This window comes from Vipera ursinii, assembly GCF_947247035.1.
Source record: "Vipera ursinii genome assembly, chromosome: 2".
NCBI classification, from domain to species: domain Eukaryota; kingdom Metazoa; phylum Chordata; class Lepidosauria; order Squamata; family Viperidae; genus Vipera; species Vipera ursinii.
The window spans coordinates 237,059,257-237,120,204 of record NC_139513.1 but is presented as its reverse complement, the minus strand read 5'-3'; the positions used below and the strand labels follow the sequence as shown (position 1 = coordinate 237,120,204).

At 38.1% G+C, this 60,948-nt stretch overlaps 1 protein-coding gene across 1 annotated transcript; it reads left to right on the top strand.

Moving 5' to 3' along the window:
* Positions 1-8,554: 8,554 nt before the first annotated feature.
* Positions 8,555-21,635, top strand: DIRAS2 (DIRAS family GTPase 2). The gene is made up of 2 exons (XM_083353796.1): positions 8,555-8,647; positions 20,869-21,635. Exon 2 carries the CDS (start codon positions 20,905-20,907, stop codon positions 21,502-21,504), a length of 600 nt encoding a protein of 199 aa, XP_083209922.1. The 5' UTR covers positions 8,555-8,647; positions 20,869-20,904; the 3' UTR covers positions 21,505-21,635.
* The last annotated feature ends 39,313 nt before the right edge of the window (positions 21,636-60,948 follow it).

Genomic DNA, 60,948 nt, shown 5'->3' with positions numbered 1-60,948 from the left:
AGGAAATATAGAAGAATAATCATAGTGTCATTGCTTGGCTTTTACTGGGTTCCTGCTTACCCTTTCCTCCAGTCTGTTAATTTTCTACATGAGGAGTCTTTTTGAGGGCCCCCAAATAAAGACTGAAGTGATGTAGGCCAGACTGTAGAATCAGTGAGTTTTTGACCAAATAAAACATGAATCAAAACAGATTCCATACTTCATATTCTCTGACCAGAACTTCACTACTTCCACTTCCTTCCCTTTCTCCTTTCCTCCCTCCCGCCACTGTCGGATTCTAAACTTTACCCATTGTAATGAGTAGGATGAAGTAGGCATGATAAAGATTTTTTAAAAAAAATATTTTTAGCTGAAATGGGAAAGAGAACTGCCAAATAAAACATTTTTAACATGAGTTATACGTGAGCCAAGAATTAGGACCGAAGAATCTCTGCATGTGCATCTACAAAACAATAGGCGCCCAATTGGCTAGTCAGAGGCTTAGCGTGCACAAAATCTCATTTAACATTTTGTGCTAAAGAATAACATTTGAGGAAAACCAAAAGTCCAATTCATAATAGCACTAAGTAATTTCATAGTTCCGAGTGATTATCAAATGGCAATCCCAAACCCCCAGTTCTTCTTAAAAACAAAAAGTTTTAAAAAAGATATATTTGAGCCAAGCTGATTCCAGAAATGTGCATTAATGTTGGCTGCCAAGATGGCTCTTATTATTATTGGAACTGAGTACCTGTGCTGGTCCTTTTATTTTACTGAGCCTCTTTCCTGAGATTGCTAATAGGCTCCAGGGGTATCTGATAATTATGGAGAAATGATCCCCTTATGCAAAATCATTTCTATCCTGCCCAAGCCAATATTTTCAAATTGGAAGCAATTCACTTATGATGCACATGGAATATCTGGCAGCAGCTGTGCCTGAGAGAATTCAAAGTCAATAATTTTTCAATCTCTGCATATCATATTCAAGCAGGGGTTTCTTGGACTTGTGGGTTTCATCACTTATATTTGATAAAGCAGTTAGTATTTCAATAGCTTTCCTTGGGGGCCTGAATACAGATGCTACTTTGGTAGCATTGCAGGTATATAAACCATTTTTTTTACCTATGTAAGCCAATTCAACTGATGGATTTGATAGCTGGGTTGTTGAGTTAAAGCACCATAAACCAGCGGCCCCCAACTTTTTGGGCACCAGGAACTGGTTCTGTGGAGAGAAGTTATTCCATGGACCGAAGAGGATGTGGTTCCACATGCTGCCTGCATCCCATAGATGGGGCTTTGCTTGTTTGTGCAGCCCAGTTTCTGCCACCAGGGGTTGGGGGTGCCTGCCATAAACAGAAAGACAGCGTTTTTGTTTTGATTTGCTAATTTATGCATGCACTTACATGCCTCATTTTAGAATGCTCTCAAAATGTTAAAGTAATGCTCAAATAAATGAACTTAGCTCTTGATTCCATTGCAGAGGGCATTTTTCATCCTTTGTCTAGATGTCAGCAAGGAGTCAGCTTATGCCAGAAATACAGTTAGTTAGTTATACCGGTGCTGAACTGATCTTGGAAAATGAATATTTGTGTACACCGTGAAATCCTGTTTGGTTCTATTTTCACAAAAGGACAGATGTTTGAAGAAGAGAAAGCAAATTCTCATTTCTGAAGCAATTGGTCATAGATTGACTTCAGGGATAGGCAGTGACAGCATCGGTAGGCAGCTCTTTTGGGACTTGCCAGTTTCACTGCCCCACCTGTTACTGTTTTCATTAGATTCTTTTAATTAAAAGAATGAATAAATAGAAAGTGACATTTTGCAAACCAACCATACAGACCCTCTCAAGCGTTCTGAGATATTGTTTACATAATCCACTTGATATTCATTTAATAAATTCACCCAACACAAGGCTGACACAGTACATTGAATGAGAAATAAACCAAAGAGGTTCCGTTTGCCTAACATGCTACATTATGAATACACTCAGTAAAGTTAAAATAAATGTTTAGTATATTGTGCAAATGAGGCTGTTAGGTTTTTAATTAACCCGGTTATGCATGCTGTCTGAAATCAGCCTTAGAAAATGAAGGAAAACATTAGGTGAGTATTCTATTTGTAAATATCCCAATTAGGTTAGACTGAAAGATAACTGGGATGCAGCAGTATCCAAAACAAGTCATGATGACGCCAAGATGATGATGTGTATCATGATATCATTGAAAAGTTACGTAATTCTACCATGATGTTTGGCACAAGTACACAACTCAAATCATGTGTGCGATGAAATGAGTCATTTCTAGTTTCCAACATTTCTTATCCTGGATACCCATGGTAGGATTGTAAAGAGTATCTTGGCAGGCTAAGACCATTATCACTAGTTTGTGCTTTTAACCTTGCAGATATTTTGTTCTTACGTGAGTCTCTACAGCATCATTTTATGGAAAAACTCATAAAATTTCAAATGTCTCCGTTCTCCCCAAATAGGTATCTAACTCTTTCTATTTCATTATTAAAAGAAACAGAGGCAGACCTTTGAGCTTTATTAGAGCATGCATAACTAAAGGTAAAGACGGTACTTTTTTATTTCACTGATCAGCATTTATTTATCAGCGATTTGTATAAGCCTCTGCTACCAGGCAGTCCACATGTTAGAAATAGAATAACTATAGAAAAATAGTAATAGATAAGCATACATTAGGAAGAATAATCAACAACAACAACAACAAAACAATTACAACAATGCAGAATAAATTGCTATAGCATAGATCCTTATACAGCATCCCAGACTTCATGAAAGTTTTCACAGCATTTTGAATAGTGCCAGGGCCATACAGTTCTCTGGGGAGATGCTGTTTTATAGATTAAATGCAGTTACAGAGAAGACACTTCTCTAATCTTCTGCAAGTTGGCTTATAGCTGGGACCTGGTAACCAGTGCAGGTTGCCCACATTATTTGGGCAAATAGAGGAATATTCAAAATTGCTTTTGCAGCTGTATTTCAGACTTCTAAGTGGCCATCAAGAAAAGGAGATTGCATCATAGGTAAAGGTAAAGGTAAAGGTTCCTCCGCACATGCGTGCTAGTCGTTTCCAATTCTAGGGGCCAGTGCTCATCTCCGTTTCAAAGCCGAAGAGCCAGCGCTTGTCCGAGGACGTCTCCGTGGTCATGTGGCTGGCATGACTAGACGCCAAAGGCGCACAGAACGCTGTTACCTTCCCACCGTAGTGGTCCCTATTTTTCTACTTGCATTTTTACGTGCTTTCGAACTGCTAGGTTGGCAGAAGCTGGGACGAGTAACAGGCACTCACTCTGTTACGCAGCACTTGGGATTCGACCCGCCAAACTGCTGACCTTCTGATCGACAAGCTCAGCGTCCTAACCCACTGAGCCACCGCGTCCCTTGCATCATAGTAGGACATAACTAGAACAGAAGTGAAGGCAAGAACAACTTCTGGATCCAGGAAAGAATGCAGTTGGTACACAAAATAAATTTGTGCAAAGACTATCCTGGCCATAAATAGCATCTCCTTATTGAGCAGGAACTGAAATCCCACGAGCACCCCCAATTATTACCAGTTTTTTCTAGAGAAGTGCAGTCCCACTGAGAACTGAAGATAGATCTCTGTGATCCAAAAGTTCTCAAAAACAAGACCACTTGGTTTTATTTGCATTGAACTTACAGTTTCCAGGCTCAGGGACAGACTTTTATTTCATCTCCTGTCTGGCCCAAGGTTAAAATATAAAGTATTCACGACTATCACTTATGATTTATGATGGATGTATTTTACGATGATTAAGATCATGATTTATCACTTGCTCCTTATGTGTACACTGAGAGCTTATGCACCGGAGAGAAATTCCTTGTGTGTCCAATCACACTTGGCCAATAAAGAATTCTAATTCTAATTCTATTACTTGTGTACTGACAAAATGTGATCCTATGCCAACATTGTGGCTTCCATGTGTACCGTGTGTGTAATGTGTATTCTCATGTGTAATGTGTACTATTTATAGAGGATATTGGATTCCATGCAAAATGCAGGCACTGCAGTGCCTGCTTCACTAGTGTCTTGCTGTTGAGTGACCATGCAAACTATAAGGTTTGCATGGTTGCTCAACAGTGGGACACTGGTGAAGTGGGCACAGCAGCGCCTGCATTTTCTGCATCACATTTTCTGCATCTCAATCATCCCCCTTTCTATAGAGGGATGATTGAGAGCATCCTGTCATATTGCATTACAGTCTGGTTTAGAAGCATCACTGCTGCAGACAAGAAGGCAGTGCAGAGAGTGGTGAGGATGGTAGAAAAGATTATTGCAGTTCACTTCCTTCTATCCAGGTCATAGCATATAAGCATTGCTTGAGCAGGGTCTGCAGGATTGTCTGAGACACTACTGTACACATCCTCTTCACAACCTGTTTTCCTTGTTACCTTCTGGGAAGGAGGCTTCATGGTATCCGAAGCAGAACATCCAGATTCAGTCACAGTTTTGTTCCATACAATATTAACCTTGTAAACTCTCAAGCTTCCTTTTTCCGCTCTGTATTCAAGATGGACAGTGATTAATATTTATACAGTATGTATTTATATGTAAGGATGTAGGTCTATACATATGTTGTATATAGCATGTCTATATATGTGTTATGTATGTGTACACTTTTGAGAGCAGGCAACAGAATTTCATTTTTAATGTGTGCCAGTGTGCCCACAGTAAAAAAAAGACAATAAAGGTTATCTTATCTTTAATTTAGGAGTGGGGAAAATGTTGAAGTCTTTGGAAGTCTCTTTCCATCTATAATACAAAATGGAAGTGATCCTGGAAGAAGGAGGAGAATCATTGGAATGCAGAATCCCCATTCCCAATCCTCAGAGACAGTCCACAAATATACAAATATGCCATTTATGGTATTAAATGGTATGGGAGGTCAAAGTACTAAACCTATTCTGATTCTGCAGAGGCCATTCACCAGAGTGATCCATTTATTTGTATATTTCAATTTAATTAACTGCACTTCAAAAAATACTTAATATTGAAATGCAGTTACATTTGGGTGCATATGTACCAATATACAGTAGAGGTTTTGCAAAGTTTCCTGAGATTACATCAAATTTTTGAAAAAGCTATTTTTACTTCAAACTTAGAACATACAAAACACTTAAAAATTTTATTCAATCATGTATTCGTAGGGGTCTTTGTATGTATATGTTTTCTCTATCTGTTGAACCCTGATGCTGAGCCAACATATGAGGGATGCGTCTTAGAGCAACTTTTGTTGAAAATACATCAGAAGAGTTAAATCCATATGCATAAATCCAGTTCTACATAATAAAGTTGGATTGATTGATTTTTAATCAATTTCTCAATTACATTTGAATACATTATTATGTTACTAAATTGTTAATTTAGTAAAGATAGTACGAGTAAAGATAATACAAGATAGTGTGCAAAAAAGTAGGACTTCATTTTTTATCATTTTTATTATGTTTATTGTGGCACAAGAACTTTTCAAAAGCTCCACATATTTCTCTGTTCTCAACTTCATCTTTCTCAATGGAGTTAATAATTAACCTGCTGAAGCTTTTGTTGATTTGTTTATTAATTTGGTACTAATAAACTACTAGTTTAAAGGTTACTGCTGTCATTAAATTGTCATGATTTGGGCTTTATTCAAACTACTTCAATAATAATATCTTTGGCATAAAGGACTTTCTTTAGGTTGCTCCACTTCCATGATGAAAATGGTTCCTTTGACCCTTACACATTCTATTTATCTACACATGTGGATATAATTAATGTGCACGGAGAACAAAAGAGTTTTTTTTAAATTATATTGTGTAGTTATATCCTGGTTTAGTCTTGCCAAACCTGGACAGTCTTCCAACTCTACGGACTTGAAATCTCATAATTCTCAATAATGATCATGGTAAATAGAAAATCAGGGATTAGGTGTGTAGCTGGTCTACAGACATATGTTTTCTGGAGCAAGACTGCTCTAGCTCTTACTAAATACTGCATTCAAAATTCAAAAATTTCCTCACGAATGCTATAGTACCAGTGTAACAAACAATCAATTAGTTTACACACGTGTTTACTTTTTCTTCATTAAGTTTATACTAAATTCAGTTTTGATGGACATATATTACTATGAGCCCTTCAAAGTAATCAGACAAGGATGCCAGAGTTATGAATGCTAATGCTACTTTATATTACGTTTATGGTAACTGTATATTACAAGTTTGAATACTTCCTCCCCAACACTTATCTTCAAGAGTCTCTTGCTTGAGTGTGGGATTGGACTAGAAGACCTCCAAGGTCCCCTCCAATTCTCTTATTCTGTTAAGTCCACACATCTGAGAGGTGCCAGATTAAGAAAAATTGTGTTAGACACAATGACTAATGACCCTCTTTTACCGGTCTACTATAGAGAGCGTCCTCTCATATGGTATTGTGGTTTGGTATGCTGGTCTGACAGCCACGGATAGGAAAGTATTACAGAGGGTGGTGAGTACAGCACAAGACATTGTGGGCTGTCCCCTGACACCACTGGATGACATCGCCAGGGCTCGTTGCCTTGGAAGAGTGAAGAAAATTCTCAGGGATGACTCACACCCTGGACCAGGGGTTAGCACCCTGAAACAGTGAAAGAGACACTCGGAACTGGTTCCCTAACAAAAGGAAAAACTGGGAGCCGCAAAAAATACATACGCACATGCACAAAACAGGATTTGACTGAAGAGTGGAGCCAAGGCAAGATATGCACCTACCCTGCATATTTGAATTGATTGGTTGAACTTTTTTAGTTCCACTTTTTTTTTGGACTGCACATGGCAGAGGACTGGGAGCCACAGGAGACGGCTGAAAGAGCCGCGGGTTGCAGACCTGGGCCCTGGACGGTATCTCTTTACTCTCCTACCATCGGGTAGGAGATATAGGAGTATAGCCAGCCACACCAACAGGCTGAAAAACAGCTTTTATCCATGGGCTGTTAGGCTTTTGAATGAGAAATAACTTTTGTGAATTTTATGCAGAATTGACTTGGGAGGCTGGTGTGTGGTGTAGTTGGTTCACATGCTGTAGTAAGATGGAAGGTTTGTTGTCACTGTGTGTTGGGGGGTGGGAGCACAAAGGGAGGCTCAGCTAATCTCAATGTACACATAGTTGTACTTTGACAATAAAGGTTCATTTCATTTTACACTACCTCTCTGTACCACATTCATTTGCACAGTTTTCATGTATTCTGAATACCAACAAAGTTATAACCAAAATAGGGACATTCTTGAGAGTAACAAGCAAAGATCCAATTTTTCTAGGATTGAGAAAATGGATTGCCAGGTCCAAATGCAGCATCTACACTCAACATCTTTCAAAGCTGAGCATTCATTATTGCTAATTTATAATAGCAATGGCAGTGTTGTTATTGCTTCGGTGTTCTTATGTGCATCCTTTTTTGTTGCTTTTTTTTTTAAAAAAAGTTAGTCTAAAGTGTAGAAAATGAGTTTTGACATCAAAATTCCTTCAGCCCCAAACTAACCACAGGACATTTTCTGGCAACCTTTCTATAGCCCACAAGGTGAGATCAGGCTCTTTTGACTCTTTTAGGATATCAGGACATAGAGGGATATACAGTATTTGAGATTCTGTAGTGCTGGTAAAGAACTAAATAATAATAGTTCCTTCCTGAGAGATGCATGCTGAGAGATCTCAATCAATCAATCAATCAATCAATCCTTATCTACTTAGTAACAAAAATGTCTTATCCTGTCCATCTCAGTTCATATTGAGAAAAAAGCCCAACCCTTTTTCCTCTACAAAAAAGAATACTCAGAAGTCTTGTGATAATTGTAATGGTGCTGATCTGCTTTTACTGTATTATTCTAAGTCCTTCTTAAATCCAATTATGCATTATTAGCAGTAGTGGCTGGGGAATTCTGGGAGTTGAAGTCCAGATGTCTTCAAGTTGCTATATTGAGAATTGCTTCTCTAGTGACTGCCTCAAATGTCCCACACAATCCATTATAATGAAACAAAGCAGTTTCTCTGCTTGCAAATGGGTAGCTGCTGTTGAACAAACATTTCACAGCTCAAGTGGAAGAAATCAGGATTTAGAACAATAGAATTTCCCCACCAAGAGTATCCTAAAATTGCTAGAGGATGAACTTAGTCTGTGACTGGATCTGCACCTCCATCTGGAAATTACCACAAGGGTACACCCTATGGTGAACTTAGCCAACTTTATAGGTTTTGTGATGCTGAAATTCTATTGTGCTAGATCCTGGTTTCTTCTAATTGAGCTTTGAGGCTGGAAGAAGAAAGCTACTTTCCAGGCACAATTGGAGCAGTTCATGGAATAATATTTCTAAGTTCTGGAAGATTCCCTGCATGGCAGAAAGGAGACACCAGAAATCAGCCACTAAATAAATATATAAAGGGAAAATGCAGCTCCTTGCAAAAGATGTGCATCCCCTATTTATTCAGTAGGTGGCAGTTAAAAGCTTAGATGAGATCTGCTGTCGCCATTGAGGTACTAATAGCCGCTGAAGCAGCAGCTAAAGCTACAGCTGGTTCACCGCCGAGAGGAAGAAGGAGTGTGACTGGAGGGAGCTTGTTACTCCCTAGCGCTAGCATTAACCACCATCCCCAGCATCCAAATAGGAAGGCAGAAGGTAAGCCCATGAGCCCCATAAGTGATGCAAAAAGCCCCCCAGAACAGTTGCTGATCGGTCATAAAAGAGGGAAAGGGAACTGACTTTCATCTGGATAGAAGAAAATCAGCCAGCTATCTGTCATAGCAAAAGACTCTATCTCATCCTCACTATTTCTCTCTCTCCCTCTCCCTCTCCCTCTCCCTCTCCCTCTCCCAAATCTCTCTACTACTATGACAGACAAAAACTGAATGGTATAGGTCAGACTTATTTCCCTCAGGTAAGTTTCTATGTTGTTGTTGCTTTAAATTTAACCATTTTGCAAATCTCTGTTCTCTATGGAACACTAAATGATGCTCACTGAATGTTACCAATTTTTATCTAAGGAAATAAATGTGCAATGTATGTTTGGTTCTGTTCAAGCATTAGAAACAGGGTTTGTTTTTAAAAAAAGAGATTTTTTTTAAAGGGAGGGAGGAAGGATGTGGGGAGACATCATTCATATACATAGATTTTGAAAGGCAAAAAGATGCTTTGCAAGAGGGAACTTTATGTAGCTCAGCATCTTTCAAAATGTTCAGAATATTTAGTAGACAGGTTCAGGAATTTTGTCTTACATGCCTTAGCAAATGTGTCTGAATTTATTCAGACTGAAAGAAGGAGATACCAGAATATTATTTTAAACAAACCAAAAAACAAATCTCTAGTATGTTTACAGCAAGTAATCTTTAGAGATGCCTTTTTTATTTATAAGCCAAGGTATGTCTTAATAACCCAGATAATCATTTTCCTTAAGTTATTTTTAATCAAGGAGATATGGAAAATCAGCATTTTATGATTATTTTGTTCCACATTATTTTTGCCCTTTCATAGAAGAATATGTTAAGAATCATAATATCTTTACTTTAGTTTCTAACATTGCATGTTTTAATACAAGTGCCTATCTTTATAGGCATTTATATTTCTGTTCCATATAATCATACTTTTTAAAAGTTTGAGTAATAAACTTTGTTGTTTTGACAAAAAATTGAGTGTTGGCTGATATTGATATGAATTCTGGATATTTTTTTCACTATTTACACAAATCTATAACTCTATATTCAGGAAAAAGCTTCACTGTATTCAATTGTATTTCTATGTCACAGAATAATATTAATTTAGGCATAACCTAAATTAGCTTTCATTTTACTATATACAATCATTTTTAAGCAAGGATTACAGCTCAATAGTGATGCACAAATGTTCAATTTTAATCCTAGCCAACAAATGAAGAAATGCATACACAGAAGCATTTGAATTTATCCATGCTGGCATCTTTTGCCTTAATCTTGTATAAGATTTTTTAACTCTACCCTAGGTTATTAAAACAATATGGCCATAGAGTATTGCCTGCAAGAAATACCTAGTATGGATGTGCTACTCTATGACCAAACCTTCTATATTTTTATCAAGAAACTCTATAGTTATTTAAATAGTTTATTCTTCTTTGAACCTGCTGATTCTGAAGCTCTCTTTTAGTGTTGTGAAGTGAATATCTCTCATTTTTAAAAATGTGTAATATTAGTCTGGGCAGTATAAAATGAAACATCTTTAAATTGGAAGAATTTCATTAGAGGAGTATTTTGTTAAACAACAAAAATAACCCCAAATTCTTTGTAATAATGAGTAATCTGAAAAAAATGTTTAGGGAGATTACAATATTTGTACCACGCACATTGGACTACAAATCCTAATCTAACCTAACCAGCATGGAGGAGAATTGTAGCCCAAAAGCCTCTGAGGGCCCAGAGTATATTGGCTGACTTGTGGGAGCGCCATTGAAAGAAATGAGTGTTGCGTGCTTAATAAACTGTGCCAGATGTAGCAGAATACCTCCAGTGGGAAAAAGCAACTACAGTTAGTCTTCCTCTTATGACCACAATTTAGCCCAAAATTTCTGTTGCTAAGTGAGACATTTGTTAAGTGGATTTTGCCTCATTTTGTGAAGTTTCTTGCTCGAGTTGTTAAATGAATCACTTCGGTTGTTAAGTTAGTAACGGGGCTGTTGAGCGAATGTGGCTTCCCCATTGACTTTGCTTCTCAGAGGGTTACACAAGGTGATCATATAACCCCTGGGGACATTGCAACTGTCATAAATACATGCCAGTTGCCAAGCAGCCAAATTTTGATCACATGACCACGGAGCTGCTGCAATGGTCGTAGGTGTGAAAAATGGTCATAAATCACTTTTTTCCAGTGCCATTGTAACTTCGAACAGTCACTAAATGAACTGTTGTAAGTCAAGGACTACCTGTATTGGTAGGCAAGTCTATGTCCTTTATTGCTCAAACTTTTAAAACCACCTCCACAATGCATCTTGCAGTTCTCAGCTCATTTCTCAAGATTCAGGCTACTATTTAGTTTTTTTCTTTGCACTATCATATGGTTTCCTATGGAGATAATCAGGCAGCTGTGATGCTTCTGTTCTGATTGTTATAAACAATCCATAAAAACTACTGGATAATTAACCTAAATTTAGTCATTGTTCTCTCTCTTTCTCTACTGTCTGTCTGTCTGTCTAGCTTGTTAAAAGAGACAAATAGTTACATTTGTAATCATATCTATAGCTATTACAATCTGAATTTAAAAATTGATAGTTCATCTTTTCAATCTATGCTGCACTGAACATCTAGATCAAAGCGAGAAGCTAAGGATTATAAAGCAGTTCCAAAATGTGGGGGGAAAAATTCCAGAAACCATTGTCTAAATTTATTTACTCTTTTTTTTATTTCTTTATTGTAATAGGCCCGTCAGTGTGTGCTTTACTTGTTTTTTTTTATCTAACAGGGTAAAAACTTTGCATTAAGGTTGCAATGAAAAAAATAATGCATAAACTTAAAAAATAAGTGGCAAAATAAAATAGAAAAAATCCCCCAAATATACAGTTTAAATAATTTTGTGTTTTGTACCTTTTGTTTTTTCTTTTTCTGTTATTATTTTTAAAAGCAATAAAAATGTATATAAAAAAACTTTGCATTAAGGTTGTGGGAAGAGAGTGGATTAGTTGCTGCTACAATGCTAGCATCCTTTCTTCTTTCTAAAATAAGTGTTTTCTAAAGAAAAGGAACTAAGATAAAAGCTTATCAATTTCCAATTTGCATCAAGTTCCTTCCTCTAACGCTCTGCAGCTCACACTAAATATCAATATTGGATAGTAATGAGAATACATAATTATTTCTTTATTTTTCCTGCTTAATTAGATTTTTAGTGGTCACTGGAAAATTATCCTAATTTCAGTTATTTTTTTTAAAAAAAACTCATCTGATTTTATTTTAAAAATATACAATCTTTTCCTTTGTAGACATTACAGTCAATCCTGTAAGCAAAACTATTATATTTTGATATTTCACTAATATCACCCCATATTCACACCTTAAATAATTTTAATATTTACCATTTTAAAATGATTTATTTTAATAATCGTTTTCTTTTTTTTCAAAATTCCCAAAGCTCTGCTTTAAAGCATCAGTTTATTTACTATTAAAATGTTTATTACATTCAAAACTCAATACAGAATTTAAAATTTTAAAATTGTTTGATAAACCATTGCAAAATTATTGTCAAGTAAAATATATATATATCAATGAATTAAATCCATTTTGAATTTTTCTAAAAATTAACCTTCAGAAATTAGAGATTTTCAGAAAGAGTAAAAGCATTTGCTTATGTGACAGATATACTGTAGTATGGGCTTTGGTGCTAGGAAATGTGTTAGCACCCATAAACTTAGCTGGTTCTAAAAGGGGTTTGGAAAATGTTGTAGAATGGACTATCAGTGGTTACTAGTCTTCAGAATCTAAGGTGGTATTCTTTAATTATTAGTGGCTTTGCATTTCCAGCAGGTTTTTTTAATGGTTATTTTAGCAATCAAAGCATCTTATTCCAATTTTCTTTCAATCTAAAGTTCAAAGTAATTTGGTGACATTTTATTGAGCAAGTTGGATTACTCATTTTTGGTAGCAATTTTAGAAAACAATCCTTGTTAAAATAAGATAAATTTTACAAGCTGAATTCCCCCTTCCACCAATAACATTCTTATTGAACCTTACCAAATCTTCATGAGATCCTGAATTAGTCTTAGATGTGATAACTACTGCAAAGGTACCACATACCGTGTTGCAAGGGTGCCGTTGTACTCACAGTAAAAAAAATGACAATAAAGGTTATCTATCTATCTGTCTGTCTGTCTGTCTGTCTGTCTGTCTGTCTGTCTATATCTATCTATTTTTTACTGAAATGTATCCAGGCCTTCAATGGAAGAATAACTAACAAGTTATGGAGGTATACTTCAATGTTCAGAATACCTTCGTACCTTAAAAGTAAATCTGACACAAATTTCAACTTACTATAAATTGGAAGCCATTTTTAGACTATTAATATAATGCATGGATTGCCACCACACCTCAAATTTGTGTTTATCTATATATTCCAGTTTCAGAAGGGACATTTAGACTCTTAGTAATGTAGACTGACTTTATTGTGACCTATGATTTTATTGAAGTTATTCAGTGATCTCTATTATGTTAAACATGATTCTTGATATTCATTTTTAATTTAGTGGTAATTATTAGCATTTTAAATGTTATATAAAATATACCTAACTATTTACAATTAATTAGTATCCTGTTAGAAGGGTATATTCTCCAGGACATTTTTCAGTCCATGATTTATTCACTTATATTATATTGTCTTATTCTATTTTCTTTAAAGTTCAATTAAAAAAAAATTCAAGTGACTAGATACTGTAAAGGTATTGCTTTCATGTCTGGCTTGTGAATTTCCCCAGATCTATTTGGTTGATCATGTAAATGACAAAATGCTTGGTTAGATAATGCCACTGGCCTCAGTGGTACTCTTCATATGTTTTTATATTTTTCTCTGGTAGATGCAGTGAAAAGACCATAAGAAGATGGTCCATATTTATATCAATTTATGAGTACCGATGCCACTAGACTAGACTTTAAGTGGCATTGCATGATCAGTACTAGAATAAAAAGTAGAAATTATTATTAGCTAATTATTTTAACTTTATTATTAAATTATTGCAGCCATTTTTATTAAATAGTTAAATTATATTAACTATTATTTAATAAAAATAGAAATTCACCTAGCAAATTTGCATAAGACACTCTAGGGAAAGCCATAATTTTCACCAAACCAGATTAGTCAGGAAGTGGACGCCCAAGAAACATAGGAACTCTGCTTGATTGATATATGCAATAGTAACATAACTTTGAAAGCTAAACAGAATTTTTCTCCCACCACCACCACCACCACCCCTTATACAAAAGAGAGTGAAGATGGTTTGGTTTTGAGTTTCTTCCTTGCCTACTTCTATCTTTCCAGACTAAATTGATGTTTTTGGAAAAGCTGCTGTATATTTTCGTCAACATCATCTCTGTACTCCTCTACATTACCATGAGGCAAATTGAGGCAATTACTTTTGATAGCAGAGACTGGGTACAGAACAATCGCAGGAAGAAGGCATTCAGCAGGTTTAAAGTTATGAATCAACCATCTTTCTCATTGCCTTTGGGTATTATTTCAGCTTTTATAGTGAGAGAACAAGATATAAACTGAGTAAATATAATAAATGGGTGCAAACTATTGGTTTTAGGAATCATATGAAAGAAATTTTCAAAGTTACAGCTGTCACATTATTACAATAAATTTAGCATTTACTAAAATTCTATTGTTTAATTTTTTTTATTTTTTTACCTGCGGAACTTGATCACCATCACCCTCAAGGCTTGGGAGAACAATGACATTTTAAAGTTTAACAAAAGTCAACATGATCTACCAAGGTCTACATGAAATTAAATAAATGAAATGAAAATATTTTCTCCTAAACTCATTACTTAATTTGAACCTCAAATATATATTCAAAAACCAGCATACTGTAGAGGTTAGATATTGCACCTTAAAGGTAAAGCTGATACAGAATTCAACTTAAATTGGAAACCATTCTTAGACCATAATATAATAAACGAATACCCCAAATTTGGCCTTACGCAATGATTCAAGATTGGCCCTTTTCTACGCCATTCCCTTGGATATTCAGTAGTCTGAATTAGTCTGGCAGTCAGCAATTATGGCAGGTTTCTGCAAAACAGATGCTGTACAACATTCTTTATGTAATTTGTGTCCTGTCATTTGCAGAGCTCCAACGCTAAATGACCCTTTTGCAAAGTAGCAAAGTTCCTTGGCATATAACTTTAGGTATTCGGGTACTGAATACAGACCTAGCTTAGACATCAATCTGTCATACCCAGTTTCAGCAATTAGAGAGCAATTGCACACCAGTATCCATTTTATAAGCTATGGAGATTCTGTTTTCATTTTTATATCTTTTTGTGTCTACTTGATTAATCTGTGTAGAAATTACCTTCACAGATGCATGTTCTTTGACTTATGAATAGAAACTCTTTATAATTGTTTAGCCATGTTATTATATTTTCCATGCTCAGAAATTTTTTCCTGTTTGTTCAACCATAAGATATACTTCTTCATACTGTACTACTGTAGTAGCATTGGCTGCATACAATTTGTCCTGCCTGCTGCAAATTCCTTTGCTAGAGCTAGTAGATCCATGCTTCCAATTAGAGTTTGCTGGTCTTCTTTGTTTCCATTAAGTTTATATAACAGAGGATTGCCAATATTAGTAGTGCTGGATACCATAATTTTCCAACTACGAGCAACTTCTGTGTTTGGCGTATTTTGATAGTATTTTCTAGAGACAAGTTGATCTCTCTATAAAAATATTCTGCCCCCCCACACCTCACATTTCCTATGCCCCTACTTTAATATTGGATCAAAGATGAAACCAACGTGCCATTTTCTCTAAGCTTACTATTTAGGTCACTTTTTTTAAAATTACAAACATCTCTCCTATACTAGTTTCCTTTTTTTAGGTGTGATCAGAAGATAAATACTTCATTTGTTACTTTTTTTCACAGCACACATAAGCCTCATACTGCATTAAGTATTATGTATTTCTGCATTAAAGTCCCTTTTCTTTTCATGCATGAATATACATTTACAGAAAGGTGTTTCTGTTAGTACAATGCTATTTCCTGATTTACAAGGAAATTGTGGACTCTATTTTGTTGTTTTATTGTATGATGCCCAGGGTGACTTTTTTTGTGAGATGGGCAGCTATGTAATTTGAAAGAATGAATGAATAAATAAATTGCAGTGATTTCAGTCACTCCCTGAGGGTGTTTTTCATGATGAAGGAAGACATTTGCATGATAATTTGGCACTATTAATATATTTCGAGATTGTCCACACGTCTGGAATGGACTAAAAGCAACATAGAAATGATTTGCTGGCCTCTGCTTCCTTTTTATTCTATTTCAATGCATTTTTAATCCCTCCATTCTAGTATGGTCAACATTGATTGACAATACTGTCCAGGCTTTCTTTGATATTGAATTTTCAAAACTTTGTTTTCTTGTAATTACATATTTACCAACAGCACAATTCTATATTATCCCCTATTGGGGAACGCACCCCAATAAATGTATATCGGTTAGCAGCCTAAGGCATCACACATCCTTGAGCAATGTATGTTATTTCAAAATGGCTTTTAAAATAGCTGATGTAAATGTTTTTTTCTTTTATAATTAAACTGAGCTCAGTGAAATCCAAAGATCATTTTAATTATTTTCAAAAGAGCGAAATGAATAACTTAGTATCATTTGGTGAAATTGGAAAAATAGCCTAGTGGCCAATCAGTGATAGACATGTCCACCACATGTTTATTGAGACAAGAGTGACGAAACATTCGCTAGCTTGAAAATAGCAAGTGTGACTAACTGTTTGAAACTGTGCCCCCTTTTCACATATGTACTATGTATGTAATGCATGTTTAAAAAGTTTGGGATTGTTTATTGTTCTGTTGTACTCAGTGTTGGGAAGCCAGAAAAGTCACTATAGATGCTCCTATATAAAAACACGATGAAAACTCATTTTGGCTCTAAAGCAACTTTTTTGATTTAGTAGTTTCCCGATTATTGGACTACAATGCTTTGAATTTCACCTGTCAGAATTCTTGGAGTTACAATCTGGAGAACACCAGACTAAGATAATCTGCAAATGGATAGCCAAAGGCATTCAGGATAATAATAATAATAATAATAATAATAATAATAATAATAATAATAATAATAATAATAATAATAATAATAATAATAATTTTATTTATATACCGCCCTTCTCCCGAAGGACTCAGGGCGGTGAACAGGGCAAGCATAAAAAATACAGAGATACAAAAGTTAAAAAGGATTAAATATATGCCCAACTAAAAACAGTGAATACAAATATTAAAATAACAATAAAAGACCCCACCCATCCCCCATCAGGCCAGGCCGGCTTGTTCGAATAATGTCTTTAGATCGCGACGGAAGGAGCGAAGGTCAGGCACCATCCGGAGCTCAACTGGTAACCGATTCCATAGTTCCGGGGCGCCCACAGAGAAGGACCTCCGCCTGGGGGCCACCAATCAACATTCTCTGATCGGTGGCACCCTGAGGAGGCCCTCTCTGTGGGAACGCACAGGGCGGAGGGAAGTTGATGCCGGCAGCAGGTGTTCCCTAAGGTACTCCGGACCCATGCCATGTTGGGCCTTAAACACCATTACCAGGATAACCAAAGGCATTCATCTATAAGAGGCTAATATGTCTCTTCAACTGTTATTTCCTAGCATTTGATATTTAAGATATGTTGACTCAGATTGTAGAGGTAATAACTGCTATCAACATAAAGAACTATTTACATCTCAAGTTTCCTTGACTTTGTCCAACCCCTTTAGCAGTGCTTTTTTTGTAAAAGAAAAAGGTGCTGGAACTCACACATGTCATACAACCTTCCTTGCCTACCCTACAAGGTTCCATCCAAAAAAGGTGCCGGAACTCCGTTCTGAGCATTCTATGAGAAAAAAAGCCCTGCCCTTTAGAAACAATCTAAATTGGTCTGAAGGCATCCTCTACCCTTGAAAATGAACAAGAGTTTGGCTTGCAATTCTAGGGACTGATTCCTTGGCATCGCGTGATCCCGTCTCATGAGGAAACCTGTGCAGTCAGAATTCTCTTCGGTATCAGTTGTTAGCTAATGTAAATAATATTCCTGTATCTAGAATATTGGTTGTTTAATTCAGAGCACATTTAAACAGGTAAGGTTAGTTGGAAATGAAGTGATGAATAATCCATTTTTCTCTATTTGGCTGGTAGTGGGGACAAGGTAGAAACAGGGATTTAACCTTCTGATTGTCTTTTCTAACATTACTCTATTTCTCCAGTCATTTGCTCCACCTGGAATTCAATTTTCCATGCAGGTTTTCAGGCAATAGAATTCTGGAGCTCCAGGAAGAATGGAAGGGCAAATTTATAGCCACCCCATTCTATCTCCATTTTTTTCCAGGGAATATTGCTGCTAGCTAGCTATTGCTGCTAGCATCTAATTTTATCCCCATGGAGTTGAAGGCGTGCTGTGTGCAAACTATCATAACCTTTCTTTGATAATAGAGAGGCAATTCAGTCTGTTCTAATCTTTGTGGGACAGCATTGAAGGACAAAAAGAATTGCACTATGGGGATCTTATTAAAGAACCTGCAGTGTTACAATATTTGTTTGCTCAGGAAAAAAAACTCTGAAGAATTCTAATTATATTTCATTAAATCTGACATTTTTGCTTCTTAGCTAAATTTAGTATGACTTGGCTAGTCTCATAAGCTAAATTGATTCAGGAAACCTTTTTTGAAATCATTAATTCTTCTGATTAGTATTCTGCTTAAAAAGCAGTTCTTTTGTAGGATAGTAAAAATGGAACAGATCCACGAGCGAGATTTCGCATATTCTCAGCACAAAAGCTATCCTTTGATTGGTTTCTGATGACACAAACCTATTTTGTCTACTCAAAAATAGACTCCAGTTTGGTAGAGTTAATCTCAGGTAAGTATGCACTTGCAAGCTAAGCCTCTTAATCTCAAGATGGGTGACTAAGACATGTACAGATGTGCAACGGCTCCCTAGGTTTTGTTATATTTGTAAACAGGGCATTGAAATCTTATTGGCATTTTGTAACATCTAGAAGCACAACTTAAATTTCCAAAAGTTTGTTCGTTCATTCATTCATTCATTCATTCATTCATTCGATCTATAATGACTGTCTATCTTATGAAACAAAAACCCAGGTGGCTTTCAACAATAATAAAAAAAAACCCAAAACAGTAAGAGCACCTCTTCAATATCAGATGTTGAAGACAACGAATTGCAATTTAAGATGCCTACACATTTAGAATGTTGAAATAACATTGTGGGTGCATTCACATAAAGGATACTATAAGATAGCATTGTCTCTTCACTAAATGCATTTCATGGCTGAAACAAATTGATTTCTTGTGGTTGCATGATATGGGAATTTTGTACCCATACATCTCAAAGAAGGATAAAGTGGACATATTTAGGATTTTTTCATCTTAACCATTTTGGCTTAGCATGATAAGTAATTTTGACTATTTTATTTATTAATATGTATAACATATTTATAAAAAATTAATGCATAACCAAAACAGTATATACAAAATTGTCTCCAGATTAAAATAATTAAAAAAATAAAGTTCATTCAGAAGGAAAGCAATTTCTCTGTGGGAAGACTTATTGCACATGGACTGAACTGTGTAGGCTCTCATGTTATCAATACATAGCCAAACTTGACTAATAACTGTTAATATTACTATTGCTAACATAAAGATAGTAGGAAAAACTGCAAATGAGACAAAACTGCTTATAATAAGCAGCAGGAAAAGAATACATTTATTCTGATTTTTAGTCTGCTTAGTAACAGGTTGGGAATTTTTGCAGCATGTGCAGCATTCAATTTCTTCAACTTCCTCTTTCCCTTGATAGACCTCCTTCTTTTATTAGCAATAATGTGACCATGCATGTGTAAACTCTGAAAATTGTATGTATAATTTAGCCATTCGTTTTCTTTTAATGTGATATTTTGCTGATAATCACATGTAGCTTTATGGTTAGCAGAGCACCATCTTGTCAAAGTTTCATTAATGCACATGAATCCACATGATTGCAATGGTTTCTCAACATGGAGTTTTATATGGAAACATATGGGGGAAAAGAAACAAAAGAGACTGAACATATTAAGAACGTCAGAGGGCTGCACATTCTGCGTATCAGAAATGAAACAGATTTATGTAGGATGCCAGAAGCACCAATTTCACTTCAAAAACAAGATCAAGAAATTCACACTTCCCCCAATTTGAGGAGAAATTTTCCAAAAAATCTTAATGGAAAGTTCTTGAAATCTTCTGAAATCTTTAGTTACCCATAAAGAAAATTTCCCTAAAGTAGGCCAGTGAACTTCATAATTCCAAGCCTAATTTTAAACTAAACATGCTTGACTTTCAGCAACTATGTTGAACCATGTTTAATTTACCTGCATTTATTAAAATACATTTGAAATTAAAACAGTAGTAAGAATAATGAATGCTTAGCTGTTCAAGGCAGTGCCATTATTTTCTTTGTCAAGACAAAGAGACAATGTAATTTGTGTCAATGAAGCACTTTGCATCACTTTAATGCATTTGATTTAGGTGCACTTTCAAGCCTCCACAAGCCCCTTATCTCTTCTATCATTTGCAAATTCAGGAGAAGCTTTTGCACTGGTATAACCAAAGTGAAGAAGCCTCTTCTTGCTTTTGGAAGAGAGAAAAAATTCTATGACGGGGCTATTAAGGAAAGTCTTATCTTGCAATCTCCTCTTAGCAAGGCAAAATCTAAAGCATCTTCCAATCTTTGGATCTCCTAATAAAGTTTATCTAATTCAAAAACCAAGAAAATAAGTAGCCATAGAAATATCACAGCAATGGATCAAGGCTGGCAGATCCATAAACTCTTTCATCATCATAGTTATATAGCTTTTTACGTGACTCTGATAATAAACATTTCTGCTTTGCATCCTGAAATCAAGTACTCAAAATGATTTCAGTGAATCAATCATTACTATTAATTCACTGATCTGATCTGTATTGCAGATTCTAGGTCAGATGAAAGAGACCCTTTGACGATGAAGTTTCATGACTTTGCAAATTGTTCTGATATATTTCATTCTGAGATTTTTGATGAACTATTTAAAAATAGATTATTAATAACTTTTTGTATATATGTATTTTTTTATCACTGCAGACTTTCTTTCCTCATTGAAAAAGAAAATCAGAAAACATGCCAGAGCAAAGTAATGATTATAGGGTGGTGGTGTTTGGAGCAGGAGGAGTTGGCAAAAGTTCACTGGTCCTGAGATTTGTTAAAGGCACCTTCAGAGATAGTTACATCCCTACAATTGAAGACACTTACCGGCAGGTGATCAGCTGCGATAAGAGCATATGCACTTTGCAGATTACTGACACAACAGGGAGTCATCAATTTCCTGCCATGCAACGCTTGTCTATTTCCAAAGGACACGCATTTATTTTGGTCTATTCAGTCACCAGCCGTCAGTCTTTGGAGGAACTCAAGCCCATTTATGAACAGATATGTCAGATCAAAGGGGATACGGAGAGCTTTCCAATCATGCTGGTGGGAAACAAGAACGATGAGGACCACAACCGAGAGGTACAAACCGCTGATGGAGAAGCCACGGCCAAAAAATGGAAGTGTGCCTTCATGGAGACCTCAGCTAAAATGAACCACAATGTCAAGGAGTTGTTCCAAGAGCTGCTGAATTTGGAGAAACGTCGGACTGTGAGTTTACAAATTGATGGCAAGAAAAGCAAGCAGCAGAAAAGAAGAGAAAAACTGAAAGGCAAGTGTGTGGTCATGTGAAAGGATCCTTATTCTGGAGCAGTCCTGCAGATATCTTCTTCTGACTGTATCAGATTTCATGCCCCCTAAGCCATGGGGAAGATTGGTGGAACTGTCTTATTAATAGCAATTTTGAAAGAAAAGTACTTGAATCAAGCAGCTGTTTGCAGTAAAAGTACTTTCGAGAAGTTATCTTTTCACAAATTAGCCATTAATGAGAACAAAAAAATGTTCCAAAGGCGCAATGGTATCTAACTTGCAGATCAGAAACAATAATATTTCCATTAAAAAAGACTTTTGCTGGCATTGCTATTGCAATGAAAGGATATGGTAATTACTCATTGAAAGATAAACACTAGTGTTATGTGCAGAATTATGAAAGATGCATGTGGGTGTGTACACACATCCATACACACATATTTGGCAGACTTAATTTAATTTTATTTAGGCATTAGAAAAATGACTTTCCTAGATTGTATTTTTCCCCCTTCTGCTATATCTTGTTTTTATTCTCACTGATTCCTTACCCTCCTAAGTAATGTGTAAAAAAGTAATCTTCCCTCTTGTAGCCGGAAGAACTGCTCAATGCATGGGCAAAAGCTCATCACCCTTCAGCTCTACTAGCAAATAGTTCAGTCCAGAAATGGCATGGCATGGAAATTACGAGAAAAAAGGATGCCTGGGAGAGGAAACAGTTTTTGACAAAAACACTATTTCTATAGTTCCTAACTTCCTTTATATTTATTTCTACCAAATAGCAAATAATATTAATGATGTTCTATAATCTAAAAAATTTCTAATTTATAAGGTCAACAAATGAATTACAGTTATAATCCATAAATTGTGAAAAGTTAAAACAAATACAATTAATTTAGTACAGATTGATTAGGAATATTTGTGTTGGGGAACAATCAAGTGTTACATGGAGGACAACCAAAGAGCATTACTTGGCACAGACAGGGAGGTCCATAACTTTATGCCAGAAGTGGACTGATACAAATTCAACTGATGTAAATAGATGTGGATATTTTCTCTGTAATATTCAGCTTCAGGAAGAAAGTAGAATGGTAACATCCACACACTAGTTCCAACATCTGATTGTTCCCGAGACACATAAATAAAACCACTGAGACTATACAAGTCTGGAGCTAGTGCAAATATTTTTTTTACCAGCAATGGGAAGAAGTAAGAAAAAATTGTTCTTACCTAACTATGCCCCTTAAAACAGATACATCCCGCTCTAGTTGTAGCAGACCACAGAATTTGTGAATATGAGGATGGATCCACCAGGAAATTTTAAGTGAACCTTGGAATTGGGAAAATTTCAAAAACAAAAACACTCTCATTCCTCAATAAATCCTTTTCTGTGCACAGTAGACATCAAGGAGCCTTGGTGGAGCAGTGGGCTAATGCCTCCTTAAGTAACACCAGCTGCCTGCAATTAGTGCAGGTTCGAGTCCCACCAGGCTCAAGGTTGACTCAGCCTTCCATCCTTCTGAGGTAGGTAAAATGAGGACCCAGATTGTTGGGGGCAATAAGCTGACTTTGTAATAATGCCGCTTGGGGGGGACCAAAAGCCCTAATAAGCAGGCATATACATAGAATGAAGGCTGTTGCTAAGCACATTGATTTGCGCTTAGATTGTAAGCCGCCCTGAGTCTTTGGAGAAGGGCAGGATATAAATGGGATTAAAAAACAAAAATGAGTGCCTCCTCATCATATTCTCAACAAATCTAAGCTGAAGCTTCTTTTTAAAGATGAATCATTTAGTTATATTTACTACCAAAGAATAATAATCTTAACTATGTTTCATCGTAATCAAATATTAATTTAATTTTTCTTCTTTCCTCATCCATGCTATATCTTAAATTGGTCCCTGGTTTGCCATTCAGGGCAAATATGGTCCTAAATTCAAAGAAAGATGGCCACCCCTTGGAGAATAGTATAAGATTCTTTGAATCTTTTTTGCAAACAGATGTGGATTCAAGTTACGTTTGATTATCTTAAACAGACAACTGAAACCTCTGCATTTATATTATAGCACATGAATCAGAACATTTCTCTTTTTAAGGAGAATATAAGGAGAATGGGGTCTTTTGAAACAATATATTGGGTGTTTTAGCAAATGGATATATCAAAAGTGAGGCAATACAGCAAAGTATTCACAAAAATAGGATGTGTGTTTCACTGTGAAAGTCACTGAAGAGGTGCTTTTAATGCATTGTCTGCTTTTAACTAGGTATTGCTCATGATGATGTTAATGCTGTGAATCCTTCCATCTTAGCAGCTCCAAACAAATTACTGTTTTGCACAAAAACAAGAATCGCAGACAAGCAGGAACCTGCCATATGAAACCATAGCTCATTTCAAATGGAACCTTTTCTTTTTCATTTTCTGTAGAGGAGAAATAAAAATGGATGAACCTGAGGTGAAGGTAGATGTCCTTTATAAATGTTTGATCTTGATAGAACAGCTGTGTGGGGGGAGTGAAGTGTTACAGCAACAACTTGCACCTTTAAACTGCACACATTCATTTGAACAAGAAAATCTTTCTTATGATGTTCCAGTAAAGGAGGGATGGGGGAGGAATACTACTTTAACAGTGCTCCTCTCATATGGTTATTTGTTCCAGACTGAATGCCGGAGATGATTAATGGTGTACTCAGAAATGTGGTGGAAATTATTTTGACACCCATTCAGTACATTCTGAAGCATTTTCGGGACATCAAAGCCTGTTAAAATTTCTTCCACATTTAGAAACTATAAGATGGATCCAATAGCTTCTTTTTTTGTCTCAGTCAGAATCTCCAGGAGAAGGAAACCAATAGCTGAGTTCATCTAACATCCTTAGTCTAGTTGGTGAAATGGAGCTCTAAATTAGGATTTTGTTGGAGCTTACCCTGATATGAGAACCCATCCAATTAGGTTAATTTATGATTTAAGGTATTGCGTGAATCCAAATAGACCTAACTCATGAACTAGATTAAGTGTGTGGCATGAATTCATTGGACATAACCCATTGCTTTCACTCAACAAATGCTTCCAATTCAGACTTTTCCAAAGGAACGGTACCTAGGTATTTTCAAATTTTCTTTTAATTTTTTTGCATCACGTTTGTCGTTATAATCTTTTTAAAACCACATATAAGCATATGGGCATTTTTTTTTTCATTTTCTGTTAAACAAGTTGGTTTTCAAACTATCACAAAATCCAACAGCATTTAGTATGGCAATAATTTCATATAGAGCCACATGATTGTCTTCTTTTGTTTTTAAGCATGGCTTCACTAAAAAAAGGTTTTCGTCCTTTCCATTTGGGATTCCATTAAGGAAAATAAAAACTCAAGACTGAAATACATTTTGAAATATAATCTGGTAGCTTCTTGCTACAATCACATATTACATTTAGAAACTACTTATAAGCAATGAATATTTTGAATTAGAATTTCAGGACCAACCTAAACATGATTTAAGAAAAGACAGCTCTTGGTTCCTCTTTCCTTCATAAATTTTGCCAACTTCATTTCTAGCCCTATTTTTCTTAACCTGTAGAAAATGAATAGAGCAACTCCTACATATTTTTCTGGAATCATTCAGTACTTTAAGGCATCCTTGTACACTGAAGTCACCTCGAATACTGAAGCGTTTCTCTGACTTCCTGTAGCAATATTTGCTCCAGCTACACCTATTTATCAGGGACATTTCCTATTTTACAGTAATAATGGCTGGCTAATTAGTGTTCTTCTTTGTAATTTGGAGAGTAGTTTTTCTAGCTACCTGCTGTCCTTACTATTCTTCAGGATTTATCTTCTTTCTGAATTAACTCTGGGGATGTGGAAAAGATGGATGAGTCATTTTTGCAGTTGTGGCACTGAAAAAGAGAAGCTTTATTGATGATTAAATTAAATCCCATGGTTTCACGTACTGGTTCTTTAAAACTACATATAGATACAAGCCATGATTTATTCTAATGGCAATGCATGTGCATGGATACTGAGGCACCAGTGAGCACATAGCCTGCCAATTCACAAACTCACAGATGCTAAAACAACTTTAGATCTTCCGACAGGGCAGAGCAGTTAGTTTCTTTTTAATCAAGCCAAAAGAGCTATGGTTTTAACTCGGTTTAATATGATCAGCAGAACCTTCAATATCCCATAGCATGTTTGAGTGTGAGAAAGGAGTTCCACTTAGATGCTGCACATATGCTTTCGTCATTATAATCCTGGGAGATAACTAAAAGCAGCCCTAAAACCTACAGCCTGTAACTCCCAGAAAAGCTATTAATAGAACTTTCCTTGTAAATGCATGACATCCCTGTCAAAGAAGCTTGTACAAATCCTTCTTAACCTCATTCAGTCTTTATTATCTAAAAAAAAAGGACAGTTCATTTATTTCCCAAATCCTGTCTGTGATTGCAAATCTAATCGTTTGTATCAAGGAAACTGAAATAATCAGTTTTAAACATGTAAGTATCCTATTTAGATTCCAGAAATTAGAAGATATTTTAGATAGTTATGCATATTAGCCTCTGTTAAATCAGTCATCCCTTGGAGGTCATTATTTAAATGAAAAAATAATATTCTTCTGTTGCTTGTTGATCCCTTTCTTGTAATAATAGAATAAGCCATGACTATATTTTATAGCTTTGCATTTACTGGGGCAAGGTTACTATACAAGCAATATTTATTGTTGGACCAGTAATTCTAAAGAAGATATGTTTTATATTATACCCTTTTGTTGTAATTTATAACAGATTTTACATAAATGTGTGTTTATCAAAATACATGTTCACTCTTACAATGTAAAGTTTTGTGGGAGTTTTTTGATAGAAGACAGAAATTCTTAGAGAATAAATAGTTATTTGGTTTGTTACATTGGTGGCTTATTTTCAGGTGTGATATTAATAAACTATGAGATGTTTGAAAATCAATATTCACAAACAAAAAATAACTTGTTTCAACTTGTCAAGGGATGCCAGCATCATGAAAATGTAATATGGAAAAGTATGCTGTTCAAAAAGCATGAATTTTTATATAAGTCTGCAAGCTATTAAGATGCATATTGAAGCGTATTTATTGTTATAGTTTCATTCAGTAAATTTTACTCAATAGTGTTTATCATGTACTTTGTGTTTCTGGGTTTCTATGTTCCCTGTGATATTCTATAGATAAAACAGAAAAAAAATAAACATTTTAAATGACAAACTTTAGATTTTGTTCTAATTATTTATTCATCAGGTTTAAAAGTCAATTAAATTGCAACCAACTCTAAATGAAATCACACCTATTGTCGAGCCTTGCTGGCTCACCACTCTCCGGGGACTCCTCACCACTCTGGGGGGGCACCAGTCAGTCTGGGGATACCTACCTCCTGCTCCCGACATGCCGACCGGCCTCTGGTTTCTCCCAACGGGTCCGCAGCAGTGCAGAGGGCTCGTCCAACTGCCCATGCGGCGCGGAATGCCTGTGGAGCAGCCGAACATCCGGGACCAGCGCAGGCAGATGCCGAACAGCTGACGGCCGCGCCTGCGCAGTCTCTTCCCTCTGCCAGGCCTTTGACAGGGGTCCTTGGGCCTCTCCAGCAACAGGCCGGCCGTGACCGATCCAGAACGGCACGACCAGCTCAAGCGGAACATGGCTGTCAGGCCAAACTAATCGCGGGGATGAGATGGATGCGGCGAGGGGTGACAGGGGCTGTGGGCTTGCACGTGAGGGGGGGTCTGCACGGTACGGGTGGTGGGGACAGGGATAGGACGGACAGGGGAGCGCGAGGAGGGGTTTTGGGGACTGGGCCAGGTGTTACCTGGCAGACTCACCCAACGGTTGCTGCCATCACGTGAGGAGCAGAGCTGGCACGCAGGGGGGAGATGGGCGGGGTCTTTATTGGATTGTAGGCGGATGCTGGTTTGTGTTGGTGGGGTGGGGCCAGAGTGTGTTCAGATGATAAAGGAGCGTTGGAGCAGGATGCTGCCAACACTGACTTTACTCCGGTTTAGTCTTTCTGGTTGCAAGAAGAATAAACAACGTCACTCGTACCTTGGATGCATCTGTGGTTTGTCGTCAAGGATGCAGCGTGACACCTATACTGCATTGGTAGCAAAGATTAAAGTAAATAACAAAGTATTTTATAAATCATGACTTCTACACTGGGAAAAAGACTCTCCCAATGAAAATTACCAATGGTCTGTCCATTTTACTCTTTCTGGAACAGGCATATTTTAATGGACTTTCTAAATCTTGAAGATCTGTTTAATAAAAGGGGTGTAGCCACAAATAAAGCCTCCTTACAAGCCCCTGATGGAATACTCCTTCAGATTAGGGACCTTTGCCAATCTTGACAAGATGCTGGAATGGTCATAAGTGTGAAAAACAATCATAAGTCACTTTTTTCTAGTGCCATTGAAACTTCAGTCACTAATCAAATGGTTTTTAAGTTGAGGACTATCTGTATGTAAGAATGTGTGAATGAGAATAATGGGAAATTACTGAAACAGTTCAAATAAACCCATTGGTATTACTTTGGTACCTGTGATCTCACTTCTATGCTTATGTCAACCATCCAGCTAGCGAATTCAACACTGAGGAATCTTTACAGCTTTGAGATGCCATAAAAGATAAACTTTATTGAATATACATCTCGGTACTGAAGAAGCAAAATCAACTCTGGTTTTCCTGCGCAAAAATCTGGTTAACAATAGCTTTTCTTTTTTTATATATAATATTTTATTAGTTTTCCAATTTTACATTTGTGTATTTAAAAAGCAACGTGGTGACTGGGTTAATCAGTAATTCAATAACAAAATCTTTAGTACAAAACTCAGATTACAACATCAGATATTTCTTCTCTTTTTCCCTGAACATTTAGTATCTTGTGTTCAAACTAGTACATTTCTAATTATATCAACTCAATAAAATACATATCTTAATTACATGCAATCTTCATAAACAATCCATATCCTGTTATTAATTTTTACATAATTTTAAGCTTCTCATCAATATTCCAATTTAACCTTTGGTATCCATAATTTTCAGACCTTGGGTAACCAAGATTTCCCTTATCTCACTTCATAACAAACTATAATATCCAAAATACACATTTTATCTATTTAAATGTAATCTTGTTCTATTTCCTGAAAGTTATCTATTTCCCACCATATTAAGTCATCTACTTAATAATAATAATACAATATCCCCTTTAATAAATCAAAACCATTATATATATGCCTGGGTTAATCAATAAGGCAAACATATTCATGATAATTAATTTTATTTTCCCTTTTAGATCTAATTTTTCAATATTAGACAAATCAAATCCTTATTTTCAACTAGTTTCCAGCTATTTTAAATCTAATAACCAAAACTCCCCTTATCTCAACATCTCCCTTTAACCCTCTAATTGACAATATAAAATCCTCTCTAATGAGTCAAGGCCCCAATTTTTTCAACCTTATTCTAGCTTTCTTCCTTTGCCAACTAGGCTTGCATATCAGTGCTTTTAGATCATCAAATAAATCTCCCTTCATTGTTATATATGTTAGTTGAATTAAAGGACACCATTTGATTGCCAGTTTTCTGGAAGGACTAGCCCATTTGTATTCATTTAGTTGTCACCCTGTTATTCCAGTCCCCCATGTTTGCTCTGATATATTTGTCTTCAATTTAATCTGTTCTTCTTCTTTGTCAAATTTCTTCTGATTTGTATAAAAAGTCATTTCCATTTTCAGTGTTGACTCTTTTCCTTGTCTGGGTTTTCCATCAGCTGAACTTGTTGGTCAATTGAGTCTTCTGTCTTAATAGTTAATTGTTCCACTTCTCGCTTAGGCAGCACATATACTAAAATTGGAATGATACAGAGAAGATTAGCATGGCCCAACAATAGCTTTTCATAGCCACCACCCACCAAGTGTTCAGATTGCCCAATCACATCTCTTTGGTTTGTTATGGGAACAGTCCACTTCTCTGTCAGACACCTGCTTTTGTGATCTTGGGTCTCACAGTCCGTGGACAGCTTCTTGAAACTTCTGTTTCTTTTCCAGGTTCTCCCTCCCCATTGTTTCTATAACAGGTTGAGCAGCAACAGAGGTTAGCAAGCATTTTAGCAATTTGAAACTGTTTAAATTTGCCCCCTGATCTCAGATTAGATCCTAGATATATTCTGTAACAGCAACTAAAGAATATAGGGCTTTAAACCTAATATTCAGCACCATTAATACCACTCAGAAGCCAAATGGTAATTAGTATATCTCTCAAAGTTTCTTGTTTTCATTCCTTAAGGAGAAAATCTACATTGTGTTTATGTAACAATGGTTGAAGATTTATAAATACAATGAACCCTTTACATTTGTATCATAAGCTGGCCCTGTGTATGTAATTGGCTCCATAGAATGTGGAATGAAGAGAATCACTGCAGCACTACATTTCTCAATCCCAATAGATATCCTGATCTGTCAGCAGGGAGATAAAAAATAGGACAAATTCAGGTTTACAGGATACTTTAGCATGTAGAACTTATGGTTTCATATGTGCTGATATAATCAAGATGTCCAAGCATTCTCCAAGCATTCCCCTGAGTGTGATGTAGTCCTATGGTAGACATTTTGATTAGTCATGTACAGTATTACTTCTTCCACAGTGAAGAGTTTGTTCCTTATGCCAGACTTTAAAAGATGATCTGAGGGGAAAAGGGTAATACTGATTCTTAAAAGCACTTCATGTTGAGACAATTATGTTGCAGGAAAAAGAATAAAAGACAATGTTCTTACTGTCTTCAGCTCCTTGGAGGACCACTGGGAAATAACAATAGCTAGTATGACTAATAAACTGGACCAAAGCAAGATTAGAGCTTATCCCGCCATAAGCTATAAATCAATAGCTGGCGTGCTTTTATGATATTTATCTCAAATGGACAGATATTTCATGATTAGCAAATAGGAAATTTGTATTGCTCCTGTAAAGTGCTATTCACTTGGCAGGCTGTGCCTGTTTTTTTATTAATTCAGTTCTTGCCAAGACAGAGCAAAGTGCTTAGCCTTAGAATGAAGTTGCTTAACTGAGAGCAAAGTTGTGCTCAGTTAGTACTATTATGCAAAAGCTGGATTCTATGCCAAATTTCCACTTGGCAAGATCGAAGTTGTTTGCAATGGTGCATCTCCCATCTTATGAAATATGAGTGGGGTGCAGAGAAGTGATCTGAGAAGAAACTTGGGAATGTGTTAGGCCAGTGATGGCAAACCTTTTAGAGACTGAGTGCCCAAACCGCAACCCAAAACCCACTTATTTATCACAAAGTGCCAGGGCTGCATCAGCATTGTGGTGCCCTCGGGGAGGGGGGCAGGGAGGCACCTCTGAGTGCCATCTCTGGCACGCAAAAACTGGGGGCGCAAAAATGGGCCACCATGCTGCAAGATGCAAAAATGACCGCCACCACACCGTGGGGTGCAGATACAAGGCACTGCAACATGCAAAAATGGGGCAGGGCTAGTAAGTATCATGCAGGCACTCACCCTGCCCCATTTGCAGCACGTGCATGCTCGTGGCCCTGTGCGTGTGTGCACACATGTAAAATGCTTCCCCCTCCCTTTTCTTCCAGTCCGCCAATCGACAGTGGTTGGTGACCTCTGCTCTACCACCTCCACTCGAGCTTGCTAGTTGGCTGCTTCGTCTCCTTTGTGTTGGGTGGGGCTCCTGCTCCAGGCCACTGTGGCGGCCTGATGGACCTGCTCCTGGCGGCAGTGGCACGCGTGCCAACAGAGAGCACTTTGAGTGCTGCCTCTGGTATGCGTGCCATAGGTTCACCACCATTGTGTTAGGCAGCACAAATAAATTAATTTTATTTTTAGCTATTTTTATTTTTTGCGAAATTTTAATATGCTCATTGTTATTTTGGCAGAAATTATTCTATGAGATGAAATGAACCTAAGAGGCTGGAGGCAGAGCATAAGGTACCTCAGGGGGTGGGGGAGATCTTGGGGTTGTGCTAGGCCTCTGAGGGTGTCCCCCATCCCTGAGGCACCCCACGCTCCACTTTACAATCCATGTGGTCACTGAACGAACGCATTAGGGAGAAGCAGGGTGTGGTCATTAAGTGAGGTGATCACGTGGTTGCTTCACTTAACAACAGTCATGATTTGCAGCCATGATGGGCAGGCTCCCTTATGGTCATAAGTCAAAGACTATCTATGTGGAATGAAAGGATATTTGAAATCTCAGAGAAAATATATTCCTAATGCAGTGCAATGTGTGATGATTCAAAAACATCCCAAACGTTCTGACAGAAAAGTGCACATTATTACAGAATGCGCTATTTACTTATGCAAAATGTAGAATGGCAAACAGACTAATTTTCTTTAGGGATCAAGAACGTTAGAAAATAAGCCATTTAATTTCCATAACAACTGGAATATAATCATCAGGAAGCTGTCTTATGCAAAGGAGAAAACAAGAGCATCAAAAATGCTGTGCTGAATCAGATTAAAGGCTTACCTAATGCAATGTTTTGTGTTTACTGTGGAGAGCCCTCCGGAAAGCCCACTGCTATCCACCCTCTTTGATGGCTTTTGTCAGAAGGACCGAAGCACTGCTGTAGTGTCATGCCATAAACTCCACCATATAGATTGTGCATGTGACATCAAAAGGCATGCAGGATAAAAGTGAGCTTTGCAGCATGAGGCCACAATGCTGCTCTCATCATTCTGAGCCCCCCCCCCCCCCACACACACATACTCCCCTTGTCCTCTCATCGCAGTTGCTGCTAGGAAGCATTCTTGTAGAAGAGACCTGTCCTCCATTCATCACAGTCACCATCCCTTGTTCTTCTCTCATCGCAGTTGCTGCTAGGAAGCGTGAATATAGAAGGAGCTCACAACGCTCCTGAGTAACTGATGTCCAGAGTCACACTGCTTCCAATGCACACAATTTCTCACTGCAATTATGAATACCTCATAATTGCAACTAATAGTTATCTGAACCAGACTTTTGCTGGTTTCTCTTTTGAAGTTTCCAAAGTCACTATGTTTTATTTCCTGAGGATAAATACCAACTTCCTGAAAGCAAATATTTTATTTGGGATGAAAACTGTCCTGTGTGAAGGTATGATATGAAAGGGTCTATATATCCTATTGTCTGAAAACTAGAATCAAAGAGACTGTATTTTTTCTGCAAGCCTTCCTTTTCTGAATTTTTCAACGTCTGAGGGTCCATTTAACCACAGCTACATTTTTTTTACTACTTTTGTTTTATATTTATCAAGCATGCCCATTGGCTTCTACTGATTATAATACTATATTAACTTAATAAATCATAGAAAAACAACTCATCATGCACCCACACAACATTAAAAAAAACCTGATTAGTAAAAGGAATGTTTCTCTCAGTTCATAAGTCCCTTTATTTTTCTCTTGCCAAGAATTATGATTCAAAGGAAACCAACGACAAATAATTTTATCAGATGATCCACCTACAGTCAAAATTAAAATATACTAACTGCAGCCATCACCGCAGAATAAACAGAGCAACTGAAGTTAATGCAGCAAATGGACAGAATGTAACATTTTAATAACAGAAATAGAGCAATCATTTCCTCTTTCTCTTCTATCCTGATCACCTTGAAAATAAAATAAGGTCACTATCCAACAGGCTTGGGAGAATACTGAGTTTATATGGTAGTTTGTTATTTTCCCTCAATGGAAAACATCTCTCACCGTGAAACGCTCCAATATGTTCCTCAAAAGAAAAGAAAATTCTGGGTTACTGCTGCCCTTGTATGACTATAAAAATTTTGCAGAGAGATAGAGAACAGATGCTAGCAATAACTACAGGAACTGTTCTGTGCTTAAGGGGATGCATCTGTTTGCCCCTGGAATTTGCATTAAAGAAGGAACAGGAGAGAGAGAGAGAGAGAGGGGGGGGGGAACAGAATGTTAAGTTGTCCTGGTTTGTCAAAGAGCAAAGATCCTGGCCGAGGTTGCCTGAGAGGCAGAGAGCACAGTTCTTTAGCCTAGCTTAAGCAACCATTTTTGATCTGGTAGGCAATAAGTTGGGAGAATGGCTTAGTCTCACTGACCCTTTCAATATCTCATAGCTTACTAATCACAAGTGACCATGGTGTGTAAATAGACAGGAATTTCCTCTGTGCTCTCTTTTGTATCTTCTACTCTGCACACAGCTCTTTGCCTATGAGGTTTTAAACTCAGGGTTTTTCCTTCCTGCCTTTCTTGTCTCAGCACACTTGCTCCTTGTCACTGCCTGACAGGATGTAGCTTACTGGCAGCTAGGCTTTGCCTCTCCCTCCACTCATTCCTCCATAGAGTTTCCTGTAATAAAACTTGATCTCTGTTACTATTACAAAGGGCTGTCTTACTTGTCCTTTGTCAGGTTACATTTCCCCTTCTTCAAGAAAACACTCAAACTTGAATTTTAAAACCATGGTATGAAACCTCTCATCAACATGTTTTCCAACATGATATTTACTAAAAGCTACTACAATGGTTCCCCACCATTTCTTCTAAACCACGTATTGCGACACCTTTTGCCTTTGCAGAGCCAGGGTGGGCGTGCCCTATGCATGACGCATACGGCTCATGGGCTGCCAGTTTGGTACCTCTGCTCTAGACTCTCTCAAGCATTCTGTCTTGGTCTTCATGGTAGGCAGGTAAATGCCTGACCAAACAAGGCTACTGCTTCTCCATTGATACCTCAAGATGGAAATCAGGATGATGCTAGAGCATGTTGTCATGCTTTGCAGTAAGTTTCCATTTTTAAAGAAGTGATTTTTCAAAGAAAATCAGATGGTTCAAGGAACTTGAAGGCACACAAGTACATTCAGTCTGGAAAATAATATTAATAATAATAATAATAATAATAATAATAATAATAATAATAATAATAATAATAATAATAAGTTGGAAGGGACTTTGGAGGTCATCTAGTCCAACCCCCTGCTAAGGCAGGAAACCCTATACCATTTCAGACAAATGGCTGTCCAGTCTCTTCTTAAAAACCTCCAGTGTTGAAGCATTCACCACTTCTGGAGGCAGGTTGTTCTACTGGTTAATTGTTCTAACTGTCAGGAAGTTTCTCCTTAGTTCTAGGTTGCTTCTCTCCTTGACTAGTTTCCATCCGTTGCTTCTTGTCCTGCTTTCTGGTGCTTTGGAGAATAGCTTGACTCCCTCTTCTTTGTGGCACCCCCTGAGATATTGGAACACTGCTATCATGTCACCCCTCACCCTTCATTAAACTACACATACCCAATTCCAGCAACCGTTCCCTATATGTTTTAGCCTCCAGTCCCGCAATCATCTTTGTTGCTCGTATCTGTACTCTTTCCAGAGTCTCAACATCTTTTTTACATCATGGTGACCAAAACTGGATGCAGTATTCCAGGTGTGGCCTTACCAAGGCATTGTAAAGTGGTATTAGTACTTCACGTGATCTTGATTCTATCCCTCTGTTAATGCAGCCTAGCACTGTGTTGGCTTTTTGGGCAGCTGCAGCACACTGCTGGCTCATATTTAAGTGATCGTCCACTAGGACTCTGAGATCTCTCTCACAGTTACTACTATTGAGCAAGGTACCACCTATACTATACCTGTGCATTTGATTTTTCCTGCCTAACTGTAGAACCTTACTTTTTTCACAATTGAATTTCATTTTGTTAGATAGTGCCCAGTGTTCGAGTCTGTCCAGATCCTCCTGTATCTTAAGCCTATCTTCTGGAGTATTGGCTATCTCTGCCAGCTTGGTGTCATCTGCAAATTTGATGAGTTCCCCATCTATCCCCTCATCCAAATCGTTGATGAAGATGTTGAAGAGCACTGGGCCCAGAACAGAGCCCTGGGGCACCCCACTACACACTTCCTTCCATGTAGATGCAGTTCCATTGAAGACCACACGCTGAGTACGGCTTATCAGCCAGCTACGAATCCATCTGGTGGTGATGCTATCTAACCCACATTTTTCTATCTTATCAAGCAGTAGGTTGTGATCTACTTTATCAAATGCCTTACTGAAGTCCAAGTAAATTATATCTACAGCATTCCTCTGGTCCACTAGTTTTGTCACTTGGTCAAAGAATGCAATAAGACTTGTCTGGTATGATCTGTTTTTGACAAACCCATGTTGGCTTTCAGTGATAACTTTGTTTGCATCAAGGTGTTCGCTGATTTGTTGTTTGATTATCTGTTCCAGAATCTTCCCAGGTAGAGGCAAACCTCTACGATTTCCACTTAGTAAATAATGAACTGAAGTGAATTGAGTGAAATGAGGCACAAAAGTGAAGTCCACTTACTAGTGTGGCCATTTCACTGATGGCCAGAGGTGTTGGCATTTGCTCAGACATGTAGTTTTTGGGGGTTCTTTGCATATACATATCCCCCTTTCAAAGCTATTCAGAGCAGAACTAATTTTTCTTTTTCTATATGATTGCATTTAAATGGTTCACTTGTTGCGTTGGTAACCCTACATTGGTAACCCTACAGCTGTTACTCTTCCTTTAATCTACTAGAGGTAATTAATTGTATGAAATATAGATAGAGGCACTGGAAAATAAGGCAACACAGCAATCATATGCATGGCAGCTCAGAAGATTCAATTTATTAGAATTTACTCTCAGGCAAATGATGAAAGAACGACAGTCCATGACACAGAATTAATAAGAATATAAGACCTTTCAAATGTGCAAGTAGGATTTCTTTTAATACTGATCATAATATTCTTAGAATTTGTGTGTTTTATATAAGCGAAGTCCACATTTTGCAACAAAAGTCATCACCATTTTATATTAGCTATTATTCCATCTTGAGCAGCTAATTATATTGGATGGCAGGATCATGCATACAGTAAATAAAAGCATAATATTAGCACTGCCGGCTCATTTTTTTATTGCAGGAGAGGCTACATCAAATGCTTATCAAACAGAGTAAAGCAATAGAGTAAAGTTTTGTTTTCCACTCATGTTTAGACCATATGCTTCCTAACCTGCTGATGAAATGTTCTTTTTTCAGTTAAAAATGATTAGTTCAACACTTTCAGGCTGAGTTAAAATATGTCCTTTCAGAATAACCCAGTTTCTGCAGCAACACCTGCAACATTACTTTGAAAAATACTTTCATTCCAAACTGACCAATTTGGTTAGGGGAAACAAACAACAGAGATTTTTTTTTTAAAGTCTAGAAACGTCCTATGGATTTTCTGAATGAAATACAGAAAGACTGAACTGATGATTTCTGGATTCAGAGATTAAAAGGAGGCCAAAAAGGATGGGGAAAATAATAAGATGGTAATTAATAGAAAGAATGGAAGGCATAGCTCTACTTTCTTCTTGTTTCATTTCATTTTTTTTCTTTTTCTTACTTTCTATTTTTGTGTTGTTGTTTTTGTTTTGTATACTTTTACTATATTGAGAAAAGAGCCAGCTCAATGGGAAGAAAAAGATCTATGCTATCGGCACATACAGGTATGCCCTGGTAGTCATCTGAAACCCTGCTGAGCTGACTAAAGGACGACATGGAAGCTGCTTATGCAAAGACCTGGAAGCTCTTCACAATATATGGGGGTTTTCACCCCTAGTCCATACCTAGAGATTGTACACAGTCAGGAAAAGGGCAAGGGTGTGTGTGTCTGGTGAGTATCAAAGACCCAGTTCTGGATGAAACCCAGAAGATCCAGGAGTACATCAATAAGATGGCCCCAATGATGAGCCTGAAGCAGTAGCAGAGATGGCAAAGAAAATGCCCTGGAATGATAAGAATCCGCATAGGATGTACCTTCCACAGATAGCTGAGATGGCTGACATGATAAATTGGGAAATCTTACCAGTAGCTGGAAAGGACTAAAAAAAACCCCCAACACTAGTCATTAATTACAGCAGTGCAAGAACAGACACTAAGCACCAGATGCATAGAAACAGGGGTCTACCATATTACCTGTATGGTAGGACCCAAGGTACAGATTATGCAGAGTGGCCTCAGAGACAATCTAAGACAATCTACATAAATATGACAAAAATAAATAAATAAATAAATAAATAAATAAATAAATAAATAAATAAATAAATAAATAAATACATACAGAATTATGCATATACCCACATATATTATATGGCACAAAGAAACAACAGTCTAGTTATGTATACATGTGCATGGCAAGAAAAACGAATCCTGCGAGTTTACCAGACGGATGGCATAGGGAACAAAGCTATTACAGAATCGGGTAGACCTGCTAGAAATACTTCAAAACCTCCTCCCAGAGGGAGCAATAGAAACAGACCATAAAGTGGGTTTGGGGGTCTCTAACAATGCTTTGAGCTCTAAGCACATAGTGCTTATAAGCAGCATCCAGAATACCAGGGAGTGAGCTTCCTATGATCTTCTTGGCTGATCTTACCATTCTCTGTATGGACTTTCTATGGCACAACCAAGGAGCTGATATTTGCACTGGGCTAGACACTCCCAAGTCCAAATGGAGATCTCACAGAAGATCATAGAGAATAGTAGGGTTAAGATTGTGTGGGACTTTCAGATCCTGGCAGACAGGCAGGGTACTAGCCAATCAACTAGACATTGTGGTAATAGATAATGACCAGAAGATATTGATGGTGATAGATATAATAGTGTCAATTGACAGCAACATCAGGAAGGAGTATGAAAAGCTAAGGCCTGGAGAAGATGTGGAAAGTGAAAAGTAAACGCTATAGTAGTCCTAGTGGTGTTAGAGGCACTCGGGGCTATGGACTCCTAAGCAGGGAGAGAGACTCCAACAGATCCCAGGAAAAACATCATAGCTCTGCCTATAGCAGAGATAAAATAGCAGTGGTTGATACAAAAAATCTGCCTATATATATATTTATATATTAACAATCCACCCATAATTGTTTCTTATTACTAGCCCCCAAATATACTTATGCTGCAGTTTACCGGGCTTTCTTATTTTCTTGAAATTATAGAATTAATTGTAGTATAAATTCATCCTTCAATAAACACAGCAACTCAAGACAGCTTCACAATGCAGTAAAGATAAAAAGAAAAATCTCAGGTCCATGTAATGCTCAGGAAGCATGCTATACACCTAAATACTTCTACGGGCAAGATTTTTCACAAAAACAGACAACCATGCTGTTCCATTATCTCTAAACTAGGACATGCTGTAATGACTCTCTTAAAGTAATCCCATATCCAGTTCTCCTTTTGATAATTTTACCCAGCTAATTCAAATAGATTGAGAGTGATCAAAAATACAGTAGTTGGATTTCCTGATAAGTTCTTGATGATTTGGGTAGATCAATAAGGATTTCTGACTCACAAGTTTTGTTGAGTAACTCTGAATCAGAAATCCTTCTGGAACTATTGCAAATCATTTCTGACTCACAATTATTCAAAACAGCAGCAAGAAAGTAGCCTCTATCCTTTCTGACAGAATATTAGTAACTAGCCATGAACTGAAGTTTGTTTCTCAAGAATTAGTTTCTGTCAACTTATTTGTTTTGCAAGGAATTCATTTCAGATGTGTCCCCTAAGCAAGGACTTTTCAACCTTTTCACCCATTGTACCACTTTTAGCATATGGCAACATCCGAGTACCACCAGTCACCTAGCAAGGTGTCAAAAACTTGACCAAAAAAAAAGAGGAAAAAAGTGATGAAGTACAGGTAGTCCTTGACTTACAACAGTTCTCTTAGTGACTGTTTGAAGTTACAATGGCACTGAAAAAAGTGCCCCCCAGGCCACAGCCGAGCAAGACACCTGCCTGCCCGCCCAGCTGTTCTCTTCCTCCTGTCCGAGGTTTTTATTGTTGCAAGCATTTCTGTTGAGGATTGGCAACGGGGGGGGGGGGGTTGGTTTTTATTCCCCCCATCTGCTGCGTGGTTGCAACAGGTTTTGGTCACTTCACATGACCCTGGGACACTGTGACCATCATAAATATGAATCAGTTGCCAAGCATTTGAATGTAAATCACAAGACCCTGGAGATGCTGCTACATTTCAGCTGATTGGCACTTCTCCTGGGCTCAGCAGAAGCGCCAGGATCAGCGCCGAACTCCAGCTGGAACCTGGCACTGATCCTTGCGCTTCTGCTGAGCCCTGACAGCCCTGCAGCTCCAGGCTTGTGTGTGGTGCTGCCACCAGTTCAGCTCATTCTCCTCCCCTGCTACCACTTTTCTAGGGTGGTCACATACCACCTGCCAGGTGCCAATGTACCACAGGTGGTACCCGTACCACTGGTTGAAAAGACCTGCCCTAAGCAAAAACAAAACAAAACAAGAAAGAAACGAAACCTTGTCTAACTATATCAGTTTTATTCAAATTATAAAGGTCAAACTCTTTATAACTATTGAATAAATTCCTTATTTTTATAATTTAGCTTCTGAATTCTTGAGAAGAAAGCACAGAGAATGTCTACTCCTGATATTGTTCTAATTCAGTTTTTTTCCATCACCCTGAGGCCTCCTTCACTGCTTATAATTTCCAATTTTGGGGAGGGGGAGATATAAGAAAAAATATGGTCTTCCCCTGGGTTTTAACAAAAGCAGAGAAAGCCAGAAAGGATCCATGTTGGTAGCTAAATTGATTGTGCAGTGAAAAATAGGAATATTTATACCCTGGGGTTACTTTATAACTAAATAAATGTGAGGCCATCACACTACTGTCTTACAGTACACTCATGAAAATTTCAACACATTCTCTTCTCAATTAAAAGAAATTTGACCAATCAATTACCTTTCTTCATTCGGTAAGAAATGTGCTTTAGTCAATGCAAATTGATCCATTAGGATTCTAATCTGAATCCTATGAAGTAAACTCATAATCTTACTTGGAGTTAAAGGATTAGTACAGGTTTGAAAGAAGCTTTTTTTTTCTTCCCTCTTGTTATCAAAGAAACATCAAAGCAGGACTTAATGATGTTAGGATGAGTATTCCAAACCCAACGTTGTCAGCAGCATCCAAGTCACCAGGAAAGAGTACAACTGAAAGAAGATTTAATCTTAATACCTGATCAGGAAAGAGTACAACTGAAAGAAGATTTAATCTTAATGCCTGATATTATAGAGAAAATTTTAAAAGTAAACTTATACATGACACTCACAGATTGTTTTTAGAATCAACTTTTAAATTGCAGTTAATGTCAGAACAAAAGTAAAAAGAGAACTTTGAATTTCAGTATGTAAATCTTCCCAAACTGAGAACAAACTATTGACTGTGGATTATACTGTATTTATTATGACCACAAAATACCCAGTAATTTAAAAATAACAGTAGTCAAAAAAAATCCATTCTGCAATGCAGAAACCACTTCTGCTTTGCATTGTAGTCTTCATGTATGCTTTATGAACTTCTTTGAAAATCAGTCTGTAGGTACCTTATTCAATATATACTGTATATATATATATTCTCTAGACTTCTTGTATGTCACCCAGAGTCACTGTTGTGAAATGGGTGGTCATATAAATAATTTGAATGAATGTAAAAGTTCCTTTTAACTCAAAACAATTAATAAGCCCCTAATGTTTCACAGTAATTTCATTTTTTCTCCGGAGCAAGTAAAAACATTAGTTTTGTTTCTGGAATATTCTCCTTTGTAGAGTTTTCAGTTAAACTGGAAATCACACATGCTGTTTATTAGTGACCTACAGGATATTATGTGATCTTTATCAATCTATAATTATTTCGAGTTAATAAATCACAGAGCTGAAAAGTAGGTGTAGATATTTATGGAAAGTTCACTACTAGGACATTTTTTAGTTTAACTTAAAACCCTAATCATGAGGCAGAATGGGGAATCTGGAAAAGATTTTCTTTTAGCCGGGATGGAGAGGGCAGATCTAATCTAGGCATCATTTGTTTATAGACTTTCATAAAGCGTAATTTATGATCTGCTGTTTTGATGTTGTGCTTTGCTTTAGAATGATAATGAGATGGGGTCAAAACAATGGGAAAATGTGGGAGTCAGGGATTAACAAATTTGCCTTCAAATCCAGATGATTCTTCTAATTAGGCTGCTTGTTGCATAAGAACTTGCTTAAAAATCATTTAGATTTAAGAAGCTACAAAGGTAATTCCAGCAGAACTGAAAATAGTGTGATGTTAGTTCCCTTTGTGGGAAGGAAAGTGATGTCTCTGTGACCCACTGTAATCTACTTAACAGTAGGTTACCTAGGAAAGCACAGTAGGCTGAAGGCCTTAGATTGCTGTGCTTGCTTGTATTAATAAAAAATAGGTTGCAAAAGTGATTTCATTAAGGCTGCTATATTTCAGCTGCACAAATCCAGACAACAACTAGATAATAGCAAAAAGGTGCAAAAAACATCTAACCCATTGCGGTTATCTTCTGGCTATCCATTTCCCCCCCCCCCAGTTTTGATATGGTGGCTTTAGGCTTCACTGTGTGTCACATGCTTTAACTCTGATTTATAGCTGACCTTAAAGAAAATCCTGTGGAATTCAGTACGGCCTATTTTTAAGTGACCGGTGGTAAGCTCATAGCCTAAATAGGTTATGTAGCATGAATGGGCTGATCCTTTTTCATTACCGGCTATAACGTGGTTAAAAAAAAAGGCATTTAGCAGAACATCATAAAGTGAAGCAATTTCCTAGCTTTGCTTTTGTTTCTTTTTTTTAAAAAAGAAAACATTTTTAAGAAGTGGCATGGTAGCAAAAGCCACATCTTCCACTTTGCGCCCAAAAGTGGCACATGCGCCTAGAACTACTTCATTTGTAAATGAAGCTTCAAAGTCTCAAATGAAATGAAAGAAGAAAGAAGTTAACAGGGCGGTAACAAGGAATGAGCACCAATCTACTGTACAGCATCTTAGAAGAATACAAAGGGTGTACTGCACACAAAAGTAGGAATGACATTGTACAGCAAAAAGGACAATTCTCTAACCCTTTTGTTACCTTTCATATGGCGTTCTACTATATATTCATAACATATTTGAACAAGCCGGCCTGGTCTGATGGGTTTTGGGATTTTATTATGTTTTTATATATTTATCTGTTTTATTGGGCATTATGGTTTAATCTCTTCTTAATTTTTGTACTTTGTATTTTAGTATTTATTGCCCTGTTCACCGCCCTGAGTCCTTCGGGAGAAGGGCGGTACACAAATTAAATTTAAAAAAATATATTTTTGGCCAATAAATATATTTATTGTATGACTTCAAGTACACTTTTTACTTCCTAGAATGATAGAGACATCTGCTTTCTTGAAGGACACAATTTTCTTATTGATTAACCATGTTGGTATTTTGTCATACTCCTAGTTTTGCCCAAGATTAATCAGTAAGCTTTACAACTGGGCAGAATTTGGAATCTATCTGTGAGACTGAGAGTTTTGTCTTGTCTGCCATTCAAAGAAATAGAAAGCAAGGAAGTCTTTTCTTTTTGCTATGCTTTGTGATCACTGCTCTGTTAGTAAAAAGGGTAACCTAGAAGGAAAAGAAGAAATATGAAACCCAATGATGGTTGGTAGGCATATTTGTGGTTACAAAATAGCTGTCTTGAGGATGATGGTTGCTTATTCAACCATGATTGGTTGAATAATAAAATGATTGACATATCTTAAGACAACCCATCGCTAGAAGATTGGGCATTTCATTTAGCACAATGTTTTACCAGTCTTAGCACACATATATGACAGCTGACAGATTTGAGATTTCAGGTGTCATCTGGAAATGCTAGGGAGGCCAGATTGGCTTATTTTTGAATCTTTCTCAAATGTCCTGATATCAAAGTAAGCATCATTTTATTCCTGTGTTCAATCCAAATTCAAATTATAATTGTAACAAAGGCACAGTGCAACAGGCTTATGTAAATGTCTTGCTTCTGTGGCACTATTAATGGGAAATATCAGGAACACCACATGTTGTGCCTAGGAAGGATCTGAAATACTGTGCCTGAGCAAAATAAATCATTCCAGAGGACATTCTGTGCAGCTGGAAATTCTCACCATCTGCCTCCTGTAGAATTTTACAACTCTGTGTTTTGTACACTGCTTGGTAAAATAATCGTATAGCTGTTTAACAAAAATCTACTAGAAAGCACTGGGTCTAGAAGAAAGATACACTGAATGAAGCTGTGTTTTATCTTGAATGGAGTTTAATATTTTTTTCCATCTAATGAGTAATTGCAAACCATTTGTATCCCATATATGAGTGTTTGCTTTGTTGTGGAAAAATGATGAAACTGATCCCTCAGCAGGCCCTGTAGAAATTATGATGATCAAAGAAAAAGTGGGGGAAAAGCAATTCCAATAGGGAATGTATGTTGAGTAATTTATTAACACCGTGGGATGCTAACTAAATAATTAACTAAATCCTAAATCCTGCTGTGTTTTTAAAGCCTTTGTGCCAGTTCAAAGCAATGAGCTGGTACTTTTACAGAAAGAAAAAAAAAACCCTAGAAACTGCAGTGGGTAATACAGCTGAGAATATTTAGGTTGGGATTTCAAAGAACCCCATCCTATCGTTTTACAGAAATCAGGCTTCTGAATATTACTTTTTCTATGGCTATGACCTGCAAAAGCAAATATTTTATTATAATTAGTGTAAAGTGTAACTTATAGGTTTCATTACAATTCCCACAATATCCCTCCCCACAAAGGAAGGCTGCATGAAATAGATCCAGATTGATATGGGTCAATACCTGTAATTGAAAGCCATCCATAACCTGTTTGTCTACTTTAGGACGTCTACAGAGATGGCACGGAGACAGCATGAGTGACTGATTCTATAATATTCTTTTTATTATATAGTAAAATTGGGTTTGCCATATTATTTATTAATCAAGCCCAGATGGGTTCATAGAAGTTGAAGCCACATCCAGAAAAAGGCTAAATGGAAGATGGGGTAGAAATCCTCTACTGCCGGCCCATGGGCCGGATGCGTCATCCAGAAGCCGCACCCACCCCATTGCCGACAATGGCAAAACTGTCCTGATACGTTGCACGACATCACATGATGTCGCGAGTTTGACATGTCTGCTCTACTGGGCCTTAGAGATTCTCCAGTCCTGGGTGTGTGGAAATTGGCTCAGATTTCATCCAAGCAAGATAGAAGGGCTGTTAATTCAGAAACTAGGCAATTCTGTGGTCACACCAATTTTGGCTCTTGATAGGGTTGTGCTTCCCTCCACAGACAATCTTGCAATCTGCAACTCCTCTTGCATTCATAGCTCCTGCTGGAGGAGAGGGGTAGATTGTGTCTAGCTCTTCATGGAGTGCAAACTGCAGCCTTATTTAAAACAGAACACCCCCACTGTTACATGTTTTGTGCCAGCCATGGCAGTTCCCTAAATAGGTCATCAGATGGAGCAAAGAGGCTTCTTTGCTCCCCTGCAGCAGCCCCATTGGCGAGAGAGTTTTATGGCTAGGGAGGGGCCGAGACCCCCCATAAATACCTCTGCCCAGGGGCTGCTTCTTTGTTCTGCTTCTCTTTCTATCTTCTCTCTTGCATGCATTCTCTACCACACAAGCATGGATGCTTCCATGCCATATAGCTCTTTTTATATACCGTAACCTGTCGATGAATAAAGCTTCATAATGACTGCATTTCTGCATTCTGCCTCTTTCACTTGGAAGCACCTTAACGTCCCATCGATCTCTTGTGAAAGCTGCTTCACACCCACAATCTAAATCAAGGGTCTCCAAACTTGGCTGGCTGAGGAATTCTGGGAACTGAAGTCCACAAGTCTTAAAGTGGTCAAGTTTGGAGACTCCTAATCTAAATTGTTTTCCATGGCTGCCATTAAAGACTATCTGGAAATAGTGCTACAAAATGTGACTCCCTGTGTATTTATTTAACTTATGTCATTTTGTCACTTAACAATTCCTACAGGAATTGTATTCATTACTAGTTTGTTTCTCAGTGCAATTCAAGCCAAAAATGTATATTTTGCCCAATAGATGTTCCAAGGTGAGTGATTTTGCCTGATTTGCACAGGGTTATCTCACTTAGTATCTAGTGTGAGGGAGTGGGGAGGGAGGGAGGGAGGGAGGAAGGAAGGATATGAAATATGACTTTCAACCCTCTCTTCAATAAATATGAACAAACCTATTAGCTCCCTTCCCTCTTAACACTTCCAGAAGTCCCTCAACACCTTATTTTATTTTCATTGTTTCAATCATTAAATGCATAAATCATTTCACTTTTTTCTTCTTTTAGCCAAAAAAATCTATAAAACATTTTCAATCTTTGTTAGTTGCGAAGTTGTGTCCAACCCATGGCGACCCCATGGACAACCTTCCTCCAGGCCTTCCTGTCCTCTGCCATCTTCTGGAGTCCATTTAAGCTCACACCTACTGCTTCAGTGACTCCATCCAGCCACCTCGTTCTCTGTCGCCCCCTTCTTCTCTTGCCCTCTTGCCTTTTAAATAACAGTATTTATGTTTTATATATTCTCTAATACTATATGTTGGTCTTCGTCTGGCAGGTCTACACTATTCTATCCTTACAAGTATTGAGTCCATCAGGAGTCTTTTATGGAGGTAGTGGAACCTGTAGGACTATTTCTCTTCCTCGGTGAAAGCCTACTTGTGGGCTTTTTCCAACTATATGAGTGATATTTGCTGCATATATCTAAGTAGGATATAAGGTTTTTTTCCCCTAGGTATTCATTAGCATTGAATGGAGTTTCCTGGAGTCTCATTACTGCAGCTCAAGAATTATACAACATTGACAGTCTCTGAACTGTTAAGGCTGATTCTTCAGTCCATTTCCTTTGGATTCCCGTCAAGCATCTCCTCTTTCCGCATTTCCTTCTGTGTAATCTGGCTTTATTTCCACCGATTCCCTCTTGTGGCAGTTTCCATTTATGTTCTCCACATTCGTCCTCTGGGAATCCCTAGCCACTAATGGAATAGCAACAGAGAGTTTTATCTTTATGCTATAAGTCCTATCTCTGACCTCAAATTGTATAGAAAAACTCCAGGTGAATATCTCTCATAGTCAGCATCCTGAAAAATATTTTGAAGCTTTCAATCTTGGGTGGTCTCCTTAGATGGGCTGAAGTACTTAAAGTTAGATTGAAGGGCTTGCTGCAAGAGCCTGAAAGTCAGAATGATGCCAAGCATCACCAGAAACTGTAGCAATAGTGCACTTTTGTGTTGTCCAACAAAACCATTCAATTGTGGGGACTACATAATTAATGTGGCCTGAGGGAATGTCCTCTTACTATTCACTATTGCCTTTGGTGGTATACCTCACAAAGAGAGTAACTAATTAAATCAGCTGCAGCTATTTTGTTTTTCCAGGAAAATCTTAGCCACCAGTTGAAGTTACATCATTATGGATAATTAACTTCACCACCTCTTCTGTTAAAGGCAATTGGGATTCTGTAAAGTGATCAGGATAATCTCCTCATTACAGCAGATTTAGAAATGATGCCAGTAGTTTTATTAGCATCTCCTTCCCTGAAGGATGTTTCATAGCCTTAGGCAACTGTCCCATTTTTGCAAGTTCAATTCTTGTCATATAGCAAGTTGGTATTGCTAAATAACATGCTGAGCTTTTTATAGATAAAAGAATTGCATCACCAGCTTTTTGAGCATTTTGAATTTGTAGAATATCACTAATTAGGAATACAAGATCTTGTCTTGTAGTACATTTTATACTCTAGCATGTAAAAAGGATATAGGATATCCTTTTCTTTATAATAATCTTTATTATTATTATTATTATTTTCAGCACAACCCACCAGTTGGTTGAAGAAGAGGAAGCTTCTTATTCTCTGAATTCTGATTTTCTAATGGTAGAATATCCATGTAAATCATAATCCCATAGGCCCAACACAGGTGCAAAACACCAAGTCCAATTTCCAAACCCTTAGCTGAAGAGATCATATGACAAAATTCTCCACATGAGTCTTTTGGACAACCCTTGTCAGCTAACAATGTCAACACTGGGTTAGGTAGCTTCATTTGCTGGAAGGCTGATTTTTACTGTTTTGTTCTTTAATGCAAGGGCAACGAGATAATTGCAGAGAATTTGGTCATACTCTAATTAGGAAGTGGTTTCCCTCAAAAGCAAGATGTCCCTTGAACTATCGATCTTAACATTATTATGGTGGCCATTTTGGCTAAAGGCTGCAACTGTTGGGAGTTTCAGCAACATCCGAAGGACAATGTTCATAGCTAGTGTAACAAGGGTAACTCTGGATACATTTTGTAAGCACCTTTAGGGGTGACAAAGATAGTTTGGGTTTTCAGCCAATAGAAAACAAATACAATGACAATGTGAATTGATCATTTAGTATACTAATTAAGTAAATCTGTTTGGGTTTAATTTTTTTTTAATTTGAGTCCCTATTAAAGATTAAGGTTTTCTGCCACAAACATTAACAGATACGTTGAAGAACTTGCTGCAAGCTTCTTGTGTTTATAAATCACTTCAATGCACTTAAATCTGTATGCAAATCAATTTTGTCCGTTCCTTTTATTATTTCAATGACAGGCTTGCTTTGCTCATTTTGTCTTTGAAAGATGAATGTTCTGCAATGGGGCAACTCTTCTTGGGTGTGACTTTTATGAAGTAACAGGATTCGCATGTATTTCAAATCCCAAGGCATTTTCATCTCTCTCCTGCAGATCTGTATGGACCCCACCCTGACGATGTTCCTGAAGCTGCTGAAAACTTGGCCTTGCTTTCAAGCTGCACAGGCTTGTTTGGAATCAGATAGCTTCTCCAATTAGTGAAATAAAGAAAGATAAAGTCCCTTGATGTGAAACTGTTTCTTTCTAGCAAAAGACACCCATTTGGGAGAATGGATTCACTTAATGACTATGCGACTCACTTAAGGACTGCAGTGACTCACTTTAGGACCATCATACAAACAGTTGTTAAATTGAGTCAGGTCATGTGGTGACCCGCTTAATGACTGCAAACACGACCAGAATTCTGGACTCAATTGTGCTTGTTAAGTAATTGCTTCTAAATTTACTTTTGGATCTATGTATTAATATGTATCCTTTTTATGCAAAGATCTGCTCTCTTTTGTCTTCTCATATGTAACTGTGATACAGACATTTGAAAGTCCTTGACTTATGACCATCTGTGATGGTTCAAAGTTATAACAGCACTGAATAAAGTGACTTATGACTTGAAGTTATGGTCTGCCTATTTCCTCACCATCTATGCCCATTTGGTCCCCTATTACCCTATGCTCAGTTCACCTTTGCCATCATTTTCTTGCTCTTGTTGCTGCTGAAGAGTGCCCAGGCTGGCTGCTGGGCCACATGGAGCCGGCTTCACAGAAAGAAAGAAAGAAAGAAAGAAAGAAAGAAAGAAAGAAAGAAAGAAAGAAAGAAAGAAAGAAAGAAAGAAAGAAAGAAAGGAAGGAAGGAAGGAAGGAAGGAAGGAAGGAAGGAGAGAGAGAGAGAGAGAGAGAAAGAAAGAAAGAAAGAAAGAAAGAAAGAAAGAAAGAAAGAAAGAAAGGAAGGAAGGAAGGAAGGAAGGAAGGAAGGAAGGAGAGAGAGAGAGAGAGAGAAAGAAAGAAAGAAAGAAAGAAAGAAAGAAAGAAAGAAAGAAAGAAAGAAAGAAAGAAAGAAAGAAAGAAAGAAGAGAAAAAGCAAGCAAGCACAAAGCAGCTTAAATGGGCTGCAGAATGCCAAAATGACCCTTTGTACCACAGTCTTGCACCATTTGAGACTGAGAAAAACTTTTTTTTTCTTTTTGCTGCTTGAAGCTAACCAGACAATGTCTGCTACATGAAAACGCCTTTTTTTGGTCAACTGATGTCGCTGTTGTTTACTATGTCATAATCAAAATAAATGAATGCAAAGTGTAAAGTTTTAATGACTTTTTGTATTAATAAGTGAAGATTAATTGGTATCCTTTTGGGTATTGCACATGAAGAAAAATATGCTTTAGAAACTTTATTTTTTATTTATTTATTTATTTTTGCAATGGTAATGAACTGAGAATTGTTTTGCTGTGCAGTAGTATCACTGGAGATTTGCTCCCTTAAAGGAAAAGTCCCAGAGTTTGACTTTTTCTATAGTACAACTGCATTTCTAAGCAAGAGGTTAGAAAAGATAGAAGAATGGTTTTGTGCAGAAACAAAACACAGCAAACACCAGCTTCTAGGCAGAAGTAGCTAAGGCATGCCACCCACCTATGCCCACAGCAGTATGATTTTAGATTCAAGTATCTATCTTTGATGCATATATGAGCTCTTGTGCACTCTGGTGAATTTATAAGGTGAAGTAATGGAATACCCCAAAGCACAGGCTGGGGAATTCTGGATACTGAAATCCACTCATCTTAAAGGTGTCCGGGTTGAGAAACACTGTCCAAATTCCAGATTAGTAGACTTATGACGGAAGATACACAATGAAGAAAGGAAGAAAACACAGACTGCGTAGTAAAAACTAGCAAGGGAACAGGGAGTTATCAGTAAGGACAGAGTGAGTTCTGTGAAAAAGGAAAAGTAAACTGAAAGATCAGTTTGAGGAGAAATGATTTTTAAGCAAGAAATGAGATCCCGGAAAAAAGAAGAGGATTCAGGAAACAAAGCAAAAAAAGCAAAACCAAGCCTCCAGGATGGCTGAGATGAAACTAGCATGATGTATTTGTTTTCCGTTTAAATCATTTATACTTTACAGTATTTGCATATCCTGAGTTTGTATTGCCTTGCAAAGGAGTCTCTAGACCAGGGGTCTTCAAACTTGGCTGTTTTATGACTTGTGGACTTCAATTCCCAGAATTCCTCAGCCAGCTAGACCAGGGGTAGGCAACCTTGGCTCTTTTGTGACTCGTGGACTTCAACTCCCAGAATTCCTGAGCCAGCACAGGAATTCTGGGAGTTGAAGTCCACAAGTCATAAAAGAGCCAAGGTTGCCTACCCCTAAGCTAGACGGATGATACATAGAATGGAGAGTCCATGCCTGAGGTAAAACTGGGCTTTGATTGCAGATTCAGCATACTGGTAAAAATGTGCCAGAATTTCCTAGTGTCCTCCTTACTGTTAGCAAGGATGCTCCATGTTGCACAACATGGTTTACCCTTGGTCTTACTAAAAAGTGTTATGTGAAAGCCTTAATTGACTACAGCTATGATGGGCAATAGTCATCAATATTTATTGGTCTATCTCTTGGTCCACCAGGGAATGTGAAAGACTGTGATTTAGAATTTAAAATATGGTAAAAAGTTATGAATTAATTAATAAAATGAATGATAAAAGAAAAAAATAGGATTTGCACTTGGGAAATTGAGAGAAAAATGAATGATATAATTCTATGGAGTAGAATTGATAAATACATAATACATATAAATACCTAGAATTAAGGAGAAATTTCCTGACAGTTAGAACCATTAATCAGTGGAACAACCTGCCTCCAGAAGCTGTGAATGCTCCAACACTGTAAGTTTTTAAGAAGAGACTGGACAGCCATTTGTCTGAAATGGTATAGGGTTTCCCGCCTGAGCAGGAGGTTGGACTAGATGACCTTCAAGGTCTCTTCCAACTATTACTACTACTACTACTACTACTACTACTACTACTACTATTATTATTATTAGCATGGAATTGAAAATACGGGATTACTTATGATTGAAAGGGCTAAATCGAATATCTGAAAGTATGAATTGGGATGATCTAAATCAGTTTTTTAGCCTCAATATCTTATAAGATGTGCGGATTTCAGTTCCCAGAAAAACACAGCCAGGTTCAGAAACACTGGTCTAAATTGTTGTAGGCGTACATGAAAGTTGTAATTCATATTGATGATAGCTGTGTTGCTAACATTGTGAATAATGTTCATAATGGAAGAACTAGGAATCAGTTTCAGAATGAATGTGAGCTGGGAGAAAGTGATTCAGTTAGATGGCATGACAATATGAATGGGAATGAGGTGAGAAATTATAGTGTCATCTGAAAATGCACAATAAATAAGCACGGTGAATATTGGATGATATTTGCTTAGAAAAATGTCTGGTTTTAATAAGTCATTTTAGCATAAAACTGTTCACATGTACACAGGGCAAAGGACTAAATTAGAAAGCATGACTGATTTGTTTATGGTGAAAGAGTTAGAGACTTAGTAATTGATACCAGAGTGATGAGAGGATCTGAATGTGGAACAGATTATATATTTTGGGTGGGTGGGTGGAGGATAAAGAATGGCCCAGAAGAGTTACATTAATGCAGACATGTCAAACTCGTGATGTCACGTGACGTTGTGCAACGTATAAGGACTGTTTTGCCATTGCCAGCAATGGGGTGGGCACGGCTTCTGTGTGATGCATCCGGCCCATGGGCCAGCAGATTGACACCCCTGCACTAATGGGATATACAAAAAAGGATGGTTGATGAAACAGTGAAATAAGGCTGCCAAAGAATATAGTGGCTGGATACCATCAAAGCTGACACCAGCCAGAGCATCAAACAATTCAAAGAAGTAGCACAAGATTGGAAGATGTGGAGATAAGTGGCCCCTTAGAATCACCAAGAGTTGGACACTACTGAATCATCATCATTACATCATGCATATAGATAGGGGGAAAAATACCTGAAATAACAGAGACAGGGTCATTAAGATTAAAAGAGACAGATAAAACACAAACAACTTTTTGAGAAAGGAACCCATGATTCTCAGGGTAAACAGAACCATTATCATTTCAAGAAAAGTAAACAATGGTTAAAAGTCCACTGAGTTGAAAAACTTGTGCAAGACAAGGCCTAAAATTTAAATCTGGAATAGACATGAAGGCTGACTTTTGCATTCCAGTCTTCCATGCAGGTAGGCGCATATATGTCTTCTTTCATTTCTGCAAGTCATAGAGCCGTGTCATTCTGTGAAGCTTCTATCAAAATTAATTTCTGCTCCTGCTACGAAGTCTTACTGCCGGGCAATTCAAATGATTTACAGCACATTCTACTGAGTATGCATAGATAGAATGAAAAGCAAGGATTTGAACATTAATGTACTAATGACCAGGTTATGTTAGACAGATAATCGGTAAATAAAAATTGAAGTTGTTCATAAATCACATACACACAAGCAGTGCTCTTTCAGGTTCCACAGTTTTTCTTATATTTCATGCCCTCCTGTGACTAATTCTTTAGGAACTCAACAGGAGAATGACAACAGATGAAGACAATCAAGTACTAGAGGGAAAGGATCATGCTCACATCAGAAAAAGGATCACACCCACATCAGTTTGAAACAACCAATGAGTGCTTCTGCCTTGGTCATCTGAATGTAATAAGTGACAAAGCACAACAGAGAGGCTGAAATCTGTTTTCCTGTTTCCCTTAAATGGTGCCCTTAAACATTTACTTTTTTAGCAGATGTGGATGTGTTTGGACTGTGAGTCAGCTATATAAGCAGTGGTGGGTTTCAAATCCCTGAACAACTGGTTGTCTGCGTGGATGCAGACCTGGGCCTCCAAGCTTAGAACGGACTTCCGGAAGTACCATCCCCGCACTTCCAGTGGGCCGTTCTAGGCCTGGGAGGCCTGGAGGAGGACTCCGAGGCCTAGAACAGACTTCTGGAAGTTTCATCCCCACACTTCCAGTGGGCCATTCTAGGCCTGGGAGGCCTTCTTCAGGCTTCCCAGACCTCGAATGGACTTCTGGAAGTTGTGTGCATTCAGCTGGTTCTTCAAACTCAACAAAATTTAGCTACTGGTTCTGCTGAACCGGTGTGAACCGACTGAATCCCATCACTTTGGCTTCCACCATTGACTTTGCTTGTCAGAAGGATGCAAAAAGTGATCACATGATCCTGAGAGACTGCAACTGTCATAAATATGGGTTAGTTGCCAAGCATCTGAATTTTGATCTCATGACCATGGGGATACTGCAACAGTCGTAAGTGTGAAAAATGGTCACAACTCACTTTTTTCAGTGCCATTGTAACTTTGAATGGTCATTAAATGAAACGTTTGTAAGTCAAGAACTACCTGTATTAGACAGAGAAAAAGCATGTAATAGAATGGAAGAAAAAAGGGCCAAGTGTCTGGAACAGGAGCAGGGATATCTAAAAATATAGAAATTTTAACTAGCTTCCTAGTTCACATTGAAAAACTGTTTTTAAACATCCTCGGAGATTCTACAGAGATCTGTGAGAAAATTAAAAACACATTGTATCTGGAAATGAGCATAAGCTTATTCATCATCATGGACATTTCTTTAGCCACTTCTGGAAGCAAGAAGGGCTTTGATTTGATCTAGTATGGCAGTTTTGATATTAATAATCTGTCTATAAGGTATCACAGGACTGCAGATTTAAAGATCTCATGCAGCAAGATTTTTTAAAACTTCAAGCAAAAGATTGAACACATTTTAGATGGACACACCATGAAAAGAATTTTGCCTTATAAATGTCATCATTGATATCACTACAGAGGAGACATGCATATTCTAGAAAATAATTTGCTTTCATAAATGTCAGTGCTGCTATTCCTATAGGACACACACTCCTGAAAGAAAACAAATGACATTCGTGTTCATCAGTGAATCCATATGACCAATCACTTCAAGTATGCTAAAGTCAGTGGTGGGATTCAGCTGATTCGCACCACTTAGGCAGAACCGGAAGCTAATTTTTTGTTGTCCAGGCCCAGAATCGACTTTTGGAAGTGGCATCCACACATAGAACCAGTTGTTCACATATTTGAATCCCACCACTGGCTAAAGTACAGTAAAATAATCAGGATCCTGATGCATCATTCTGAATATCTTGTCACCATGAGAAAGACTGGAAACGTGAAACATATTACAAAAAGACCAGTTCATTTCTACCAGTTGCAGAAGCTGAAGTGTGTATCAAACTCTGTATATAGGTATACTGGTCACTCAGTGACTATTCAAAGTTACGACCAACCTCCCAGTTCCAAAGTTACAATGGAGCCCTCTCCCCCATGGTAATGTGATCACAGTTTGGGTGCTTGGCAACTGGTCTGCATGTACAGCCATTTGCAGGACCCTGCAGTCATATGAACATGAAATTCCAAAAGGCATTTACTTCTGGGTTTTGGCATAAACAGCCCATAGCAAACCATTGGTTCGCTTTAATAACTGTGGCTTAATGACTGAGTCAATAAGGGTCATAAAATCAGGTCAGTCATGAGGGTGATCCATTTTATGACCATTACGAGCTACAGCCATGATAGTCAGGAGGCATTATAGTCATAAGTCAAGGATTATCTGTATCTAAGATAATAAGTTATAGGAACATTTGTCCAGCATGATTCAATTTAAAACCAGGGTATCAAGAAATTAAAAGCACTCTCCAGCACATTAGAGAGTGTAATGGCTAAGACACCAGGCTAGAAAACAAAAGACTGCAAGTTCTAATCCTGAATTAGGCACAAAACCAGCTGGATGATTATGGGCTAGTGTCTCTCTTTTAGACCTAAGAAAAAGACAATAGCATAACACTTCTGAAAAAAATCTTGCCAAGCAACCTGCATGATTAGTCTAGGTGTCAACATTAACTTGAAAGCACTTTGTGTGCATGTGCACATGCCTCAGTATATTATATTATGAGAGGTCAAGTGATCCTTCTATAAGCTCTATCTTGAGCCCCCAGCATGGCAGATTGAGAGAACAGTGGCGTAGCGTGGGTTGTCAGCACCTGGGGCAAGGCAAGTAATTTGCGCCCCCTAACCCGTGGATTTTAACACTCGAGTCTCTTCCACTAGATTAGTTAAAGAAACCCTTGCCCCCTAAGCACATGTATTGTTTGTTATGAAAATACTGATGTAATTAAAGTAAAATGCATCTAATGCGCCCCTCCAGATGTTGCGCCCAGCCCCCCCTGCACCCCCCCACGCTACACCACTGGCTTAAAGGAATGCCAGGGACGAATATTGCTCCCCTTGTCGTGTGTTCATCAAAACCCTAAATAAAAAAAATTGGCGTGTGATGCACGCCTCCCTGAATAAAGGTGGGTCGGGGCGAATGAATCTCTGCCCCCCCCGCTTCCGTTTGGATTGGTGCTTTGAGAGGGCTGCCTTCGGGTCAGCGATTTTCAGAGTTCAGCCGCAAATACTCAAGGCTTTTGATGTGCGCAAAGTAGCTTCAGATTCCCTGGGGAAAAAGAAGCGAGCGGGGTGGGGTGGGGTGGAGGGAAATAAAAAAAAGGCGAGTAACTCATCCCTTGAAAACTTAACCCGCCATTCCTTTTCCCCCGCCATGGCAACCGCAGGTGCAGCGAGGATTAACCACGGCGCGGAGCCACGTGGATACTGCGGCGTCCCGCTCCGCCCCTCCCGCGAGTGGGTGGCTGATCTTCCGCGAGGGTCAGAAGCCGAGCCTTTGCCGGCTGCCTCCATCCCCAGCTTGGCGGAGACGAAGCGGCAGAGCCCACTCGGGCCTTCCGAAGCGCCGCTGAGAGGGCCCTCCTTGGCGCCTTTTTTTTTGACCCCGGGTGCGAATCCGGCATGGAAAGGGCGGCAGCGGCGCTGCTCTTCTCTTTGCCCCGTCCCAACGCGCCTTGCCCTGATCCCAACGGGGCGTCGGCGGACGGAGAGGTGCCGGTGCCGGCGGCGGGATCGGACGCATTGCCGGGCTTGACCGGCTGCCGTCCCCCCACTACCACCGACCCTCGGCAAAGCAGAATCGTCCCCCTCCGGCGAGCTTAATGGGCGCCCCCCCAGATGTTGCGCCCGGTGCGGCCAGCCCCCCCTGCACCCCCCACGCTACGCCACTGGAGAAGAAGCTGAAATGGGACTGTGGACGGTTGGCCCTATCATTATCTAGAAGGAGACAGTTGCCTCAGGGAGCAGATACAGTTCTGAGGACCAGCAGTGGCAGCTATCCAGATGGGTTTCTTTTTGCATTATCCTCTTGAGGATAGATTTGCATGCTTTCTGCCTTCGGATATGATGGAGGCCATTATCCTTCTTCAGTCCCATTTAAATATACTGCCAGTTGAATTGGCACTGTAAATAGAATTGTAGTAAGGAGGATGAATTGAGCTGCTGTTTCATAAATGAGTCTGAGCAGGCATAGAAAAAAAATTAGCATCTTGTTTCTTTTCCTCCTTTTCACAGGCCATTCACTTATAGATTCATAGCAACAAAAGATAATCTAGCTATAGATTATCTGTATTCGGTGTGTGGATTTATGATCTGTGCTAGGCATTTTGCTGGGTATCTTTTGTGATTCTTGTTTACTGTATCACCAAGAGATCTCTTGGGATTTGAAACTGGAATTGATGAATTATTCTTTCAGAAATCATCAGTCACACACATTTGAGGAACTATTGCTATATCTTCCAGAGCTATCACATTCCAATATTACTCCTTCACATAGTCCTTATAAATATACAGGTCTGGTGTATCTTTTAATTGGATTTGCTTTTGGCTTAAATAAAGTCTGCTCCCAGCACTTGGAAGATAATATGGTTGTCAAAGAAGCTCAGATGGACAAGGGATTTAAGTCCTGTATATCAGAGCAAACCTGTTACGATTATAATAATTGCTTGTAAAGGAATATATATTTTTAAAGAAACTTCCATATACATATTAAATGTTTTTGAGGAAAATACACATCATGGGCACATTTTTTCACCTCATTTTTTAAGCTGGTATTTCAATAAGTATTCTTTTCTTAAATGTTAGCTTCCTATGTTAAATATTAAAGGTCTACTGCTGCATAGATAAAGCACATATTACTAGTAAATCTATATATATGTAGAGATCATCCAGAGTGGTGGAAGGCTCCCCTACCCTGCACAAATTCAAGGATCTGAAATGCTTTAATTTGGAGACATTTTTTCCACTGGTTGCCTGTATTTGAGGAAGAGTACAGATGCTATTCTCTTTAAATAGATTATGCATCAGAACAGAACAGAATAACAAAGTTGGAAGAGATCTTGGAGGTATTCTTATCCAATGCCCTGACCAAGAAGGAAACCCTATACCAGTGATGGTGAACCTTTTAGAGGCCGAGTATCTAAACTGCAACCCAAACCCCCCTTATGTATCGTTACGTGCTGGGTGGGTGTGGCCCATTGGGTGGGCAGGGCCCATTGGGTGGGTGTGGCTGCGGTGGTAATGGCAGACCAGGTGGGACTAAAAAGTTCAATCAATCAATTCCAACTTTTTGAGATCTTTTTTTCCCATAAGAAGTTGAAATTGATTCATTGATTGAACCCTTTTTTTTTGCACACGGCGGCAAAGGCCTAAAGTGAAAAGGTTTTATAAAACTCAGCTGAAGGCCTAGGACTGGGGCAATGGCACGTGTGCCCACAGAGAGGGCTCTCTGTGCCACCTGTGGCACATGTGCCATAGATTCGCCACTACAGCCCTATACCATTACAAGTGGCTGTCCAATCTCTTCTTTAAAGCCTCCAGTGAGGCCTCCAGTGAGGCCCCACAACTTCTGGTTATTTGTTCTCACTGTCAGGAAATTTCTCCTTAGTTCTAGGTTGGTTCTCTCTTTGATTAGTTTCCACCCATTGTTTCTTGTCTTGCCTTCAGGTGCTTTGGAAAAATACGATGACCCCCCTTTTCTTTGTGGCAGCCCTCAAGTACTGAAACACTGCTATCATGTCACCCCTAGTCTGCTTTTCACTAGACTAGACAAACCCAATTCCTGCAACCATTCTACATTTGTTTTATACTCCAACCCCCTAATCATCTTTGCTGCTCTTTTCTGCATTCCTTCCAGAGTCTCTAATATTTTTTATAACACGGTGATCAAAAATGGATGCAGTATTTTAAGTCTTTAAAAACAGTGCTAGTACTTCATGTGATTTTTGACCCTATCCCTCTGTTAATGCAACCTAGGATTGTATTGGCTGTTTTGACTGCTGCTGTATATTGCTGACTCATACTTAAGTGATTGTCTACTAGGATTCCAAGATCCCTCTCAAGTTGGTGCTACTGAGCCAGGTTTCACCTAATTTGTACCTGCACATTGGATTTTTCTTGCCTAAGTGTAAAACCATTCTTTTCTCTACATTGAATTTCACTTTGTTGGATAGGGCCCAGTGTTGGATAGGGTCCATCTGTCAAGATCCATCTGGATCTTGAGCCGGGAGCTTTTTTTATCATCATACATTTGCTAGTGTAAGGAAAGAGTTTCCCATCTTTTGCAACATGTTTTCTGAAAAATACATCACATCACTATGATAAATGCATAAATAGACGTCTTGTTATCATTTTGTCTTAGACATTAGCATTTATAGTATTCATCTCAGTTCCACTCTTTACTATATCACTATCATGATGCAGCTTAAATGTGAATTTGCCTTTTTGCAGCCATAGCATACTGCTGGCTCATATTCATTTGTAATGAATGTCACAGGTATTATTGCTTAATCCATAAATAAATATCTCTGTGTTTATTTTTTGTTTCCTAAATGCCAGCTTTGGATTTGTCTGGGTTAAATTTGGAAGTTTTTTTCCCCCCAGCCCATTTTTAGAAAAATCAATACCATTTTGAATTTTATTTTTAACTTCAAGATATTAGCTATTCCACACAATCATATACAATTTGCAAATTTGATGTTCTGTCCAACCTCTTGTTGTCCTGGTGCGGAAGGCCATTTCCTGGATCCTCACATAGAATACATCTCCCAGTTGTGGGGCATTGAAGTAAATTCTTTATCGATCAGAAGGAGAGGGCAGGCACACATTGATACAGGTACTCCTCCAATATCAGCTCTTAAAATGTTTAAGATCTAAAATGTCACTATTAAAATGTGAAATCCATCTGAGAGCACATAGGCAGCCAGAGCTAAAAGACATTCAGATATTTTGCATCAGTTGCAGCTTCTAAATCATTTTCAAAGGGAGAGCCACATAAAGTCTATTATCAAATCTAATCAAGCAGTTATTAGACCATAATTGTGACGAGACCATCCCTATAACTGGCCAAACCCATTCTGTCCACTGAGTCCATTTGCACAAAAAAGCATAAGATGAGGCACAGCAACCATTACTTTCAGAAACATGAAACTACTGTAAGTATATCATTTGAATCTAAAGTATATTTACTTGGGTGTAAGAACTGATGTGCTCATAGAAATTATTTTCAAATAATGCAACTGATAAAGCTAACAAATAATAGCTTGCAATTAACTGGATTTTCCCAGTTGATGATGCTTATTTTGTTCCCCAAAATATTCTTATCCTATCATTCTTGTTCACTTTTTAATTAATCCCAAAAGTATTTTGAATGGAAATCATCAGACCAGACCTTTTGATACGATCGTATGAAGGCACAAGCTTTCTTTCAAAAAAAGAAATGAGACTTCACAATCATAGCACTTGTTCTGCAACAGAATTGTAATTCTGGTATCAATGATGATGGTGATGATGATGTTATTCATTGCACTACTTTGAGCTTTTCTATGCTCTGTCTGGTGTCAGTTGTGATGGCATCTAGCCAATGTATTCTTTGGCAACCTGGTTTCCTTTTACCGCTAACTCTTCTGAAGCTTTTCCCAGTGAATTCCCCCCATGACTTGGCCAAAATAAGTGAGACACAGTTTTGTGTTTTTGCCTTCTAGTGTTATACATTCCAATACTTGCTTATTGGTCACCTTTGTTGTCCAAGCCTTCTCCAGCACCACAGCTCAAACCAATCAATTTTCCTCCTGTTTAGAAGTAGCTTTTATAGATTTATTGTTGTTAGTCTCTGTCCACTCATGAAAAACTGGGATAGATAATGAATGCAATGTGCACTGTTTTGGAATCAATCTAAATTGGCAGCTCTAGGTTGTTATCTGTCCACTATTTAGCAAGCAATTCCTAATTCCGTAAGAGTTATTGCTTCCTCTGCTTCCTCCTACTCCTACACACTCCACTTCAGTAGTCAAAATCTAAAGAGTTTGGGAATATAAGACAGAAGCTAAAACGTTACCATCTTCTTGTAACAGTCCCAGGTTGCACTATGAGAATGCAATGACCCAATTTATAACTCTTAACAAAAGAAAGCATCTTTTTACCATTTATGAAGGAAGATTGCCACTAGTGATCTAAATGCAATCCAGTGGCGTAGCGTGGGGGGTGCAGGGGGGGTCGGCCGCACCGGGCGCAACATCTGGGGGGGCGCGCTCACACTGAGCTGCTCAGGGAGCCCCAAGGGCTGCACAGAGTTGGCTTGGCGTGACAGCAACACCATATTAACACTAAAAGCACGCGCGCTGCCCAGCGTGCAATCGTATCTGTAACAGCCGTTTTGTTCTCTTTCCCCTCTTCCAAACAATAACGAAACCACGCTAATACTACATTGTGTTAATAACAGGAATAATTACACCCCGCCCCTTTGTCCCGAGAGACACGTGGTCTCGATTGTGGCTTGCAGTAGACTCGCGGCGGGGGGCTGCAGCACACCTCGTCGTTTACCAGCCCTCGGAACTGTTTGGCGGAGTGTCCAGCGCTGCTCGCCGTTTGTAATAAACAGGGGTCTTCAAACTTGGCCCTTTTATGACTTGTGGACTTCAGCTCCCAGAATTCCTCAGCCAGGCTGAGAGGAGCTGAAGTCCACAAGTCTCCTGGGAGCTGAAGTCCACAAGTCATAAAAGG

Coding starts and splice junctions, on each gene's coding strand:
- DIRAS2 (XM_083353796.1), top strand. CDS start 20,905: ATGCCAGAGCAAAGTAATGATTATAGGGTGGTGGTGTTTGGAGCAGGA.